We start from the raw sequence: 72,089 nt of genomic DNA, 5'->3' as shown, positions 1-72,089 counted from the left end.
CTAGGGGTGGAGACCATTAGTACCGATTCGTGGCGACCTTCTAGTACCGGTTCGTGCCACGAACCAGTACTAGAGTGGCTGTTGCAGGCTGTGGTTAGGCTGGGGGGCCACCCGCACCTTTAGTACCAGTTCATGACACAAACTGGTACTAGAGGTTCCTAGTTCATAGTGGTTTTTTAGTCCCACCTCGCTACAGAGTTTTTACCACCTTAAATATGTTACTTCTCAAACTATCACAAGCAGTTGGTCTTTATTGAACTCTATGTGTAGAATTTGTGGCCGCAATATGAGTCTTCTCCGGTTCCTACCGGGGACGACTCATATTGACAATTCAGATTCTACACAAAAAGATCATCGATGATCAATGTATTTTGATGTATTTCTCTGTAGCAGTAGCGCGTTTTTGGCTGAAAGGCGGTACTGATCAATGTATTTTATTTATATTTTTACATGTTTACACAACAGCCGGTTCGAACCGGACAATCTCTTAGGAAGTATATCAGGGTTTCGGACGAAAACTCATCTGTTACACCGGCTATTCAATATTTTAATAACTTAGTACAACTCCGGACTTTTTTTGCGCTCAGATGCACAATTCAAATCCATGTCATCAACTTTCAACCCTTTCTAACATAATTTGCTATTTTCGATGCATTTACTGATTTGTTTTTAGAGCTAAATCGCCGTGAAAGTAAAAAGTAGTACAAAATGAACTCTGAAAATGTTGAAACTTAGCAAGGTATCATCATTTCACCCGCATGGCATGTGCAAAAAAGTAGAGAGGGTTACGGTAAAAACTGGATGCACGTTGTGTACAAACTGAACAATCTCTTAGGAAGTATCAGGGTTTCAGACGAAAACTTATCTGTTACACCGGCTATTCAATATTTTAATAACTTAGTACAACTCCGGACTTTTTTTGCGTTCAGATGCACAATTCAAATCCATGTCATCAACTTTCAACCCTTTCTGACATAATTTACTATTTTTGATGCATTTACTGATTTGTTTTCAGAGCTAAATCACTGTGAAAGTGAAAAGCAGTACAAAATGAACTCTGAAAAGGTTGAAACTTGGCAAGGTATCAACATTTCACCCCCATAGCATGTGAAAAAAGTAGAGAGGGTTACGGCAAAAACTGGATGCACGTCTTGTACAAACTGGACAATCTCTTAGGAAGTATCAGGGTTTCAGACGAAAACTCATCTGTTACACCGGCTATTAAATATTTTAATAACTTAGTACAACTCCAGACTTTTCTTACGTTCAGATGCACAATTCAAATCCATGTCATCAACTTTCAACCCTTTCTGACATAATTTGCTATTTTCGATGCATATACTGATTTGTTTTCAGAGTTAAATCACCGTGAAAGTGAAAAGCAGTACAAAATAAACTCTGAAAAGGTTGAAATTTGGCAATGTATCATCATTTCACCCACATAGCATGTGCAAAAAAGTAGAGAGGGTTACGGCAAAAACTGGATGCACGTCGTGTACAAACTTGACAATCTCTTAGGAAGTATCAAGGTTTCAGATGAAAACGCATCTGTTACACCGGCTATTCAGTATTTTAATAACTTAGTACAACTCCGGACTTTTTTTGCGTTCAGATGCACAATTCAAATCCACGTCATCAACTTTCAACCCTTTCTGACATAATTTGCTATTTTCGATACATTTACTGATTTGTTTTTAGAGCTAAATCATCACGAAAGTGAAAAACAGTACAAAATGAACTCTAAAAAGGTTGAAACTTGGCAAGGTATCATCATTTCACCCGCATAGCATGTGCAAAAAAGTAGAGAGGGTTACGGCAAAAACTGGATGCACGTCGTGTTCAAACTGGACAATCTCTTAGGAAGTATCAGGGTTTCAGAAAAAAACTCATCTGTTAGACCCGCTATTCCATATTTTAATAACTTAGTACAACTCCGCACTTTTTTGCGTTCAGATGCATAATTCAAATCCACGTCATCAACTTTCAACCCTTTCTGACATAATTTGCTATTTTTGATGCATTTACTGATTTGTTTTCAGAGCTAAATCACCGTGAAAGTGAAAAGCAGTACAAAATGAACTGAAAAATCACTACAAATATGAATATAATGATAAAACACACTAATATTAAATATAAGAAACTTTAAATACAACAAAAAACTACTCACAACTAAATAGAAGAAAATATATAAACCACAAAAGAAAAAAAAACTATATGAAAAAAAGCAGTACAAAATGAACTGAAAAATCACTACAAATATGAATATAATGATAAAACACACTAATATTAAATATAAGAAACTCTAAATACAGCAAAAAACTACTCACAAATAAATAGAAGAAAATATATAAACCACAAAAGCAAAAAACTATATAAAAAAATATATTTCCGCATTGCCTAGTGGGCCTGCCTGGCCTTGGGCGTGCATATGCAGGCCCATAAGGCCCAGCAGGCTCACAGGGCAGCGCGGCAAAGTTAGGCCCAGAGGCCTGCATTATAGAGGAGCTCAAAGGAGCAGCCGCGGCTGGGTTTATAAACCAGTGCGGTTGCCCTTCGCTCGGCGAGGTGGGACTAAACAATGAGCACGGAGCGCACCCCCTTTAGTATCGGTTCGTGGCACAAACCGGTACTAAAGGGTGGCCTTTAGTACCGGGTGGAGCCACCAACCGGTACTAAAGGGGGTCACTTCCTGCCGCTTCGCCTGGCCAAATTTAACCTTTAGTACAGGTTGGTGGCTCCAACCGTACTAAAGGCTTCCCCTATATAACCAGCACTTACGAAAATTTTCAGTTATCATCTTCATCGCGCCCTGTCCTCGCGCGCGCCACCGCCGTCACTGTCATCGCCACCCCCTTCGCCGCGTGCCCCCGTCGGCGTACGTCATCGCCGCCCCCGTACGTTGCGCGCGCCGCCCCTGCACCACCCCCGTCGCCATACATCGTCGTCGTCGCCGTCCCCGTCACCGTACGTCGTCGCCCCCCCCCACCCCCCCCCCCCCGCTGTAAGATCGATTGCCGCTCGCCGGCGGCCTCCTGCAAACACGCACACACACACACACACACACACACATGCACACACACACAAGCACACACACACACACATAAAAGTTTAATGTCAAAATGTTAGATTATATAAATGTTAGATTATATAATAATTAGATAATGTTAGATGAAAGTTAGTTTTTTATATTTTTAGTAGATGAATTTATATTAATGTTAGATGAAATAATATATACTAAATTTAGGTATACGAGATTTGATCATCCAATTAAAATTGGTGTATATAAAACTAGCTAATTTATTTTTAGTAAGAAAATTAATAGAACTAGTTTAGTTGAATTAGTTGAATTAGTTGAACTAGTTAATTAGTTGAATTAGTTTAATTAGGAGCTATATATTTTTTATTTAGGTATATTTTTAGTTAGTGCTTAGTTGAATTGATTAGTTGAACTAGCTAGTTGAATTAATAGAACTAGTCTAATTAGTTGAATTAATATATAACTAATAAGTGTTTAATGTTTCACCTATGAACATAGGAAATGTCGTATGACGACGAAAACGATTTCATTATGTGCGAAGACTGCGAAGACCAACGCGGCCTGTGCAACAGAAATTTCCTAGTTGATGATAGGCTCTTCAGCATCAAGCTAGATGAGACCTTCGAAGTGGATACAGTAAGTCACAACGACAAGTCTTTTTTCGTAATTAAGCATGACTTATATGTGCTTCATTTGCTTGAACTTATTATTTCAAATTTTCACTATTATACTAGCGTATCCCCTGCCATGCAAGAATATTTGTCTTGGATAAAATAGGTTTTAGTCCTGACAAAACTATGGAGGTAAAGAGAGTTTACTTGAAGACCGAGCATGGTTATACCTTCAACGTGAAATTATACAATCAAGAAACCTACACCCACTTTGAATGCAAAACTTGGCAAGAACTATGCAAGGCTTATGCATTTGAGCCTGATATGTTTATCACCTTTCATATTCGTCCCGAAGATGACATTGAAGGTAATAGTGACATTTGGGTCGATGTGCAGAAGCCTCCAGTTCTACCATTATGTGAGTATCTCATGCCATATTTATGTTGATATTGTTTTTTCAAAAATAGTTGACAACTATAATTTCAATTGACAACTTATTTCCATTCAAGCAAACGTGTCCAATGCTTGGTAGACAGGACCGTCCACTGTCCCGGGGCTGAACTAAACTGCGAGGAGATAAGTCAATATGTTTCATGGCTTGAGGATCTTGATGCTGTCAAGAGACATTATTTTCTTAGACTTGCATATCTTAGTACTCAAAACGTGCGACCAATAGCATTCGTATTGAACTACGGTCACATGTATTTAGGAAAGATGGTAAGATTTTTACTATTTGTCCTCAGTGTATCTTTTGCATACATTATTTTTTAAGCTAAACTTCATGTTGCTAAGTATGATACTATACGATGTTCTCTTCAACAGGGACTCCCGATGATAGTTCTGCCTTAGTGGATCTCGACTAACGGTCGCATGTCAATTGTTAGCTTACGGCCAAGACATCCTACATTGCACATGAGTGCATTCAAGATTTCTAGAACCGAGGAATGCTTAATACTGAAAGACAGGAGCAAAATTGTGAATGATCACAGAGAAGTACTAGGAGTCAACAAGCAGAAGCGCAACCCACGATTAGGAGACAGGTTCATCTCCATGCTCCAATATGATGAATCAGGACAGCTACACATGTTCTATGTCATTTTACCCGAGACAGAGCAGCAGGAGTGATTAGCATGCTCTTAGTACTTGTCCTCTCATGTCCGTGTTTTTCGTCCTGAACTTAATCTCAAAGAGTGATCATGTTGAACTCGATGATATCTTTCCTTCTGGTACAAAGTGAATGTTTCTTCTTTAAGCTGGTATTGGTGATGATTAGATAGCAGTAATGACTATGATGATTAAATAGTGGTAATGACGACTATAATGATTTTTAGCTAGCTAGTATACCATTATAACTTGTTGGTGATGATATATATGATGCAATAGTTTTTATATTAATATGATGATGATGAGTTATTATATCATTTATGAAAGAAACTGCAGATTAGTTTTAACTGGATGGATCCTAGCTAGCTAAGTGATCAAGTATATATATGCCATATCCATATTAATTACTTGCTCACCTAATATAAGTGATCAAGTAATATATATGGATATGGCATATATACTTTGATCACTTAGCCAGGATCCATGCATGCATCCAGTTGAAACTAATCTGCGGGTACTTTCACCTAATGATTTAACAACTCATTATAATGTTAAAATAATCTCTAAATTAAATTGAAAACACAAAGTGAAAGGAAAAAAACACCCGAACATTTAGTACCGGTTGGTGTTACCAACCGGTACTATAGGTCTCCCCACACCCGGCCCTGCCTCGTGCCATGTGGTGGCACTTTAGTGGCGGTCCGTGACGAACCGGTACTAAAGTGGGGGACCTTTTGTCCCCACCCTTTAGTGCCGGTTACAAAACCGGCACTAATAGCCCTTACGAGCCGGTGCTATTGCCCGGTTCTGCACTAGTGTTCGTTGATCTTAAGAGGATGTGCCGGCTCAGTCTCTAAGAGATGCTCGTAGAGTTAGAGTGTGCATGCGTGCATTTATAAAGATAAATGTATCTCTACTCCTAATGGAGCAGTTGGTAGTCTCCGCCGGTCAATTTTCGTTCCACCAGAGACGGTTAATTTTCGTCCTCGATCCCACCTCCCACAACCCAGCGGTTCCCCCCTTCCGCCCACGAGACCGACAAAAAAACGGTATGCTACCACGATGCCAGTTGTGAAACACTACGGTTCATCGACAGAAAATCGTCCTAAAAAAATCTACGACGGTTAACCTACGAAAATAACCTACGCCCCGACCTGTCGCCCGCTCCCTCGCGCCCCTGTTGTTCCCTCCTCGATCCCAATTTGGATCAAGGGGACAAGGAGCTCCTGCCTCCCCGACGGCCGGCCTCCTCCTTGCCCCGCCGCTACGTCTAGCGCCGCCATGGCCTTTGGAGCCAGGGAAGCCATGGCCTGAGCTCGGCCTCGAGGTCCCCTCCACCGTCTCTTGCAGCTTCTGCCCCGCCGCCTCACCAGATCCTTTGCCCTCATAGCCGCCGCCGATCCCCTCCCTCAAACGCCGCCGCCCCCCCACCTCCTGTCGCGACCGCCCCCGTTACCTCTCGTTGCGGGCAGGCGGGAGGAGCCTTGTCGGGCGTCCTCCTCCCCCTCACCTTCTCTCTCTCTCTCCCAAGGGAGGGAAGGGACTGGAAGGGATCCAGTGGCAAGGAGAGGCAACGCCCATATCCGCAGCCGCACCGGCGGGCCGCCGTCCCTCGAGATCGTCCATGGAGGTCCGACCCGGCTGCAGACATGGACTGAGACGCCCGAATCCCTAGCTACCCGTGGAGGTCCGACGCCTCAACCTCCAAGGAAAAGACGTGCGCCGGCTGCAGGCCATCTCCAACGACCTCCGACCATTGTGCGCACGCCTCCTTCCCTTGTCTTGTCGGTTTCTTCATGCCCATCCTTGTGATTCCTTTCCTTTCCTTTCCTTTCCTTTGTTTTCTGTGCAGGTTGCTCGGATCTAGACCAGCTGCTCCACCTACTGCTTCAGGTGGACGAGGACAAGCCCTCCCTCATCGTTGCTGCGGCTGCCTACTCCATCCTCCTACCCCCTGTCCTGGTGTGGTGAGCTCCACCCCCTTCCCTGCACATCTCATCTTTTGATTGCAAATGGTCTGGACACAACTTGGTGGTGTTTGCTAATGTGCACGTATCCGTCCAGTTTGAACGTGTGTGCAATCAAATTGCTGTATATTATGTTGTTTGATTCTTGCTTGCTTGCTTGAGCAGAGGAAAATCGTGTATAGATAGACACAATCATTGTTCTTTATTTTTAACATCCCAAAATCATTCTTCTGCACCACGTAATTCTAATTGCTCGCTTGTATGGATTTCAAGTAATCTCTCTAGCATCCTTATTCTAACAAGTGGTTTGGTGCATGTTATTTATTAATGAACTTGATCAAAACTTCTTTATTTTAAGTACATTTGTACTTCCAGTTTATTCATCCAATAAGATTTGCAAACAACTTGCTTTTCTAGCATGTTCATTCCGGCTTCAAAAAGTACATCAACTTATGCAACATTTGTACCTACTATAGATCTTACGAGTATTGATCAGTGATAACCCACAAGTGTAGGGGATAATTGTAGCCTCTTTCGATAAGTAAGAGTGCCAAACCCAACGAGGAGCTAAAGGTAGAACAAATACTCTCTCAAGTACTATCGGCCACTATTATGACTCTACGCACGCTTGACGTTCGCTTTACCTAGAACAAGTATGAAACTAGAGGTACTTTGTAGGTGTGATAGAATAGGTTTGCAAGATAATAAAGAACACGTAAATATAAACTAGGGGCTGTTTAGATAAAGAAGCAATAAAGTAAATATAGCGAGTGTGGAAAAAGTGGTGGTAGGAGTTGTGGAATTGTCCCTAAGCAATTGACTACTTTACTAGACCGATAGCAAGTTTTTTGTGGGAGAGGCCACTGCTGGCATGTCATCCCTGACTTGGAATTCTATGCACTTATGATTGGAACTATTAGCAAGCATCCGCAACTACTAACGTTCATTAAGGTAAAACCCAACCATAGCATTAAGATATATTGGCCCCCCTTCAATCCCGTATGCATCAATTTCTATGGTAGGTTGAAGCTTCTGTCACTCTAGCCCTCCAATACATAGTCCTATCAACATACAACTAACCCTATGGTGTGATCCACGCGCGCGCTCATATGATGGGCACCAAAGGACAACAACATAACCACAAGCAAATTAAATCAATCATAGCAATTCATCAACCACCAATAGGACAACAAAAATCTACTCAGACATCATAGGATGGCAACACATCATTGGATAATAATATGAAGCATAAAGCACCATGTTCAAGTATAGGGTACAGCGGGTTGCGGGAGAGTGGACTGCTGAATATAGATGGGGGAAGGTGATGGAGATGTTGGTGAATATGGCGGAGGTGTTGGTGAAGATCGCGATGATGATGATGGCCCTTGGCGGCGTTCCGGCGCCACAGGAAGCAAGGGGGAGAGAGCCCCCCTTCTTCTTCTTCTTCCTTGACCTTCTCCCTAGATGGGAGAAGGGTTTCCCCTCTGGTCCTTGGCTCCCATGGATTGGGAGGGGCAAGATCCCCTCCGAGATTGGATCTATCTCTCTATTTCTGCGTTCTCAGATTCTACCCCTTCACCGTTTCTTTTATATCCGGAGATCCGTAACTCCGATTGGGGTGAATCTTTCGTCCAGATTTTTCTCGTAAAATTAGCTTTCTTGCAGCAAAAGAAGAGCGTCAACCGCCTTATGGGTGGCCCAGGAGAGTGCCAGGCGCGCCCAGGGGGTGGACGCTCCCCCTATCTCCTGGCCACCTCAGGCACTGTTTCACGTTGATTCTTCCTCTGAAAAATCCCAAATATGCCAAAAATAGTCTCCGTCTGTTTTTATCCCGTTTGGATTCCGTTTGATATGTGTTTCCTATGAAACATAAAACATGCAACAAACAGAACTGGCACTGGACACTGGATCAATATGTTAGTCCCAAAAATAGTATAAAAAGTTGCCAAAAGTATATGAAAGTTGAATAATATTGGCATGGAACAATAAAAAATTATAGATATGACGGAGACGTATCAGCATCCCCAAGCTTAATTCCTGCTCGTCCTCGAGTAGGTAAATGATAAAAAGATAAATTTTGATGTGGAATGCGACCTAGCATAATCTTGATCATATGTCTAATCATGGCATGAATATTAAGACACGAGTGATTCAAAGTAATAGTCTATCATTTGACATAAAAAAATAATACTTCAAGCATACCAACCAAGCAATTATGTCTTATCAAATGACATAGCCTTAGAAAGCTTATCCCTAGAAAATCATATAGTTTGGCCATGCTTCATTTTCGTCACACAAAATGCTCCCATCATGCACAACCCGATGACGAGCCGAGCAATTGGTTCATACTTTTTAACGCGCTTCAGCTTTTTCAACTCTTATGCAATACATGAGCGCAAGCCATGGACATAGCACTATATGTGGTATATGGTGGTGGTTGTGAAGACAAAAAGGGAGAAGATAGTCTCACATCAACTAGGCATATCAACGGGCTATGGAGATGCCCATTAATAGATATCAATGTGAGTGAGTAGGGATTGCCATGCAACAGATGCACTAGAGCTATAAATATATGAAAGCTCAAACTGGAAACTAAGTGGGTGTGCATCCAACTTGCTTGCTCATGAAGACCTCGGGCATTTGAGGAAGCCCATCATCGGAATATACAAGCCAAGTTCTATAATGAAAATTCCCACTAGTATATGAAAGTGATAACTCAAGAGACTCTCTATATGAAGAACATGGTGCTACTCTGAAGCACAAATGAGGTAAAAGGATAGTAACATTGCCCCTTCTCTCTTTTTCTCTCATTTTTTTATTTTTTTCTCTTTTTTTGGTGGGCTTCTTTGGCCTCTTTTTTTATTTGGGATTCTTTGGCCTCTTTTATTTTTCATAAAGTCATGAGTCTCATCCCGACTTGTGGGGGAATCATAGTCTCCATCATCCTTTCCTCACTTGGGCAATGCTCTAATAATGATGTGCTGGGGAACGTTGCAGAAAATAAAAAATTTCTACGCTTCACCAAGATCAATCTATGGAGTCATCTAGCAACGAGAGAGAGAAGTGCATCTACATACCCTTGTAGATCGCGAGCGGAAGTGTTCAAGAGAACGGGGTTGAGGGAGTCGTACTCGTCGTGATCCAAATCACCGAAGATCCTAGTGCTGAACGGACAGCACCTCCGCGATCAACACACGTACGGTTGGGGAAGACGTATCCTCCTTCTTGATCCAGCAAGGGGGAAGGAGAGGTTGATGGAGATCCAGCAGCACGACGTCGTGGTGGTGGAAGCAGCGGCAATCTCGGCAGGGCTTCGCCAAGCTCAGCGAGAGGGAGAGGTGGTACGGGGGGAGAGGGAGGCGCCAAGGACTTGGGTGCGGCTGCCCTCCCTCCCCCCTCTATATATAGGGGGCCTAGGGGGTGCGCTGGCCCTGGAGATCCCATCTCCAAGGGGGGGCGCCAGCCTAGGGGGGGACTTGCCCCCCAAGTCAAGTGGGGCGCCCCCCCACCCCTAGGGTTTCCAACCCTAGGCGCAGGAGAGGCCCAAGGGGGGGTGCACCAGCCCACCAGGGGCTGGTTCCCTTCCCCTTTCAGCCCACTTGGCCCTCCGGGATAGGTGGCCCCATCCGGTGGACCCCCGGGACCCTTCCGGTGGTCCCGGTACAATACCGGTGACCCCCGAAATTTTCCCGGTGGCCGAAACTGGACTTCCTATATAGAATTCTTTACCTCCGGACCATTTCGGAACTCCCCGCGACATCCGGGATCTCATTCGGGACTCCGAACAACTTTCGGGTTTCCGCATATTAATATCTCTACAACCCTAGCGTCACCGAACCTCAAGTGTGTAGACCCTATGGGTTCGGGAATCACGCAGACATGACCGAGACAGCTCTTCGGCCAATGACCAACAGCGGGATCTGGATACCCATGTTGGCTCCCACATGTTCCACGATGATCTCATCGAATAAACCACGATGTCGAGGATTCAAGCAACCCCGTATACAATTTCCTTTGTCAATCGGTACGTTACTTGCCCGAGATTCGATCGTCGGTATCCCAATACCTCGTTTAATCTTATTACCGACAAGTCACTTTACTCGTACTGTAATGCATGATCCCGTGACCAAACACTTGGTCACATTGAGCTCATTATGATGATGCATTACCGAGTGGGCCCAGAGATACCTCTCCGTCATACGGAGTGACAAATCCCAGTCTCAATCCGTGTCAACCCAACAGATACTTTTGGGGATACCCGTAGTATACCTTTATAGTCACCCAGTTACGTTGTGAAGTTTGGTACACCCAAAGCACTCCTACGGTATCCGGGAGTTACACGATCTCATGGTCTAAGGAAAAGATACTTGACATTGGAAAAGCTCTAGCAAACGAACTACACGATCTTGTGCTATGCTTAGGATTGGGTCTTGTCCATCACATCATTCTCCTAATGATGTGATCCCGTTATCAACGACATCCAATGTCCATAGTCAGGAAACCATGACTATCAATTGATCAACGAGCTAGTCAACTAGAGGCTCACTAGGGACATGTTGTGGTCTATGTATTCACACATGTATTACGATTTCCGGATAACACAATTATAGCATGAATAATAGACAATTATCATGAACAAGGAAATATAATAATAACCATTTTATTATTGCCTCTAGGGCATATTTCCAACATGATGATCATCACACTTTTATTTACATACGACTCAATATTACAACAAAGATATGACTCTATATGAATGCCTCCGGTGGTGTACCGGGATGTGCAATGATCTAGCATAGCAATGACATCAAAAAACGGACAAGCCATGAAAATATCATGCTAGCTATCTTACGATCATGCAAAGCAATATGACAATGAATGCTCAAGGCTGTATATGATGATGATGGAAGTTGCATGGCAATATATCTCGGAATGGCTATGGAAATGCCATGATAGGTAGGTATGGTAGCTGTTTTGAGGAAGGTAAATAATGGGTGCATGATACCGGCGAAGGTTGCGCGACATAATAAAGGCTAGCAAAGTGGAAGGGTGAGTGTGTGTATATCCTTGGACTCACATTAGTCATAAAGAACGCACATACTTATTGCAAAAGTCTACTTTCCCTCGAAGCAAAGTACTACTACGCATGCCCCGGGAGGGATAGACTGGTAGGAAAAGACCATCGCTCATCCCCGACTGCCACTCATAAGGAAGACAATCAAAGAAACACCCCATGCTTCAAATTTGTCACACAACAGTTACCATACGTGCATGCTACGGGACCCGCAAACCTCAACACAAGTATTTCTCAATTTCACAATTACCCAACTAGCACGACTCTAATATCACCACCTTTATATCGCAAAACTAATGCAAGGAATCAAACATACCATATTCAGCGATCTACAAGTTTATGTAGGATTTTATGAATAACCATGTGAATGACCAATTCCTGTCATCTCTCTAAATTAGATATAAGTGAAGCAAGAGATTTTAATTCTTTCTACAAAAGATATGCCCACGCTCAAAAAAATATAAATGAAGCAAAAGAGCATTCTACAAATGGCGGTTTTTTATGTGAAGAGAAACAGGCAATCCAAACTTCAAATGATATAACTGAAGCACATGAAGCATTCTATAAAGCCATACTCAAAATATTTAAGTGAAGTGCAATGAGCATTCTATAAATCAACCAAGGACTATCTCATACCATCATGGTGTGTAAAGGAAAAATGAAAACTAAATGCAAAAGACGTGCCAAGACTTGCACATAATGCATGAACGAAACGAATCCGAAAACATATCGATACTTGTTGAAGAAAGAGGGGATGCCTTCTGGGGCATCCCCAAGCTTAGACACTTGATTCCTTGAATATTTACTTGGGGTGCCTCGGGCATCCCCAAGCTTGAGCTCTTGCCTCTCTTCCTTTTCCTCATATCGAGACCTCCTCGATTAGACACTTCATCCACACAAAACTTCAATAGAAAACTCGGTAAGATCCGTTAGTATAATAAAGCAAATCACCACTCTAAGTACTGTATCAAACCAATTCATATTTTGTTTTTTCATTGTGTCTACTGTAATATAACTTTTTCATGGCTTAATCTACTAATATAAATTGATAGTTTCATCAAAATAAGTAAACTATGCATCAAAAACAGAATCTGTCAAAAACAGAATAGTCTGTAGCAATCTGAACATTCAGAATACTTACGGTACCACAACAATTCTACCAAAATTAGGAAAAATAAAAACAATTTACAGAAATACAGTGCAAAAAGAATCAGAACCATTTGGCATTCCAGTTAAAAATGTAAAATCGCGCACTACAGCCAAAGTTTCTGTCCTGCACCGTACAAACCAACAAGCATTGTAAACATCCTAAAGGCAAACCTTAGCACATTATTTTTATAATACAATGGAATTGTACAAGGGGATAATTATTTTTGTTGAAAAGTTTCTGTAATCAAGATTCACAAAGTTTCCGTGAGCATGAACAAAGTTCAAGGCTAGCTCCCACTTCAACAATGCTTGTCTTTCTCACTTTCACATTCCTTTTTGAAAAGTTTTTAGGTTCCCCTCTTTATTTTTTTTTGTTTTTAAACTATATAAAAGCACTCAACATAAATAAATGACTCTCTAAAACTTCCGGGTTGTCTCCCTGGCAGCGCTTTCTTTAAAGCCATTAAGCTAGGCATATAGTGCTCAAGTAATGGATCCACCCGAATCCCAAGGTATATCAAAGCCAATTTTAATTAACAATGATTTGTAATTTGGTAGTGAGCACAAAGTAACATGTATCATGCAACAACAAAGTCTAACTCTCTTCCTATGCATCGGCAAGTCATAAAAGAACAATTCTTGCACACCAAGTAAAGGCCAATGCATAGTATAAGCAGTTTCTTGCAATTTTATCATATTGGAAACATAGAGAGGTGGAGATATAGTTCCTCTCTCATAATAATTGCAAGTAGGAGCAGCAAGCACATGCATATTATATCTATCAAAATCATCATGTGTAGTAGTAAAAGGCAACCCATCAATATAATCCTTAATAAGCACAAACTTCTCCGATATAGTGTAGTTTGGAGAATTCAAAAAGATAACATGACTATCATGCGTGGGTGGAATAGCAACAATTTCATGTTTAACATAAGGAACTATAGCAAGTTCATCTCCATAAGCATAATTCATATTGGCATCTTGGGCACAAGCATAGCAAGAATCATCAAAAAGGGATATTTCAAGAGAATCAACGGGATCATAGCAATCATCCTTCGGTAAGCATGAAAGGGAATTAAACAATATATGAGTTGAAGAGTTACTCTCATTAGAAGGTGGGAACGGGTGATCATCCGCCCTTCCTCCTTTTGTTCTTCGCTCTCCTCATCATCTTTTTCATCCGATGAGCTCACAGTTTCATCAATTTCTTCTTCCATAGCTTCCTACAAAATATTAGTCTCTTCTTGGACAGCAGAGACTTTCTCAATAAATGCATTAATATTGTAATTATATTCATAATTTTCATAGCAATATCTCAATATAGCATAATTTTCAGGCCTATAAACATCATCATCTAAAGCTTCATACTTTTCAAACAAATATTCAATTTCATAAGCAGCCTTAAAAGCAACAAATTCTTCAATTTGTTCAACATCATACTAATCATATATACCTCTAGCATAAGAAGCTAAGGTTTCATTATCATTAAATTTGCATGAAAAGGGAAGGTGTGGAGCCTTCATCCTAGAGCAACAAGTAATATCATATCTCAAGCATAGATTCTGGGCATACCAACGCAACACAGAAATTTAATCCCATAATAGTTTCCCTTTTTGTGTCAATGATAATCCCTAAAGTATTCACGTTGATCCAACGTGTCTCCCATAACATAATTGAATGGGGTTTTCTCAGGATTATCAAAGTAGTACATAATATCTCGAACATAGCGAGCATCGAGGGTTTTAGGAGGTTCCCCATCTCCATGAGCAGCAAGTACACCTAATTTTTTTGGTATTTCATGTTCCATATCCACAACTAAAGATAGAGAACAACTTAAAACAGCAAATAAAAATTACTTAGTGATAAAGCAAACAAGCACACACGAGAATATTCACCCCATGCTATGACTCCCCGGCAACGGCGCCAGAAAAAGGTCTTGATAACCCATAAGTGTAGGGGATAATTGTAGCCTCTTTCGATAATTAAGAGTGTCGAACCCAACGAGGAACTAAAGGTAGAACAAATACTCTCTCAAGTCCTATCGGCCACTGATACGACTCTACGCATGCTTGACATTTGCTTTACCTAGAACAAGTATGAAACTAGAGGTACTTTGTAGGTGTGATAGAATAGGTTTGCAAGATAATAAAGAACGAGTAAATATAAACTAGGGGCTGTTTAGATAAAGAAGCAATAAAGTAAATATAGCGAGTGTGGAAAAAGTGGTGGTAGGAGTTGTGTTGTCCCTAAGCAATAGACTACTTTACTAGACTAATAGCAAGTTTTATGTGGGAGAGGCCACTGCTAGCATGTCATCCCTGACTTGGAATTCTACGCACTTATGATTGGAACTATTAGAAGGCATCCGCAACTACTAACGTTCATTAAGGTAAAACCCAACCATAGCATTAAGATATATTGGCCCCCCTTCAATCCCGTATGCATCAATTTCTATGCTAGGTTGAAGCTTCTGTCACTCTAGCCCTCCAATACATAGTCCTATCAACACACAACTAACCCTATGGTGTGATCCACGCGCGCGCTCATATGATGGGCACCAAAGGACAACAACATAACCTCAAGCAAATTAAATCAATGATAGCAATTCATCAACCACCAATAGAACAACGAAAATCTACTCAGACATCATAGGATGGCAACACATCATTGGATAATAATATGAAACATAAAGCACCATGTTGAAGTAGAGGGTACATCGGGTTGCGGGAGAGTGGACCGCTTAATATAGATGGGGGAAGGTGATGGAGATGTTGGTGAAGATGGCGGAGGTGTTGGTGAAGATCGCGGTGATGATGATGGCCCCCGGCGGCATTCCGACGCCACCGGAAGCAAGGGGGAGAAAGCCCCCCTTCTTCTTCTTCTTACTTGACCTTCTCCCTAGATGGGAGAAGGGTTTCCCCTCTGGTCCTTGGCTCCCATGGCTTGGGAGGGGCGAGAGCCCCTCCGAGATTAGATCTATCCCTCTGTTTCTGCGTTCTCAGATTCTGCCCCTTCACCGTTTCTTTTATATCCGGAGATCCGTAACTCCGATTGGGGTGAATCTTTCGCCCAGATTTTTCTCGCAAAATTAGCTTTCTTGCGGCAAAAGAAGAGCGTCAACCGCCTTATGGGTGGCCTAGGAGAGTGCGAGGCGCGCCCAGGGGGGTGGGCGCGCCCCCTATCTCCTGGCCACCTCGGACACCGTTTCGCGTTGATTCTTCCTCCGGAAAATCCCAAATATTCCAAAAATATTCTCCGTCCATTTTTATCTCGTTTGGATTCCGTTTGATTTGGGTTTCCTGCAAAACATAAAACATGCAACGAACATGAACTGGCACTGGGCACTAGATCAATATGTTAGTCCCAAAAATAGTATAAAAGGTTGCCAAAGTATATGAAAGTTGAATAATATTGGCATGGAACAATCAAAAATTATATATACGACAGAGACGTATCAATCAGCTTCTCGAAACAGTATGTCATTGTTAGAATCAATATTTAGCATGTGAAGTCATTTTTGTTCTTTGTTCTATAGAGCATAATCAATATTTTGTGTGTGAGCTGGAGTGGTGGAGTTAATGAGCCGGGATGAAGTTCGAGAAGTTACATTACACCATGTAAATATTAATGAGTTGTGGAAGACAAGTGCACCGGCAAGTGTTTGAAATTCTAAGTTGTGGGTTGGATATGCCATTAATAGAGGTGGTGAACTTTGATTGGTCATGCGGATATAGTTGTTAGAGAAATAAGAAGATGATGAAGAGTGATTTATGGGTAAATAATATAGCGAATAGATTTGCACAGGAAGTCAAGTATATGCCCAGACTCGAGCAGGTTCATTGTTAGTATTGTTCTTGCATGTCAAAGCTTTTGGCTAGATCTGTAGGTATACATATGAGTCGATGCTTAATTTTTGTCACGTTTCTTACTTACCACTGTTATTTCTAGCAGACCTAACCTGATATAGTAGTTAATTTTGGCACTAGACACAACAACTTTGACATTGATAATTTCCTCATATTTTTAGTAGGACAATAAACTTGTCTAGCATTTCATAGTTGCAGGCTCTGAAAACAAATGTATCTGCCCCCTAAATGATTAAACATGTGGTTTCTGAATTATGCATGCTGACATGCATTGGTAATCATTATTCAACGGTATTCCTTTTCATTGAAATAAGAACCATGTAATGCTTATGATTTAATCTGGTTATCTAGACAACTAAATGGGTTAATGTTATGCTTAGTATCTTTTGGCATATGTAATGCAGGGAAGTAAATTGGTGTCTTCTGATAGGGATTTCTGGAGGTAACATGCCTCTGATTGTATGCACTGAATTTCAGATGCTATCTTGCGTATGACAGAGCAGTGAAAAGATATACTTCAACCCAGACATCAACACAACAAATAACTTGATTATAAGGTACAATCATGATTACCAATGCCTAGCTATTTTTTATCTTGACTAACACAAAGGGTATAATGCGTAATTTCAGGGAGCCGTGTAGTTTCATGGAGCAGGGTCGCTTTCTCATAGAATTTGTTCAGATATAAATTTGCCCATTACCAACAATACTTGATATTATAATTATAATATTGCAGGAACAAATGTCATGTGAAGCAAATAATTTCCTTAGAAAAAAGTAAGCTCCGTTTGAAATATTAATTAGCTTCCTGAGTTATTTTGCTTGACAAGAGAAATGGACTTGTTTTTTCTATAGCCTAATTGAACAGTAAGAGTCTCTCCTACTTTCACCGCTAAGAAAAAAATAAACCTACATACGGACATGCATCTCAATCTCTTGTTTCGAAGTTAAACTGTTTGTAGATACTTTTTGATGTACCTTTCGAACCCATAAATTTAATGTTGTGCTTGTAGTGTTGGTTCTGGGTTTAGAATCAATTTAATATCTGGATTGATGTCCCACCAACCAAAAACCAGAATTTCTTCTTTGATATTCTGCGGGTTTAGAAAATGTACATTCTGGTTGGGGATTTCCATCGAGAGTGAATGTATAATCCAGCCAACCAACCCAAGATGTGTTTACCAGCACCATCACGATCATATTTCTCAGCCTTCTCGGCCCAATCAGTCTTCTAATATTCATCTCATGGTAGGCATGCTCTCCAAAAATGCAGCAACGACATTTTTTTGTCATGTATGTTAAACTTGTGCTATGAACTTTTAGCAAATTGGCTCTCCTTTGCTTCGACTTTACTTAGGATATTCACTCCAAGGATAGGAAAATCACATACAATTTTCCGCATTTACCCAGCTGAATTAGTTGCCTAACTATTTAATGTTTCTTTAGGAGGGCCAAGAAAAAGACGCAAAAGCATAGCTTGCTCCTTGATTCCAGTTTCTGCATCCACCATTGATAAGCATGGGACTGAGCAAATGAGTATCAAAAGGAAGTCAAGGAAGCTTCGCCCTTTGGGTTGCTTGCGGTGTAGTTCTCCAGCAGCTTCAGTGCCAAGGTAAAACTTCATCAATTTCGCAAACTGGGATAACACCCATTATTTTCACTTATTTTGAATTGATAGATCCTATAATGGCATGGATAATTGTGATGATGCCATACACAGAAATATACTGCATTTCTGGACATCTAGAAATCTTGTTGCTGGTAGATACCATTGTTGTCTGAAATTAAAAATTCCTAGAACATGTGACCATGAGGCTCCAAGATAAAAATAAAATGAACGTGAATGTTATGATATTATTCAAGGTGGATGATATTAGAAATTTTATTAGTTGTCGAAGGTGAAGCCACATGGGTGATGTAGCTGGTTGGCCGTAGTGCGGAGTTATAATATATGTTGTATATTACTTTTCTTCTTCTACGATTACTGGTCTATTTCGACAACTAAAATTAGTTATTATAAATCTATTTTGATCAATGAAATGAATATATGTTTGTGATCTTGTTCCCACGCACGACTTGTAGTTGTAAACTTATGCATTTGGCGCTATTAAAGGGAGGCAATTGACGTGCATGTCAAGAGGAGTTATTCTGTGGCAACCCACAGGTATTTAGCTAGATCATCTTACTCGGATACTAATATATATTATTGTGGTCTTCACCAAGTTTTGTTTTGGTGCCTTAAAAATCATCTTAATCGGATACTGATATCACTTATGCAAGAGTCATGTTTGATCATTAAAAGAATTGGCCACAGATCCCCACGAACGCCGCCGCTGCTGCGGATCCCCAGGGATGACGCAGACGCCGCTGAAAAGAGCAGGGTGTGGTCGTGTTGCACTGATTGGAGGAGACCGTGCCGGCCGTGCCCAGTTTGGAGAATGAACACAGGTATTAATCTGTTCGAGTATGCATGGGCCTCGAAGAACCGAGCAAAGCATCCCATTCATTTCAGTCATTGCATGTGTTTTCTCTCCAGGTTCACCGCCATGGCTATGAGAGGACGCATTTGTGGAATCCCCTGCACGCAACAGACGGATCGATTGTTTGAACGGGCGGAATGAGAGAGATCTGGGCCTGCTTGAGGGGGTGAGCTGACATGGGAGACCCGAGCAGCTGTTCATGTAATATTTCCTCCTATCCCTCCCTCCCTTTCTAGCATGCCATGGCCTCTGATTTTTCAACATTTGTTCAATTGTTCGGGCAGAGGAGACACTTTTTTGAAGCATCAAGTGAATTGAAATGTGCAAATGCTCTTGGTGCCCATTAATTCTATGTGTGACTAAGAAATAGTTTTCTTCTCCATAGCTAAGAAACCATTAAAGAAATTATGTGTCAGGAGCAAGAATCTTTTTCGATGAAAGCCGCTACCTTTCATATATAAATTGTCTTAATTTTCAAGAAAGAAATCCGTAGCCTTGAATCAATAGATACACATAAGTTTTATGCTGATGTTATCTATAATAAGAGTACTTGAAATTGATAGAGTTGCCATTAGATTTTCCGAGAAGAGGCAGGCATTATATAACCTGTCCGTTTAATATTTCTCTGTTAATTATGTTGTTTCTCTTTTTTGTCTTATTCTTATTCCAATATTGCATTAGGATTGATTGCCAATTTATTCGGTCCTTATTTAATTTGGATGGTTCTGAACTATTTTTGTGGTACCTGGTACCTTTCATGATCAAGAAGAGCTCACATGTGACTAAATAGACATTGTGTATTGTTTAAGGATGCATACTTAGCCTCTTTGGACTATCAATAGAAGCTTGTGTCCCCTTTGGACTAGGGAAGCAAATAATTTTCTTAGAAAACAGTAAGCTCTGTTTGCACTATTAATTAGCTTCCTGAGTTATTTTGCTTGACAAGAGAAATGGACTTGTTTTTTCTATAGCCAAATTGAACAGTAAGAGTCTCTCCTACTTTCACCGCTAACAAAACAAATAAACCTACATACGAACAAGCATATCAATCTCTTGTTTCGAAGTTAAACTGTTTGTAGATACTTTTTGATGTACCTTTCGAACCCATAAACTTAATGTTGTGCTTGTAGTGTTGGTTCTGGGTTTAGAATCAATTTAATATGTGGATTGATGTCCCACCAACCAAAAACCAGAATTTCTTCTTTGATACTTTGCTGGTTTCGAAAATGTACTTTCTGGTTGGGGATTTCCATCGAGAGTGAATGTATAATCCAGCCAACCAAGCCAAGATGTGTTTACCAACACCATCACGATCATCTTTCTCAGCCTTCTCGGCCCAATCAGTCTTCTAATATTCATATCATGGTAGGCATGCTCTGCAAAAATGCAGCAACGGCATTTTTTTGTCATGTATGTTAAACCTGTGCTATGAACTGTTAGCATATTGGCTCTCCTTTGCTTCGACTTTACTTAGGATATTCACTCCAAGGATAGGAAAATCACATACAATTTTCTGCATTTACCCCACTGAATTAATTGCCTAACTATTTAATGATTTTTTAGGAGGGCCAAGAAAAAGACGCAAAAGTATAGCTTGCTCCTTGATTCCAGTTTCTGCAGCCACCATTGACAAGCATGGGACTGAGCAAATGAGTATCAAAAGGAAGTCAAGGAAGCTTCGTCCTCTGGGTTGCTTGCGGTGTAGTTCTCCAGCAGCTTCAGCGCCAAGGTAAAACTTCATCAATTTCGCAAACTGGGATAACACCCATTATTTCCACTTATTTTGAATTGATAGATCCTATAATGGCATGGATAATTGTGATGATGCCATACACAGAAATATACTGCATTTCTGGACATCTAGAAATCTTGTTGCTGGTAGATACCATTGCTGTCTGAAATTAAAAATTCCTAGAACATGTGACCATGAGGCTCCAAGATAAAAATAAAATGAATGTGAATGATATTATATTATTCAAGGTGGATGATATTAGAAATTTTATTAGTTGTCGAAGGTGAAGCCACATGGGTGATGTAGCCGGTTGGTCGTAGTGCGGAGTTATAATTTATGTTGTATATTACTTTTCTTCTTCTACGATTACTGGTCTATTTCGACAACTGAAATTAGTTATTATAAATCTATTTTGATCAATGAAATGAATATATGTTTGTGATCTTGTTCCCGCGCACGACTTTTAGTTCTAAAATTATGCATTTGGGGCAATTAATGGGAGGCAATTGACGTGCATGTCAAGAGGAGTTATTCTGTGGCAACCCATAGGTATTTAGCTAGATCATCTTACTTGGATACTAATATATATTATTGTTGGTGTCGGTGTCAAAACCGGCGGATCTCGGGTAGGGGGTCCCGAACTGTGCGTCTAGGCGGATGGTAACAGGAGACGAGGGACACGATGTTTTACCCAGGTTCGGGCCCTCTTGATGGAGGTAAAACCCTACATCCTGCTTGATTAATATTGATGATGTGTGTTACAAGAGTAGATCTACCACGAGATCAAGGAGGCTAAACCCTAGAAGCTAGCCTGTGGTATGATTGTTGTTCGTCCTACGGACTAAAGCCATCCGGTTTATATAGACACCGGAGAGGGCTAGGGTTACATAGAGTTGGTTACAATGGTAGGAGATCTACATATCCGTATCGCCAAGCTTGCCTTCCACGCCAAGGAAAGTCCCATCTTGACACGGGGCGAAGTCTTCAATCTTTTATCTTCATAGTCTTGGAGTCCGGCCGATGATGATAGTTGGGCTATCCGGACACCCCTAGTCCAGGACTCCCTCAGTAGCCCTCGAACCAGGCTTCAATGACGATGAGTCCGGCGCGTATATTGTCTTCGGGGTTGCAAGGCGGGTTCTCCTTCAAACTTCATGTTCCTGTTGAATAGTGTGCGGCTTCCTTATAAATGTTGCGCTCCTTGGCTTGTACGCCCAATAATGGCCTTCTTCCACGTGTCGTATGAATGCGAAAAGCTAGGGTATTTTTACATTTTCCCCCCTAGCCGTGCGAACGAGCCGCCTATAAGAGAGGCGAGGATCTAGATCCAACTCACACCATTCTCCTTCCGCAAGTACTCATCGAAGCGCCTTTGACAAAAATCCACTCTATCATGGATAGCCGACGCGGCTCCTCCTCTCGCGCTCCCAGCCCTAAGCCAGGAGATTGGGGAAGATGCTCAGTTCCACACAGCGAGCTAGTGGCGCTCCAAACCGAGGGATATCTTCCCCCAACCTTCATGGTTCCGGTTCGAGCCGGACTGGCCACCTTCAGGGGGTGGAAAGCAGGCGGAGAGCGTCCCCAACCCCTCCAAAGGAGAGCGGGTATGCTTTATCCCTTATCTAATAAGGGGACTCGGATTTCCCATACATCCGTTTCTCCGGGGGCTCTTGGAGTTCTACGGACTCCAGCTTCACCACCTTACACTTGCCTCCATTTTGCACATCGCGGGCTTTGTAGCTCTTTGCGAGCTGTTCTTGGGCATCGAGCCCCATTTTGCGCTGTGGAAGAGATTGTTTTGCCTCGTACCCCGTTCTCACGAGGGGTCGATATATCAAGTGGGCGGAGCCGAAATATGGCGCATCGCCGGGACCGGATATCTATCCGGCACCCCGAAGAAGGCGTCCGAAGACTGGCCTTCGGAATGGTTCTACATGGAGGACGCCCCTCTGCCGGATCCAGTTCGGATCGGCCTCCCGGAGTTCAGCAATGCTCCCTTGAAGAAACGCCTGAGTTGGCGCCCGTGGAGCCCTCAACGGGAGGATGATGGGAGCGTCCATTATATGATGGGCCGGATTAGGTTACTGGCCCACTCCGGATTGACCATGATCGGAATCATGGCCACGTGCATTATGCGAGGGGTGCAGCCGCTCCAATACCGGGGCCACCCCATGTGGGATTTCAACGGGGAGAACGACGCCACCCGTCATGGCCGCAAGGGGCCGGGATCGGCCGCGGATCTGGTGAAGATCATGTCCGGCTTGTACAAGGGGGAGAAGGAGGACTTCCTCCAGATGAGCCCACTGAATGGGTTCTCCATGAATAACCCTCGGAGCTGGGTAAGCGAACATTTATTCATCCGACCCGTGCTTTCAAAGTTAAATGCCTGACTTTATGATTTCGACGCAGGAACTGCGTTGGGATGTGGAGGGCATACACAGTCTGGCTCCACAACCCGAGGATCCGGGAAGATCCCTTGATCCGGAACATAAAGGTGGAGCTAATTGACGGGGTGTTCCACCAACTCAGCATGGACAATGCTTTAGTCGCCATTACAGCTGACTACCCCGGTTTATGTCCAGCTTCTCAGGTAATTATGACTGGAGTTCTGACACCATTACTTTGTCCTTGCGTATTTCAGGTCACCCTATACCAACGGTGTCTTGCAGGAGGTGCCTTCAAGGCGAGAAGCCGAACCCGCGGCGGCTGACCAGCAAGGGTCAGTTCGGCCCAACAGGCAGAAAAGGAGTGCGACGCGAATCAAAACGTCGCCGCAATGGTACGGCGCACCGCTGTTTTTAAGGGAAGGATCCCTAGGAGGTATATTAATGCCCATAACTTTTCCAGGAGAAAGAGCGCTCGCCGGCCAATGTCTGGAGAGGTTGCGAATCAAGCCTCCGCCAGCCATGCTCCAATGCGTGGTCCGGAAGGGAGGCGAACACAAGGCATGAGCCGGATGCTCCTCCAACGGAGGATGCCGACAGGCTGTCCGCCACCCGTTCTGAGGTGGAGAGCGTCATGAATCACAGGCGTCGCCGGACAGTTCTTCGTGACGTGTGTTTCTCCCCGGAGGCGTTGAATGCCTTTGATGCGCGAGACGCGCACCTCCGTGCCGCTCAAGATGTTTTAACCAGAGCCACGGAGCAGTATGTGAAGGACATACGGGTAAGTAATTTTAATAGTTATATATGCCAGTAGCCCCCGAGACTTAAAATAGTTAAAATAACTGATTTAAGGATCATCTACTATGCAGGATCTTACGAAGAAGAATGCCCACCTGTCCCAGGAGCTTCAAGAGTGCAAGGCCCAACTTGAGGCCGCACTGACCGCCGCAGGTGGAGACACAGAGACCCCCTCCAGTAACACATATTTCAAAAATGTTTTATGGCGTGCGGCGTGCATATAAATCTGACAATAATATTGCAGATGTTGCCGGACTTGATCCGGACAAGCAACAGCTACTGCGCCAATTGAAGGCCGGCGAGAGGGTGCCTATGAAGGTGCAGCAGGAGAGGAACAAACTCCAAGATGCCCACACCCAGCTTGGAGAAGAGCTAAAAGGTGTTCGGGCCCAGCTGTCTGGCTCCTTGAAGGAGAATCAGCGGCTTCGTCGCGGCATCTATAGTAAGTGCTTGAGCAAACTCTTTTGAAAAGAAGAGTTCGGCAAGGAAGTCGGTTGACAGAAATATGTCTGTAGGTGTGCTCACAGGTCGCCCTATGGAGGAAATGCCCGGTTCAACGGGTGACCAACTTCCCGAGCTGGTGCAACTGCTTGAACGTGTTCGGCAGGCGATGAGTGGCGTCGTTCAGGCCTTATGGCCTTCCGTCTCCCTACCTGAGGGCCTTGGAGGGCTTGCTGAGAAGCTTCAGGGAGTACGGCGACGTCTCCGTCTGTGGAAGATATCGGCCTGCCGTCAAGGCGCCAGGGAGGCCTGGGCCATGGTGAAGACGCGGTACCCAAAGGCTGACCAAAACCACATGGCCGAGGTCGGACCTGTGGGGCCTGATGGGAAGGAGATCCCTGTGAGCTTGATGTACGGCCAAGTAGAGCTGGCCGCGAAATATTCCCAACAGGACTGTAAATTAGATAGCCTGTTAGATGGGATTGAAGAGGAGTACAATCAGTCAGTTTGATGATGTAATTTTAAAATGACATGTAAAATGCCTTCTAGCCGGATTGTAGATCGTTTGCCTTTGCGGACCTTTTCGCTTCAACCTCGGGACCCAATAGTCCGGAGTGTGTCCGAATACCCTGACGGTTATAAAAGAACCGGGGCATGCATGGAGACAAGGCGTAGGGGTCATAATTGCTTTATCAGACAAGTGCCCAACTAGCTATGTTATATTATATGGTTAGTAAGAAACATCTTCCAGGGAGAATAGTTCCGTTAAGGGTTCCTTTCCCTGGGAGGCATGCCCTAAAGTGCATGTTCGGACTGCGAAAATAGCAGAAAAAGCATCTGGGGGCAGATAAATAAGTAAGTAATAAATCATCTTTCAGGCCATCGACCGAATATTCCCTTAAGAACGCTAGCCTTCGGCTTCACCCAGTCTGAGGTACACATCCGGCTGACCCGGCAGTAACAATCGAAGAGGTGCTCCCTTTACCTCCTAGCCGAACAATCGGGAACGTAGGGGTAAGCACAGGAGCCAGGCAACCCGGCTTGGCCAAAACTTAAGTCATATCGATGCATATAATGGTGATCAAAAGGTACATGCGGAAGTGTGACACATGTGGTGGGCATGAAGCCCATATAAATAAGCTTCTGTTAAAGAAGCCCCCAGGTATAACGAGTGCGAGTAGCACATCGAGCGAGTGCGAACGAAGCGTAGATTAGCCCTCAAGAGGTTTGTACTGAAAGAGGGAGGAAAAGGGAGCAAAAACGAAGACAGCAAAAAAACCTGAAAGGTGGACGGAGGAAGGAGACGAACCCTGAGTCCGGCGCTAGGCGTAAAATCTTCGGAGACGGGCTGCGTTCCATGGGTTTGGCTCGAGTCGGTTGTCAGATGCGTTGCGTAGACGATATGCACCGCCGGTAAAGACTTGGTCGATGATGAAGGGACCTTCCCATTTGGGCTTAAGTTTGTCCTTTTTCTTGTCCGGCAGGCGTAGAACTAGCTCGCCAACATTGTAAGTTTTGGCCCATACTTCTCTGCTTTGATATCTTCAAGCCTGCTGTTGATAGAATGCAGAACGGGATTTTGCCACGTCGCGCTCCTCCTCTAAAGCGTCCAAACTGTCCTGCCGATCCAGCTCGGCTTCTCTTTCCTCGTACATGCGCACGCGAGGTGAGTCATGAATTATATCACAGGGCAGAACTGCCTCAGCGCCGTATACCATAAAAAATGGTGTGAATCCGGTTGTGCGGTTTGGCGTGGTCCGTAACCCCCAGAGTACGGAGTCGAGCTCCTCTACCCAGTGCGTGTTAGATTCCATGAGGGAACACACTAATCTGGGTTTAATGCCGCTCATGATGAGACCATTTGCCCGTTTCACTTGACCATTAGTTTGAGGGTGGTAGACTGAAGCGTAGTCGAGCTTGATGCCCATGTTTTTGCACCAGAGTTTAACCTCATCGGCCGTGAAATTCGTGCCATTATCAGTGATGATGCTGTGGGGGACGCCAAAACGGTGTACTACCCCGGATATGAAGTCTATCATAGGTCCGGATTCTGCCGTTTTAACCGGCTTGGCCTCTATCCATTTGGTGAATTTGTCCACCATGATCAATAAGTATTTGTGCTTGTGGGTTCCCCCTTTAAGGGGTCCAACCATGTCAAGCCCCCAGACCGCGAACGGCCAAGTAATGGGTATAGTTTTGAGGGCGGTGGGTGGCATGTGGCTCTGATTAGCAAAGAGCTGGAAACCGATGCATCGTTGGACTAAGTCTTGAGCATCTGCCCGGGCGGTTGGCCAATAAAATCCTGTACGGAAGGCCTTGCCTACAAGGGCCCGGGCGGCGGCGTGGTGCCCGCCGAGTCCGACGTGAATTTCAGCCAGGAGATTTCGCCCTTCCTCTTCGGAGATACACCTTTGAAGGACTCCGGTTGTGCTTTTCTTATAAAGTTCTCCCTCATGGACCTTGTAGGCTTTAGATCGCCGAACTATGCAGCGGGCCTCATTTTGGTCTTCGGGAAGTTCCTGCCGGATTAGGTAGGCTAGGAATGGTTCCATCCACGGGGCAATTACTGCTAGTATTTCATGGGCTGAATCTGTTATTTCATTGGCTGAGCCACCGACTGTGTCAGAATGTTCTGTGTTAGGTGATGCAGGTGGTTCCGGATTGTTATTTCCGGACTCCTCTTCCCATAATACGGATGGCTTAAAGAGCCGCTCCAGGAAGATGTTTGGAGGGACGGTGTCGCGTTTTGCGCCGATGCGTGCCAACACGTCTGTTGCCTGGTTATTATCCCGGGCTACATGGTTGAATTCGAGTCCTTTGAATCGGGCTGACATTTTTAGGACAGTGTTTCGGTAGGCTGCCATCCTTGGCGTCAAAGTCTCCATTTACTTGGGATATTGCGATGTTTGAATCCTCGTGCACATCTAGGCGTTGAATACCCATGAAGATTGCCATCCGGAGGCCATGTAGAAGGGCCTCGTATTCGGCTGCGTTGTTGGAGTCAGTGTACATTATTTGAAGCACGTATTGGACTGTGTCTCCGGTTGGGGACATCAAGACGACGCCAGCTCCCAAGCCAGCCAACATTTTGGAGCCGTCGAAATGCATGATCCAATTGGAGTATGCGCCATACTCTTTAGGGAGTTCGGCTTCGGTCCATTCGGCGATGAAGTCAGCCAGAACTTGCGACTTGATAGCTCGCCGTGGTTTGTAGGTTATATCAAATGGTAAGAGCTCAATGGCCCATTTTGCAATCCTGCCCGTCGCATCACGATTGTTTATAATGTCGTTGAGAGGTACTTCGGAGGCCACCGTTATGGAACACTCTTGAAAGTAGTGTCGCAGCTTCCGGGATGCCATGAACACCGCTTACGCTATCTTTTGATAGTGTGGGTACCGGTACTTGCATGGAGTTAAGACAGTGGATACGTAGTACACTGGTTTTTGAAGGGGGAATTTGTGCCCTTCTGTTTCTCGTTCGATGATGAGTACCGCGCTGACAACTTGATGTGTTGCTGCGATATATAACAGGATTGGTTCGCCCAGGTTGGGCGCGGCCAGGACCGGATTTGTTGCCAATACGGCCTTTATTTCTTCGAGTCCGGCCGTGGCAGCATCCGTCCATTCGAAATGTTCGGTGCGCCGGAGGAGGCGATAGAGGGGCAGTGCCTTTTCTCCCAAATGGGAGATGAAGCGGCTTAGAGTCGCCATGCATCCAGTTAGTTTTTGTATTTGCTTGAGGTCTTTTGGGATATCCAATTGTGACAGAGCTCGGATCTTGGCTGGGTTTGCTTCAATTCCTCTACCGGATACAATGAAGCCCAAGAGCTTTTCGGCTGGTACGCCGAAAACGCATTTTTCCGGGTTGAGCTTAATGTCATATGCTCGGAGGTTGTCGAATGTCACCATCAAGTCGTCTACTAGAGTTTCGACATGTTTGGTCTTGACGACCACATCGTCTATGTATGCCTCTACTGTTTTGCCTATCTAGGTAGCCAGACATGTCTGAATCATGCGCTGATATGTTGCGCCGGCATTTTTGAGTTCGAAGGGCATTGTGTTGAAGCAGAATGGCCCATATGGAGTAATGAATGCCATTGCGGTCTGGTCTTTTTCCGCCATCGTAATTTGATGGTATCCAGAGTATGCGTCGAGGAAGCACAATGAATCGTGCCCTGCGGTAGCATCGATGATTTGGTCGATGCGAGGGAGAGGAAAAGGGTCCTTTGGACAGGCCTTGTTAAGGTCTTTGAAATCGACGCAAAGGCAACAGGATTTGTCCTTTTTTGGTACCATTACTAGGTTGGCTAGCCAGTTCGGAAGTTTTATATCTCCGATGAATCCGGCTGCTAAGAGTTTGGCTAGCTCCTCTCCCATTGCCTGTCTTTTGGGTTCGGAAAATCGCCGAAGAGCTTGTTTGACTGGCTTGAATCCTTTTAGGATATTTAGGCTGTGCTCTGCCAGCCTGCCTGGGATTCCTGGCATGTCTGAAGGGTGCCAGGCAAAAATGTCCCAATTTTCCCGAAGGAATTCTCGTAGTGCGGCTTCTACATCAGGATTTAATTGTGCCCCAATGGAGGCCGTCTTTGTGGGGTCCGTTGGATGGACCTGGAATTTGACTATTTCGTCTGCTGGTTTAAAAGAGGTGGACTTGGACCTCTTATCGAGTATCACATCGTCCCTATCTGCCGTGGAGGGCAACGCAGTTAGTTCCTCTGCCGCTAGGGCTTCGGATAATGCCTCTAGGGCCAGTGCGGCTGTCTTATTTTCAGCGCGGAGTGCTGTATCTGGATCACTGGCGAGAGTGATTACTCCATTGGGTCCGGGCATTTTGAACTTCATGTACCCGTAATGGGGTATAGCTTGGAAGATTGTGAATGCCTCTCGCCCTAACAAGGCGTGATATCCGCTGCCGAATGGGACCACTTGGAATGTGACCTCTTCGGACCTGTAATTGTCCGGCGAGCCGAACACTACATCTAGCGTGATTTTTCCCGTGCAGCGTACTTCTCGACTAGGGATTATTCCCCTGAAGGTTGTGCTGCTTCGCTCAATGCGGCTCCAGTCAATTTCCATTTTTTGAAGGGTTTCTTCGTAGATAAGGTTTAATCCGCTGCCGCCATCCATGAGTACCTTGGTAAGACGAAAGCCGTCCACTATCGGACTGAGGACCAATGCGGCTGGAGCTCTAGCTGTTTGGAATTTAGGTTCGTCGCTGGCATTGAAGGTGATAGCCGTGTCGCTCCATGGATTTGCTGTTGCTACTTGTAGACTTCGGCGAGGCTACGGATTGTTCGTTTCCGCATGTTATTTGAGGCGAAAGTCTCGAAGACTGTTAGTACCGTACTGGTACTGCTGGGCAGGTTGCCCGGGGCTAAAAAGCCTTCGCCACTTTTGGCCACCTGCCGTAGTATCCAACATGCTCGAAGGCTATGTGTTGCAGTGGCGCCCTCCGTACTGTGGATTTTGCAGGGTCCGTTGAGCCATCCCTCCAGTACGGTTCCGTACCCTTTAGGAGGGTTTTGCTTTTTGGTTTTTAAACCAGGTGCTTGAGTATGACGCACTCTTTTATTTCGGACTGGGGTTGTATTCAGGGCCGGATTGTCCCAAAACCTAGTTTCGGTTTTCCAGGCACTCTCCATCGCGCAGTATTTTTGTACAATGGGCGCTAGGTCGGCGAAGCGTGTAACTTCGCGATGACTGATGGCGTTTATGATTCCCTTGTCCGTGCAATTGTTGCAGAAAATTGAAATCATGCTTTTTTCACGGCAGTCTTTTATCCTATTCATAACCAGGAGGAATCTGGCCCAGTAATGATGTACTGTTTCATCGGGCTCTTGCCGTATTTGAGATAGATCGCTTATGTTTGGGTGGGCAGGTGGAATTAAGTTCGGAACCCCGCCCGATCTGAGGCTCAAAGGCCAAGAAGCTTCCGGATTTGGAAGCTTGGTTTGTTGGATGCTTTCCAACGAATCTGGTCTGATGCCTGACTTTAGGTTCAGTATTTGATTGGCGTCCGTCCCTCCGCGGGAATCCGGCATGGAGGGATCGGGAATCCGGACATAGTTGGTTTTCAAAATAGAAGAAGAGTCGCCGCATTGTTCCTCTACCACAACAACGTGGTGGGTAGCCTGGGGAGAGTTAATTTCTCTCAAATCGGTTTTAAGCCCAATCTGATCGTAGTCGGTAGCGACTCCCAGGGTGGCGATGCGATCCAAGAGCTCGTTTACGGAGGAGAGCTCCATCGGATCTAGCTGCTCGACGAATTCTGAGCTGACGTGAAGATTGCTTTTGATGACCTGAGAGGTCATCGTCGGAGCGGTGGCTGAACAGGCGGTCATAAGAAAACCACCTAGCCGGATAGTTTGGCCGGCGGCCAAGGCTCCCTTGACGATGGCGCCGTCTTTAAAGACGAGAAAAGGCATCCTTCCTGATCGCGACGGCACAGAGGAACTCTCAATGAAAGCACCAATGTCGGTGTCAAAACCGGCGGATCTCGGGTAGGGGGTCCCGAACTGTGCGTCTAGGCGGATGGTAACAGGAGACAAGGGACATGATGTTTTACCCAGGTTCGGGCCCTCTTGATGGAGGTAAAACCCTACGTCCTACTTGATTAATATTGATGATGTGTGTTATAAGAGTAGATCTACCACGAGATCAAGGAGGCTAAACCCTAGAAGCTAGCCTATGGTATGATTGTTGTTCGTCCTACAGACTAAAGCCATCCGGTTTATATAGACACCAGAGAGGGCTAGGGTTAGACAGAGTCGGTTACAATGGTAGGAGATCTACATATCCGTATCGCCAAGCTAGCCTTCCACGCCAAGGAAAGTCCCATCCGGACACGGGACGAAGTCTTCAATCTTTTATCTTCGTAGTCTTGGAGTCCGGCCGATGATGATAGTTCGGCTATCCGGACACCCCCTAGTCGAGGACTTCCTCAGTTGGCTTCACCCAGTTCTTGTTTTGGTGCCTTAAAAAATCATCTTAATCGGATACTGATACCACTTATGCAAGAGTCATGTTTGATCATTAAAAGAATTGGCCATGGATCCCCACGGACGCCGCCGCCGCTGCGGATCCCCAGGGATGACGCAGACGCCGCTGAACAGAGCAGGGCGTGGTCGCGTTGCACTAATTGCAGGAGACCGTGCCGGCCGTGCCCTATTTGGAGGATGAACACATGTATTAATCTGTTCGAGTATGCAGGGGCCTCGAAGAACCAAGCAAAGCATCCCATTTATTTCAGTCATTGGATGTGTTTGCTCTGCAGGTTCACCGCCATGACTATGAGAGGATGCATTTGTGGAATCCCCTGCACGCAACGGACGGATCGGTTGTTTGAACGGGCGCAAGGAAAGAGATCTGGGCCTGCTTGAGGGGGTGAGTTGACATGGGAGACCCGAGCTGCTGTTCATGTAATATTTCCTCCTATCCCTCCCTCCCTTTCTAGCATGCCATGGCCTCTGAGTTTTCAACATTTGTTCAGTTGTTCGGGTAGAGGAGACACTTTTTTGAAGCATCAAGTGAATTGAAATGTGCAAATGCTCTTGGTGCCTATTAATTCTGTGTGTGACTAAGAAATCGTTTTCTTCTCCGTAGCTGAGAAACCAGTAAAGAAATTATGTGTCAGGAGCAAGAATCTTTTTCGATGAAAGCAGCTACCTTTCATATATAAATTTTCTTCCTTTTCAAGAAAGAAAGCCGTAGCCTTGAATCAATATATATACATAAGTTTTATGCTGATGTTATCTATAATAAGAGTACTTGAAATTGATAGAGTTGCCATTAGATTTCCCGAGAAGAGGCAGACATTATATCACCTGTCCGTTTAATCTTTCTCTGTTTATTATGTTGCTTCTCTTTATTTGTCTTATTCTTATTCCAATCATTGCATTAGGATTCATTGCCAATTTATTCGGTCCTTATTTAATTTGGATGGTGCTTAACTATTTTTGTGGTACCTGGTACCTTTCATGATCAAGAAGAGCTCACATGTGACTAAACAGACATGGTGTATTGTTTAAGCATGCATACTTAGCCTCTTTGGACTATCAATAAAAGCTTGTGTCCCCTTTGGACTAGGGAAGCAAATAATTTCCTTAGAAAAAAGTAAGCTCCGTTTGCACTATTAATTAGCTTCCTGAGTTATTTTGCTTGACAAGAGAAATGGACTTGTTTTTTCTATAGCCTAATTGAATAGTAAGAGTCTCTCCTACTTTCACCGCTAAGAAAACAAATAAACCTACATATGGACATGCATCTCAATCTCTTGTTTCGAATTTAAACTGTTTGTAGATACTTTTTGAGGTACCTTTCGAACCCATAAACTTAATGTTGTGCTTGTAGTGTTGGTTCTGGGTTTAGAATCAATTTAATATGTGGATTGATGTCCCACCAACCAAAAACCAGAATTTCTTCTTTGATATTCTGCTGGTTTAGAAAATGTACATTCTGGTTGGGGATTTCCATCGAGAGTGAATGTATAATCCAGCCAACCAACCCAAGATGTGTTTACCAGCACCATCACGATCATCTTTCTCAGCCTTCTCGGCCCAATCAGTCTTCTAATATTCATCGCATGGTAGGCATGCTCTGCAAAAATGTAGCAACGACATTATTTTTGTCATGTATGTTAAACTTGTGCTATGAACTGTTAGAATATTGGCTGTCCTTTGCTTCGACTTTACTTAGGATATTCACTCCAAGGATAGGAAAATCACATACAATTTTCCGCATTTACCCCGCTGAATTAATTGCCTAACTGTTTAATGTTTTTTTAGGAGGGCCAAGAAAAAGACGCAAAAGCATAGCTTGCTCCTTGATTCCAGTTTCTGCAACCACCATTGATAAGCATGGGACTAAGCAAATGAGTATCAAAAGGAAGTCAAGGAAGCTTCGTCCTCTGGGTTGCTTGCGGTGTAGTTCTCCAGCAGCTTCAGCGCCAAGGTAAAACTTCATCAATTTCGCAAACTGGGATAACACCCATTATTTTCACTTATTTTGAATTGATAGATCCTATAATGGAATGGATAATTGTGATGATGACATACACAGAAATATACTGCATTTCTAGACATCTAGAAATCTTGTTGCTGGTAGATACCATTGTTGTCTGAAATTAAAAATTCCTAGAACATGTGACCATGAGGCTCCAAGATAAAAATAAAATGAACGTGAATGTTATTATATTATTCAAGCTGGATGATATTAGAAATTTTATTAGTTGTCGAAGGTGAACCCACATTGGTGATGTAGCTGGTTGGCCGTAGTGTGGAGTTATAATAAATGTTGTATATTACTTTTCTTCTTCTACGATTACTGGTCTATTTCGACAATTGAAATTAGTTATTATAAATATATTTTGATCAATGAAATGAATATATGTTTGTGATCTTGTTCCCACGCACGACTTGTAGTTGTAAACTTATGCATTTGGGACTATTAAAGGGAGGCAATTGACGTGCATGTCAAGAGGAGTTATTCTGTGGCAACCCACAGGTATTTAGCTAGATCATCTTACTCGGATACTAATATATATTATTGTGGTCTTCACCCAGTTCTTGCTTTGGTGCCTTAAAAAATCATCTTAATCGGATAATGATATCACTTATGCAAGAGTCATGTTTGATCATTAAAAGAATTGGCCACGGATCCCCACGGACACCGCCGCTGCTGCGGATCCCCAGGGATGACGCAGAAGCTGTTGAACAGAGCAGGGCATGGTCGCGTTGCACTGGTTGGAGGAGACCATGCCGGCCGTGCCCTGTTTGGAGGATGAACACAGGTATTAATCCGTTCGAGTATGCATGGGCCTCGAAGAACCGAGCAAAGCATCCCATTCATTTCAGTCATTGCATGTGTTTGCTCTCCAAGTTCACCGCCATGGCTATGAGAGGATGCATTTGTGGAATCCCCTGCACGCAACGGACGGATCGATTGTTTGAACGGGCGCAAGGAAAGAGATCTGGGCCTGCTTGAGGGGGTGAGCTGACATGGGAGACCCGAGCTGCTGTTCATGTAATATTTCCTCCTATCTCTCCCTCCCTTTCTAGCATGCCATGGCCTCTGAGTTTTCAACATTTGTTCAGTTGTTCGGGCAGAGGAGACACTGTTTTGAAGCATCAAGTGAATTGAAATGTGCAAATGCTCTTGGTGCCCATTAATTCTGTGTGTGACTAAGAAATCATTTTCTTCTCCGTAGCTGAGAAACCAGTAAAGAAATTATGTGTCAGGAGCAAGAATCTTTTTCGATGAAAGCCGCTACCTTTCATATATAAATTTTCTTCCTTTTCAAGAAAGAAAGCCGTAGCCTTGAATCAATAGATATACATAAGTTTTATGCTGATGTTATCTATAATAAGAGTACTTGAAATTGATAGAGTTGCCATTAGATTTTCCGAGAAGAGGCAGACATTATATCACCTGTCCGTTTAATCTTTCTCTGTTTATTATGTTGCTTCTCTTTTTTTTGTCTTTCTTATTCCAATCATTGCATCATGATTCATTGCCAATTTATTCAGTCCTTATTTAATTTGGATGGTGCTTAACTATTTTTGTGGTACCTGGTACCTTTCATGACCAAGAAGAACTCACATGTAACTAAACAGACATGGGGTATTGTTTAAGCATGCATACTTAGCCTCTTTGGACTATCAATAGAAGCTTGTGTCCCCTTTGGACTAGGGAAGCAAATAATTTCCCTAGAAAAAAGTAAGCTTGGTTTGCACTATTAATTAGCTTCCTTAGTTATTTTGCTTGACAAGATAAATGGACTTGTTTTTTCTATAGCCTAATTGAACAGTAAGAGTCTCTCCTACTTTCACCGCTAAGAAAACAAATAAACCTACATATGGACATGCATCTCAATCTCTTGTTTCGAAGTTAAACTGTTTGTCGATACTTTTTGATGTACCTTTCGAAACCATAAACTTAATGTTGTGCTTGCAGTGTTGGTTTTGCGTTTAGAATCAATTTAATATGTGGATTGATGTCCCCCCAACCAAAAACCAGAATTTCTTCTTTGATATTCTGCTGGTTTAGAAAATTTACATTCTGGTTGGGGATTTCCATCGAGAGTGAATGTATAATCCAGCCAACCAACCCAAGATGTGTTTACCAGCACCATCACGATCATCTTTCTCAGCCTTCTCGGCCTAATCAGTCTTCTAGTATTCATCTCATGGTAGGCATGCTCTACAAAAATGCAGCAATGACATTTTTTTTGTCATGTATGTTAAACTTGTGCTATGAACTGTTAGCATATTGGCTCTCCTTTGCTTCGACTTTACTTAGGATATTCACTCCAAGGATAGGAAAATCACATACAATTTTCCGCATTTACCCCGCTGAATTAATTGCTTAACTATTTAATGTTTTTTAAGGAGGGCCAAGAAAAAGACGCAAAAGCATAGCTTGCTCCTTGATTCCAGTTTCTGCAGCCACCATTGATAAGCATGGGACTGAGCAAATGAGTATCAAAAGTAATTCAAGGAAGCTTCGTCCTCTGGGTTGCTTGCGGTGTAGTTCTCTAGCAGCTTCAACGCTAAGGTAAAACTTCATCAATTTCGCAAACTGGGATAACACCCATCATTTTCACTTATTTTGAATAGATAGATCCTATAATGGCATGGATAATTGTGATGATGCCATACACAGAAATATACTGCATTTCTGGACATCTAGAAATCTTGTTGCTGGTAGATACCATTGCTGTCTGAAATTAAAAATTCCTAGAACATGTGACCATGAGGCCCAAGATAAAAATAAAATGAAAGTGAATGTTATTATATTATTCAAGGTGGATGATATTAGAAATTTTATTAGTTGTCGAAGGTGAAGCCGCATGGGTGATGTAGCCGGTTGGCCGTAGTGCGGAGTTATAATATATGTTGTATATTACTTTTCTTCTTCTACGATTACTGGTCTATTTCGACAACTGAAATTAGTTATTATAAATCTATTTTGATCAATGAAATGAATATATGTTTGTGATCTTGTTCCCACGCACGACTTGTAGTTGTAAACTTATGCATTTGGGGCTATTAAAGGGAGGCAATTGACGTGCATGTCAAGAGGAGTTATTTTGTGGCAACCCACAGGTATTTAGCTAGATCATCTTACTCGGATACTAATATATAGTATTGTGGTCTTCACCCAGTTCTTGTTTTGTGGCTTAAAATATCATCTTAATCGGATACTGATATCACTTATGCAAGAGTCATGTTTGATCATTAAAAGAATTGGCCACGGATCCCCATGGACGCCGCGACTGCTGCGGATCCCCACGGACAATGCAGACGCCGCCGAACAGAGCAGGGCGTGGTCACGTTGCACTGATTGGAGGAGACCGTGCCGGCCATGCCCTGTTTGGAGGATGAACACAGGTATTAATCTGTTCAAGTATGCATGGGCCTCGAAGAACCGAGCAAAGCATCCCATTCATTTCAGTCATTGCATGTGTTTGCTCTCCAGGTTCACCGCCATGGCTATGAGAGGATGCATTTGTGGAATCCCCTGCACGCAACGGACGGATCGATTGTTTGAACGGGCGCAAGGAAAGAGATCTGGGCCTGCTTGAGGGGGTGAGCTGACATGGGAGACCCGAGCTGCTGTTCATGTAATATTTCCTCCTATCTCTCCCTCTCTTTCTAGCATGCCATGGCCTCTGAGTTTTCAACATTTGTTCAGTTGTTCGGGCAGAGGAGACACTGTTTTGAAGCATCAAGTGAATTGAAATGTGCAAATGCTCTTGGTGCCCATTAATTCTGTGTGTGACTAAGAAATCGTTTTCTTCTCCGTAGCTGAGAAACCAGTAAAGAAATTATGTGTCAGGAGCAAGAATCTTTTTCGATGAAAGCCGCTACCTTTCATATATAAATTTTCTTCCTTTTCAAGAAAGAAAGCCGTAGCCTTGAATCAATAGATATACATAAGTTTTATGCTGATGTTATCTATAATAAGAGTACTTGAAATTGATAGAGTTGCCATTAGATTTTCCGAGAAGAGGCAGACATTATATCACCTGTCCGTTTAATCTTTCTCTGTTTATTATGTTGCTTCTCTTTTTTTTTGTCTTTCTTATTCCAATCATTGCATTAGGATTCATTGCCAATTTATTCGGTCCTTATTTAATTTGGATGGTGCTTAACTATTTTTGTGGTACCTGGTACCTTTCATGACCAAGAAGAACTCACATGTAACTAAACAGACATGGGGTATTGTTTAAGCATGCATACTTAGCCTCTTTGGACTATCAATAGAAGCTTGTGTCCCCTTTGGACTAGGGAAGCAAATAATTTCCTTAGAAAAAAGTAAGCTCGGTTTGCACTATTAATTAGCTTCCTTAGTTATTTTGCTTGACAAGATAAATGGACTTGTTTTTTCTATAGCCTAATTGAACAGTAAGAGTCTCTCCTACTTTCACCGCTAAGAAAACAAATAAACCTACATATGGACATGCATCTCAATCTCTTGTTTTGAAGTTAAACTGTTTGTCGATACTTTTTGATGTACCTTTCGAACCCATAAACTTAATGTTGTGCTTGCAGTGTTGGTTTTGCGTTTAGAATCAATTTAATATGTGGATTGATGTCCCCCCAACAAAAAACCAGAATTTCTTCTTTGATATTCTGCTGGTTTAGAAAATTTACATTCTGGTTGGGGATTTCCATCGAGAGTGAATGTATAATCCAGCCAACCAACCCAAGATGTGTTTACCAGCACCATCACGATCATCTTTCTCAGCCTTCTCGGCCTAATCAGTCTTCTAGTATTCATCTCATGGTAGGCATGCTCTACAAAAATGCAGCAATGACATTTTTTTTGTCATGTATGTTAAACTTGTGCTATGAACTGTTAGCATATTGGCTCTCCTTTGCTTCGACTTTACTTAGGATATTCACTCCAAGGATAGGAAAATCACATAGAATTTTCCGCATTTACCCCGCTGAATTAATTGCTTAACTATTTAATGTTTTTTAAGGAGGGCCAAGAAAAAGACGCAAAAGCATAGGACTTGATTCCAGTTTCTGCAGCCACCATTGATAAGCATGGGACTGAGCAAATGAGTATCAAAAGGAAGTCAAGGAAGCTTCGTCCTCTGGGTTGCTTGCGGTGTAGTTCTCTAGCAGCTTCAACGCTAAGGTAAAACTTCATCAATTTCGCAATCTGGGATAACACCCATCATTTTCACTTATTTTGAATTGATAGATCCTATAATGGCATGGATAATTGTGATGATGCCATACACAGAAATATACTGCATTTCTGGACATCTAGAAATCGTGTTGCTGGTAGATACCATTGCTGTCTGAAATTAAAAATTCCTAGAACATGTGACCATGAGGCCCAAGATAAAAATAAAATGAAAGTGAATGTTATTATATTATTCAAGGTGGATGATATTAGAAATTTTATTAGTTGTCGAAGGTGAAGCCGCATGGGTGATGTAGCCGGTTGGCCGTAGTGCGGAGTTATAATATATGTTGTATATTACTTTTCTTCTTCTACGATTACTGGTCTATTTCGACAACTGAAATTAGTTATTATAAATCTATTTTGATCAATGAAATGAATATATGTTTGTGATCTTGTTCCCACGCACGACTTGTAGTTGTAAACTTATGCATCTGGGGCTATTAAAGGGAGGCAATTGACGTGCATGTCAAGAGGAGTTATTTTGTGGCAACCCACAGGTATTTAGCTAGATCATCTTACTTGGATACTAATATATATTATTGTGGTCTTCACCCAGTTCTTGTTTTGTGCCTTAAAAAATCATCTTAATCGGATACTGATATCACTTATGCAAGAGTCATGTTTGATCATTAAAAGAATTGGCCACGGATCCCCACGGACGCCGCCGCTGCTGCGGATCCCCACGGACGATGCAGACGCCGCCGAACAGAGCAGGGCGTGGTCACGTTGCACTGATTGGAGGAGACCGTGCCGGCCATGCCCTGTTTGGAGGATGAACACAGGTATTAATCTGTTCGAGTATGCATGGGCCTCGAAGAACCGAGCAAAGCATCCCATTCATTTCAGTCATTGCATGTGTTTGCTCTGCAGGTTCACCGCCATGGCTATGAGAGGACGCATTTGTGGAATCCCCTGCACGCAACGGACGGATCGATTGTTTGAACGGACGCAAGGAAAGAGATCTGGGCCTGCTTGAGGGGGTGAGTTGACATGGGAGACCCGAGCTGCTGTTCATGTAATATTTCCTCCTATCCCTCCCTCCCTTTCTAGCATGCCATGGCCTCTGAGTTTTCAACATTTGTTCAGTTGTTCGGGCAGAGGAGACACTTTTTTGAAGCGTCAAGTGAATTGAAATGTGCAAATGCTCTTGGTGCCTATTAATTCTGTGTGTGACTAAGAAATCGTTTTCTTCTCCGTAGCTGAGAAACCAGTAAAGAAATTATGTGTCAGGAGCAAGAATCTTTTTCGATGAAAGCCGCTACCTTTCATATATAAATTTTCTTCCTTTTCAAGAAAGAAATCCGTAGCCTTGAATCAATAGATATACATAAGTTTTATGCTGATGTTATCTATAATAAGAGTACTTGAAATTGATAGAGTTGCCATTAGATTTCCCGAGAAGAGGCAGACATTATATCACCTGTCCGTTTAATCTTTCTCTGTTTACTATGTTGCTTCTCTTTATTTGTCTTATTCTTATTCCAATCATTGCATTAGGATTCATTGCCAATTTATTCGGTCCTTATTTAATTTGGATGGTGCTTAACTATTTTTGTGGTACCTGGTACCTTTCATGATCAAGAAGAGCTCACATGTGACTAAACAGACATGGTGTATTGTTTAAGGATGCATACTTAGCCTCTTTGGACTATCAATAGAAGCTTGTGTCCCCTTTGGACTAGGGAAGCAAATAATTTCCTTAGAAAAAAGTAAGCTCCGTTTGCACTATTAATTAGCTTCCTTAGTTATTTTGCTTGACAAGAGAAATGGACTTGTTTTTTCTATAGCCTAATTGAACAGTAAGAGTCTCTCCTACTTTCACCGCTAAGAAAACAAATAAACCTACATATGGACATGCATCTCAATCTCTTGTTTCGAAGTTAAACTGTTTGTCGATACTTTTTGATGTACCTTTCGAACCCATAAACTTAATGTTGTGCTTGCAGTGTTGGTTCTGCGTTTAGAATCAATTTAATATGTGGATTGATGTCCCACCAACAAAAAACCAGAATTTCTTCTTTGATATTCTGCTGGTTTAGAAAATGTACATTCTGGTTGGGGATTTCCATCGAGAGTGAATGTATAATCCAGCCAACCAACCCAAGATGTGTTTACCAGCACCATCAAGATCATCTTTCTCAGCCTTCTCGACCCAATCAGTCTTCTAATATTCATCTCATGGTAGGCATGCTCTGCAAAAATGCAGCAACGGCATTTTTTTTGTCATGTATGTTAAACTTGTGCTATGAACTGTTAGCATATTGGCTCTCCTTTGCTTCAACTTTACTTAGGATATTCACTCCTAGGATAGGAAAATCACATACAATTTTCCGCATTTACCCTGCTGAATTAATTGCTTAACTGTTTAATGTTTTTTAAGGAGGGCCAAGAAAAAGACGCAAAAGCATACCTTGCTCCTTGATTCCAGTTTCTGCAGCCACCATTGATAAGCATGGGACTGAGCAAATGAGTATCAAAAGGAAGTCAAGGAAGCTTCGTCCTCTGGGTTGCTTGCGGTGTAGTTCTCTAGCAGCTTCAACGCTAAGGTAAAACTTCATCAATTTCGCAAACTGGGATAACACCCATCATTTTCACTTATTTTGAATTGATAGATCCTATAATGGCATGGATAATTGTGATGATGCCATACACAGAAATATACTGCATTTCTGGACATCTAGAAATCGTGTTGCTGGTAGATACCATTGCTGTCTGAAATTAAAAATTCCTAGAACATGTGACCATGAGGCCCAAGATAAAAATAAAATGAAAGTGAATGTTATTATATTATTCAAGGTGGATGATATTAGAAATTTTATTAGTTGTCGAAGGTGAAGCCGCATGGGTGATGTAGCCGGTTGGCCGTAGTGCGTAGTTATAATATATGTTGTATATTACTTTTCTTCTTCTATGATTACTGGTCTATTTTGACAACTGAAATTAGTTATTATAAATCTATTTTGATCAATGAAATGAATATATGTTTGTGATCTTGTTCCCACGCACGACTTGTAGTTGTAAACTTATGCATTTGGGGGTATTAAAGGGAGGCAATTGACATGCATGTCAAGAGGAGTTATTTTGTGGCAACCCACAGGTATTTAGCTAGATCATCTTACTCGGATACTAATATATATTATTATGGTCTTCACCCAGTTCTTGTTTTGGTGCCTTAAAAAATCATCTTAATCGGATACTGATATCACTTATGCAAGAGTCATGTTTGATCATTAAAAGAATTGGCCACGGATCCCCACAGCCTCCGCCGCTGCTGCGGATCCCCACGGACGATGCAGACGCCGCCGAACAGAGCAGGGCGTGGTCGCGTTGCACTGATTGGAGGAGACCGTGCCGGCCATGCCCTGTTTGGAGGATGAACACAGGTATTAATCTATTCGAGTATCCATGGGCCTCGAAGAACCGACCAAAGCATCCCATTCATTTCAGTCATTGCATGTGTTTGTTCTGCAGGTTCACCGCCATGGCTATGAGAGGACGCATTTGTGGAATCCCCTGCACGCAACGGACGGATCGATTGTTTGAGCGGGCGCAAGGAAAGAGATCTGGGCCTGCTTGAGGGGGTGAGCTGACATGGGAGACCCGAGCTGCTGTTCATGTAATATTTCCTCCTATCCCTCCCTCCCTTTCTAGCATGCCATGGCCTCTGAGTTTTCAACATTTGTTCAGTTGTTCGGGCAGAGGAGACACTTTTTTGAAGCATCAAGTGAATTGAAATGTGCAAATGCTCTTGGTGCCCATTAATTCTGTGTGTGACTAAGAAATCGTTTTCTTCTCCAAAGCTGAGAAACCAGTAAAGAAATTATGTGTCAGGAGCAAGAATCTTTTTTGATGAAAGCCGCTACCTTTCATATATAAATTGTCTTCCTTTTCAAGAAAGAAATCTGTAGCCTTGAATCAATAGATATACATAAGTTTTATGCTAATGTTATCTATAATAAGAGTACTTGAAATTGATAGAGTTGCCATTAGATTTTCTGAGAAGAGGCAGACATTATATCACCTGTCCGTTTAATCTTTCTCTGTTTATTATGTTGCTTCTATTTTTTTGTCTTATTCTTATTCCAATCATTGCATTAGGATTCATTGCCAATTTATTCGGTCCTTATTTAATTTGGATGGCGCTGAACTATTTTTGTGGTACCTGGTACCTTTCATGATCAAGAAGAGCTCACATGTGACTAAATAGACATGGTGTATTGTTTAAGCATGCATACTTAGCCTCTTTGGACTATCAATAGAAGCTTGTGTCCCCTTTGGACTAGGGAAGGTATGTTAAATTGTACCAACCATGTCATTAGACCGTAACAGAAGAAAAAAATGCATCAAATTATATGTTTTTATTTACTGCGATCGGTACGAAGGGCAGGTGACATTCATACTAAATTTTTGGCTATAATCTATTCAACCTGGATGTAAATCATTGCATGGTAATGTTTCTATGTGCATATTCTGGAATGCTCTATGCAAATGCATATGACAGGGAAGGACCATGCCGTGAGCTTACTGATAAACCTGAGCAGCTAGCTAGGCTCTGTAGTAACATCTTAATTGTCTGCTTAGATTGCTTATCTGTTCAGTCATTCCTTCTTTTTGCCTGCTTAGTATAAATTGTATGTTCTATTATGCAGCTCCTGCTGCTGCTATATTGACCTCTACTTGAAGTCAGGAGCCAAATTGAAGATCAAATTCAGGTTAGTAAAAAGGGCAGTCTTTTTGTTATTGGTGTACCATTTTGTATATTGTCAACTGTACGCTCCTTGCGATACTAAAAACTATATGTAATGTAGGGATTTGTTTCACCATCATCAGAAAAACTCCTAGACATGCCTCCTAAAAGACATGTCTTTTATGATAGTTCTGGATCTGAATGAGACCCTTTTATACTCAGATTGGAAGGTGATCTTGTGTTTTCTGCGAAGTTTAGAATCTCGTTGTTTGCTATGCCTGCCGGCTGCCGCTCATGTACTGCACATGCAGTGTGAGTAAATCTCTTAATATATCACACATTTGCACTTCAAATTTGCTAAAACAACCTGTATAACTGAAACTCAAAAGTGCTCGTGCTTAAAATATGTACATCCAATGGGGATAGATGCTTGATTTTGTGTCTATATGAGCCTTCCTATTCGTTTTATAGCATGTAGGCTTTATTTATTGGCCCAGCTCCCCAGGTGCTAAATATTGGTTGATCAAGAATTTATAATAAAAAATTCCATATATCTCTACTATTAAAGGGGAGTACATTGTCGTTTCGTGTCGTTAGCCTCCCTCACCCCATCGATCGACAGGGCATCGCATGCCCAACACGGCATCTCCCATAAATCAGGGAAGTCAGGAGCCACCGCGCGCATCCGTGCCAGATCCGGCAGGCGGCGCGTGCATTCATGCTCGATCCGGGCGCCACAGTTGAGGCTTGGTGGACGAGCATGTGGCAGTTGCTTGGTTGTGGAGGAGGGGAAGGGAGTACGGGATGGCCCCGTTCTTTTTTTTTGCCCGTTCTGGATGGTAGGGGGATGGATCACGGGCGGATGGAGGTCTAGGGAGCACAGGGCGGCAACTTCACCCTTGCCACGGTCAGGGAAGAGGAAGGAAGCCTGAGCTCTCTATGCGGCTTCATAAGTGTGGCTGGAGCACGGGCGTTGCGACGAGGGTGCGGGTGGAGCACGGCCATCCGTTGATAGGAGGGAGCTGGGGGAGGGGTGACGCAAGCCACTTGTGGGAGATGGATGTAGAAGAGGAGGAGCAGCGCTGGATGGCAGTGGCGGAGCGTGGCAAGCAATCAAGGGGGGGGAGGGGGCAAATTTTCAACTCAAAGCAAATTTTTAATTCAAAATAGCCTAGAAGTAAAATTACACTGTAATCGAACATATCTTGCTCCTTCCATCCTTTGGCAGCTTGGCTCATCAACGGTCGTCAGCTCATCGTCTTGGCGATTGCGCGCATAGCACGAGATGGTCCGTGTAGGCGCAGCAGCAAGCAGGGGGCGAATCGACCTAATGCCAACATATGCAGCAGGCAGCCACCAGCCGGGTGAATCCATCTAATGTAGCAGTAAGCAAGCATTATGTGCACATGTAGCAGGAAGCTGCTCGTACAACATTCAATCAAGTTGCATGGAGTAGCTAGCTAGCTTCACACACGAATATGCATGTGTGTATCCTTCGAGGGTATTCATCTAATAATAATGGGGTTGGGAGGAGTATTATTCACTAATGGGTTGGATCAAACACTTAGTATGCATAGTAGTAATTTTTTGCTTGCAGTTTTGGAAGGCGGGGTCGTGATCTGTTTGGCCTCTATGAGGCTCCGCCAGTGCTGGATGGTGAGGAGTGGTGATGTGTAGAGAAGAGAAGGGGCACCTTGCTTGAGATATCTCGATGGGGATTGGGTGCTGTTGCTACTGCTTTTTTTTTCTGAACGAGATGTGGCGGCACCGATATGGTCTGAGCAGGGGAGCACGGCAAAAATGCTAATTGCTCCCTGACTCTCTTTCATTTGATTGCAGAATATTGTGCTTACTCCCATCTCTCGCGCTCTTGCAGGCTTTCAAAAGTGAGGCTGGGCGCGGAGGTGATGCCAAATTGGCGTGTGAATGTAAGGATTGAAATGAGATAGTTATCTTCTTTCAGTTGTTTGCTTCTGCTTATTGATAGAGATAATTATTCCCTATTTAGTAGATTCTGTCACATGTTAATATTGGGAATTATCTATGGTTCATTTGGTGTTCATATCTCCATCCTAGCGACCGCTTTGTCCATGGCGTTTTTATCGCATCCACCCAGGTTAGTATGAAACGAGAATGCACATCTATGTTGTATTTGCTGCCGTATGTTGTTTGCATCAAAAACGTTCTTTGCATGGTGAACACGGCAGCAATTCATTCTTCGAAGAAGTGAAGCGATGTAAAAATGTGCATCGGCGGCCGCCGAGTGATCACCCGTCATTTTTCGTAGTCCTCTTAGTTATGTACTAGCACAGATGTTGCGTACGAAAGTAGGAGCAATCAAGTTGTGTTTTCTCTGACATGGAGGCAAGCTGGCCTTGTTGTGCTATGCTCATCTCAAATTTTATGCTACGTCTACTTATTTTAGCTAAACGTAGGTTTTGGCAGCAAGAAACACTTGCAAATGTATGTCTTCTTGATATAAGTATCTGTTCTAGAAGATAAATATAGATAGCCATCACAATAACCGAGGATATAAATATTTGCACTAGAAGATAGATATTTATAGTGGTCACAGTAACTGAATCTGTTGTGTACTACAATATTTTTATTCAGAAGAAGACATGATTACATTATTTTATGTAGTTTTACTACCTGAGTCGAACTTTCTTAATTTGTAAAAAAATAGTTGTAATTGATTGAAGAAGCGTGTTACCTGATAACCGAGGATCTGAGATGTGTGGTAGCTGAGACATACATTGTTCTCGGTTATTTTAGCACCATGAGTAGCATTTTTTTTCTTCGAAAAACCCGTGGCAACGCACGGACGTTCTACTAGTATACATATGTATGAGGGTCTATGTTTGTACCGTGTTAAAAACATGGCATACGAAAGAGTTTTGGCTCCTAGGTGCATACGCACCCATTGTCGAAATACACATTTTAAAAAGTTGAAAAATCCGGAACAAAAATCTCACGTGTATATCCGAACATTTTATGTGCGTTCACAAAGTTTCACTGAAAAACGACGTTTTTTGTGGCTTGTGTAAAAAAGATAAAGAAATGCCCCGTGAATAGTTAGAATGAAGCATCTGAAATTGTCTTTTTTACACAAGCCACAAAAAACGTCGTTTTTCACTGAAACCTTGTGCACGTACATAAAATGTCCGGATATACACGCGGGATTTTTGTTCCGAATTTTTCAACTTTTCAAAATGTGTATTTCGACAATAGGTGCATATGCACCTAGGAACCAAAGACAATTACCGCATAAGAAAATACTACTAAAAAAACCGCTACATCACAAAACTTAACTGTCCCTTGTCCAAACCCTCTTCTCTCCGCTCTGGAACCATCCTCAATCCGTCCGCTCACTTTTCCGTCGCGCCGCCGCCTCCCAGTCCTCCCCTTGGAGGCAACCGCCTCTGCCATCATCGCTGGCCCTAATCGAGGGTTCCAACCGTCGCCGACCCCCGTCCTCCTTCCAACTCCCACAATGGCATGAATAGCGAGGGTGCCGTCAAGGTGCACAGCAGAGACGGCGCGGGCCACGGTCGCGTTCGAGATCGCCGGCTACAGCCGGCACAAGGGCCTTTTTAGAGGCAAATTCCTCCGTTCTCCTGCATTCTCCATCGGCGGCTACGAATGGTGCGTCCGCTACTACCCCGATGCCGAGGAGGGCGAAGGCCATGTCTCTGTCTACCTCGAGCTCTTGACCAAGAACGCCGAGGTGACGGCGCTCTGCAGCTTTATGCTTGTGGATCCGGTTAAAGAGAAGTCCATTGTGGTGCACTCTTTCAAGGAACCACGAGTGTTTAACGGTAAATGGCCATCATGGGGCCTGCTAAAGTTCATGAAGAGCACCCCTTAAGTAGAGTCCGTGTACCTGCGGAACGATTGTCTTGTGATCGAGTGCGAAGTCAGTGTTATCAAGGAAACACTCGAGATCCATGTGCCACCCTCAGACCTTTCGGTTAATCTTGCAAAATTGCTAGAGGGGAAAGGAGCAGACGTGACATTCAAGGTTCAAGGGGAGTTTTTTTCTGCTCACAAGATTTTGCTTGCGACACGGTCGGCGGTCTTCGACGCGGAGTACTACGGGCCGATGGGGGGCAAAGGGGCACAGGACATAACTATTGACGACATGCAGCCTGCTGTTTTCAAGTCATTTCTTCACTTCATCTACACGGATTCAATGCCTTCCATGGACGATCTCGAGGACGATGACAAAAGAGAAATGGTTAAGCACTTACTTGTGGCTGCAGATAAGTATGCCATGGAAAGGATGAAGATGGTATGTGAACGCATGCTATGCAAGAGTCTTGATGTTGAGAATGTGGCGACCATATTAGCTCTAGCTGACCAGCATAACTGCAGAAATCTCAAAGATGCTTGCATTGAATTTATGCTCTCTTCGAATAGAATGAATGATGCGGTCGCAAGCCAAGGGTATGTACAACTCAAAAGATCTTCGCCTGATATCATTGTAGATGTGTTGGAGAGGGCAGCCAAGTCCCGCAAAATTTAGTACGCCAACCTGGTATGAGCTACTGCTTATCCTTCCGTTCCAATTGATCTTTCGAGGCAAATGCCTTATGTTGGGTTGAAGAAGGCAACTAAGTCATGCTAAATTTATAGTATAGTGCCCATCCTGGGTTAGCTTCTCTCTAGTTAATTACTTTTGCTAAATAGTGACCTTAGATGAGATTGTCATGTCCAAGTTTCCAGAGATCTTTTGGAGTAAGCAGTTGGTTCAATAAAATGTATGTCTACAGTGTATTGGTTGCCCCATATGATATAAGTATATATGAATCTACGGTAGCTCACTAGTTGCCTTTGTTATCTGCTCGCTTTAATATCTGGCTTATGTGAGGAATGATAAAACTTTGAGTTCGTTGCTATCACATTTCAAATACTCTCGTTTTACCTATATGAAAAACTTACATTTTGAATGCCAGCTGTTAGATTTTAGTTAGAGACATTTACAAATGGTTTCTTGACATGAAACTTGGTTGCACACAGTTTGTCTTTGATTTAGAAAATTTCAGTTAGCAAATGAAGTTGAAGTCTTGAACCAGACTACTTTGAGATCAGGAGCAGGCAATTGTAGATTTAATTTTCAGTTCGTACTACTTCTATTAGCATACGTTCAGTGAAGCCTCTGTGTATGTTCGCTACACAGCACAATCCTGTAAGAAATAGGCAACTACTTATGCCTCTGTACTTGTATTTGTACATAATTGAGGGAGGGGTTAACCATAAAAAAACTGAGAGAGGGATTGAGAGGAATCTGGAGGTTTAATCCCTACAGGGAATGGGTGATGGAGTGGGGATCGCCCTAGTGCTGGGTGGATTGAAATCTCCGAGGGTATCAGATCCCCACCAACTGAACAAAGCCTATTGTGATTCGTGTACAATGCACCCCTCTGTTTAACTCTGCTCCTGCGCCGCCTGAAGCTGCAAGGTGACAATGGCACCGGCTCGTGGATCTCACTCTGAAATGGTTAAGCACTTACTCGTGGCTGTGGCAAGTATGCCATGGAAAGGGTGAAGATGATATGTGAAGGCATGCTATGCAAGAGTCATGATGTTGAGACTCTGGCGACCAAATTAGCTCTGGCTGACCAGCATCATTGCAGTAACCTCAAAGATGCTTGCATTGAATTTATGCTCTCTTCAAATAGAATGAATGATGTGATCGCAAGCCAAGATTATCAATACCTCAAAAGATCTTCTCCTGATGTCATCATGGATGTGTTGGAGAGAGCAGCCAAGTCCCACAAGGTTTAGTGCGCCAACATGGCATGAGCTACCGCCAATCCTTCAGTTCTGGTAGACCTTGGAGGCAAAGGCCTTATGTTGGGTTGGAGAAAGCCACTAAGTCTTGCTAAATATAATATGCTCATCCTGGGTTAGCTTCCATCTTGCTACTTTTTAATACATAGCCACCTGAGATGAGGTGCCATGTCTTTCAGTTTCAGAGATGTTTTGGAGGAAGCTAGTTGGTTTTGTAAAATGGGCATCTCCAATGTATTATTGGTTGGCCTGTCTGGTATTAGTATATACTCCCTCCGTCCGAAAATACTTGTCATCAAAATGGATAAAAAGAGATGTATCTAGAACTAAAATACATCTAGATATATCCCCTTTTGTTCATTTTGATGACAAGTATTTTCGGACGGAGGGAATAGTATATGAATCTATGGCAGCTAACTAGTTGCCTTTTTTATCTGCTTTTAATTTCTGCCTTGTGTGAGAATGATAAAACTTCTTAGCTATCATTTTTTTAGATAATCTGTTTTACCTGTATGTAAACTTACATTTGAATGCCAACTGTTAGATTTTAATTAAGACAGTTACAAAGGGTTCCTTGACATGGTTGTCTGACCACACAAAGATGGAATGAACAATCAGATTTACGTTAACTTTGAAAGGCATTGTACATGAACTTATATGCAATTGTTTCCAATTCATGAATTTTGATGATGGAGGTGTTATGGGATGATAAATTCTGAGTGAATCTTTTTTTGAATTGAAAATATTTGAGTGAATACATTGGAACAACAACACGGATTTTGTACAAATAAACTAATTGCGGCAATGAACCGTCAGGGTACAAGAGAAGGTACTGATTCTGTATTCAGATTAGCTTCCAGCTACATAATCTGCTAGGATAGATTATACTGTAGTGTTATCTGCCCTGTCCAGTGGCTATTAAACATCTGATAAATACAGTTGGTACTGAATTCAATTCTTTAGCAGAGTCATATGAATTCCAAAATTTGTATACTTGTGAAGGTAGTTATGGTATCCATTATGCTCTCTTCGAATAGAATGAATGATGTGATCGCAAGTCAAGGGTATGTACAACTCAAAAGATCTTCGCCTGATATCATTGTAGATGTGTTGGAGAGGGCAGCTAAATCCCGCAAAATTTAGTACAACAACCTGGTATGAACTACTGCTTATCCTTGAGTTCTGATAGATCTTGGAGGTAAATGAGTTATGTTGGGTTGGAGAAAGCAATCCAGTCTTGCTAAATTTAGCATGAGCGTCCTGGGTTAACATCTATCTAGTTATTTTTTACATAGCCACATGAGATGAGGTTGCCATCACTTTAAGTTTCCAGTGATCTTTGGAGGAAGCAGTTTGTAAAATGTATGTCCCCAACAAAGATGAAATAAACTATGAATCTATGGTAGCTCATTCGTTGCCTTTTTTATCTGCTTACTTTAATGTCTGGCTTATGTGAAGAATGACAAGTCTTTTTTTTAACTGTCACTTTTGAGATGATCAGTTTTACCTGTATGAAAAACTTATATTTGAATGCTAAATGCTAGATTTTAATTAGAGGCATTTACAAATGGTTTCTTGACATGGTTGACTGACCCAACAAATTAAAGATGGAATAAACTACCAAATTATTTTTGTTCCGCTTGGAAAGATATTTTACATGAATTCTCTGTACAGTTCAAATTCTTATATATTTTTCGATAAAGGGTGGATTTTATTGATTCAAAGTGAAGCATCAAGTAGATACAAAACACAATGAGTACACACCAGGCCTCTGCATAGCTAGGATGCACACAGCCAACTCCAACGCACACACACAAGAAAACACGCCGGCAAATAGCAAAGTCATACAAGACCAAATTCTTATAATCGAAAATACTGAGTGATTCAGATTGAGACAGCAACACGGATTTTCTACATGAACACACGCTACATGAGCTATCGTGTCCACATTATTCATCTGGCATTATTTCTGCAGCTAGCACCTTTTTCACATTACATCAACTCAGCCCCTGTAAATTTTCACATCATCTTGTAACTTTTGACTGCCCCCTCCCATGAATCGTGTGATGTGGGTTTCGAATCCACCACCATCTTGCAGTTTCTTCCTCAGGTATGGTCCAGATACCCCCCCCCCCCCATCCTGTTGCACATTGATTCAGGTGGCGCACCCTCCAGAAGCTTGGGGGGAGCAGTATCTGATGACGATTTGTTCCCAATTCCTTCGGACTTTTGCAGCCGATGTAGAAGGCTTGTGAGATTATTGGGTGAGTAGCCAGCGGCGCCATTGTTGGTCAAGTTTCTCTCTGTATCTACTAAGTCAGGGATTCGTCTCTTCTCCTGCCAGCTAGTTGCCCTGTCCAGACCCTTCGTATTTTGTCTTTCAGTCAGTGAGAAACTTTGGGTATTCAGTGGCTATGTATAAAATACTTATAAATACAAATGGTAATTAAATTTGATTCGCTGGCAGAGGCATATCAGCATATGAATTGTAGAACCTATATTCTCGTTATGTTTGTTACAATATTTGTTAGGGGGATGTAAATACACCAACGGTGGCAATAACTGCTCCTCCCATGACCTTGTATGCCTGCTTGAGGTAAATTCTATATATAGTTGCTCATTTTGTAGTTAGTACCATGCTAGCGACGAATTAGGCAGTTCAGGTTGTCTTGCAGGGTATTGACAATGACTCTCATGAACCATGGCTGGTTGTAGCATTGCATCGTGCAGACCACAACCAGCCGCCCCCTGTCCGACCAAGGAATCCTCTTCTAAAAGTGATGAACGGCACTGAAGATTCTGAAGAGCAGGTTTGTGTGATGCTAAAATTGTGTTCATTCTAACAAGTCATACCAAATCTGCACTTGACCGTTTGTATTTGGTTGGCAGCGTAATTGCAAAGAGAGGGGGCTGGCCAGTAGGTAGACATGAACGCAAGATTGACTAGAGCAGTCATGAAACATTTCCAAATATGAAATGATGAGAGGTCAATCTTACAGTCCAAAGGACGGTAGGGAGGTGGCATAGAAGAAAAGCCTAGGAAAGAATTGACGCCGAAGATGCCATGGTCGTGGGTGCAATTCGACAACATGCATGAAGGATATACATCGCACATCGCTGTGTTTATATGTTTGCTCTGTGACCTTTATAATCTGCCATTCGAAGTTTCTGAGTAAATGACTAACAGTTCCTTGCATGAACACTCCTAACACTCTTATTTTACTTGGAAAATATGCACGGATGCACACTTTCTGATTCAAAACCCTGCTAACAAAAGAAACTGTGAAATGTTTTTGCCCACCTTATATATTGTACATGACAGGAAATTTGCAAATATGATGGGAAGGCTGGCCAGTAGATAGACATGCACGCAAGATTGATTAGAGCAACCATGAAACCTTTCCAAATATGAGATCAGGAGCAATCTTACAATCCTGAGGTGGTAGTTGCGAACTTCATATATGAGCTTGAAGGACGGTACAGAGGTGGGCAGGTGGCAAAGAAGAAAAGCTCGGGAAATAACCCAACAAAGATGATCTGTTTTACATGTATGAAAACTTGTATTTGGCTGCTAAATGCTAGGTTTTAATTAGAGACAGTTACAAATGGTTTCTTGGCATGGTTGACTAACCCAACAAAGATGGAATATACTACCAATTTTTTTCTGTTCCGCTTGGAAAGATATGATACATGAATTATGTACAGTTAAACAAAACTATATGCAATAGTTTTCTATTCATGAATTTTGATCATAGAGGGTATTATGGGAAGAGAAAATGTTTATTGAATATTTATTTAATTGAAAATGTTGAGTGAGTCAGATTGAGACAGCAACACAGATTTTGTACATGAACACACGCTACATGAGCTATCCTATATCTGCATGGTGTTGGTCAAGATTCATGTGACATTATTTCTGCAGCTGGCACCTTTTCACATTACGTCAACTCATTCCCTGTAAATTTTCACATCGTCTTGTAACTTTTGACTGCCCCCCTCTGAGATGTCTCCAACGTATTTATATTTTTTTATTGTTTTATGCTATTATATTACCCGTTTTGGATTTTATTGGGCTTTACTTTACACTTTTATATCATTTTTGGGACTAACCTACTAACCGGAGGCCCACCCCGAATTGCTGTTTTTTGCCTATTTCAGTGTTTCGAAGAAAAGGAATATCAAACGGAGTCCAAACGGAATGAAACCTTCGGGAGCGATCTTTTTAGAGCAAACGCAATCCAGGAGACTTGGAGTGGACGTCAAGCAGCAAACGAGGTGGCCACGAGGGTGCCCGGCGTGCCCTAGGGGGGTGGGCGCGTCCCCCACCCTCGTGGGCCCCTCGTGGCTCAACCGACCTACTTCTTCCTCCTATATATATATCCACGTACCCTGAGAACATCCAAGAGCACCATGAAAAACTATTTCCACCGCCTCAATCTTCTGTATCCGCGAAATCCCATCTTGGAGCCTTCGCCGGTGCTCCGCCGGAGGGGGAATCGACCATGGAGGGCCTCTACATCATCTCCAAGGCTTCTCCGATGAGTTGTGAGTAGTTTATCACAGACCTCCGGGTCCATAGTTATTAGCTAGATGGCTTCTTCTCTCTCTTTGAATCTCAATACCAAATTCTCCTCGATCTTCTTGGAGGTCTATTCGATGTAACTCTTTTTGCGGTGTGCTTATCGAGATCCGATGAATTGTGGGTTTATGATCAAGTTTATCTATGAGAAATATTTGAATCTCCTCTGATTCTTTTATGTGTGATTAGTTATCTTTGCAAGTCTATTCGAATTATCAGTTTGGTTTGGCCTACTAGATTGATCTTTCTTGCAATGGGAGAAGTGCTTAGCTTTGGGTTCAATCTTGCGGTGTCCTTAACCAGTGACAGCAGGGGCAGCAGGGCACATATTGTATTGTTGCCATCGAGGATAAAAAGATGGGGTTTATATCATATTGCTTGAGTTTATCCCTCTACATCATGTCATCTTTCTTAATGCGTTACTCCATTCTTATGAACTTAATACTCCAGATGCAGGCAGGAGTCGGTCGATGTGTGGAGTAATAGTAGTAGATGCAGAATCATTTTGATCTACTTGTTGCGGACGTGATGCCTATATACATGATCATGCCTAGATATTCTCATAACTATGCACTTTTCTATCAATTGCTCGACAGTAATTTGTTCACCCACCGTAATTCTTATGCTATCTTGAGAGAAGCCACTAGTGAAACCTATGGCCCCCAGGTCTATCTTTTATCATATAAGTTTCCGATCTACTTATATTTGCATCTTTACTTTCCAATCTATATCATAAAAATACCAAAAATATTTATCTTATCTTATTATCTCTATCAGACCTCACTTACGCAAGTTTTCGTGAAGGGATTGACAACCCCTTTATCGCGTTGGTTGCAAGGTTCTTGTTTGTTTGTGTAGGTACGAGGGAATTTTGAGGAGCCTCCTACTGGATTGATACCTTGGTTCCTCAACAACTGAGGGAAATACTTACGCTACTTTGCTGCATCACCCTTTCCTCTTCAAGGGAAAACCAACGCAGTGCTCAAGAGGTAGCAAGAAGAATTTCTGGCGCCGTTGCCGGGAAGGTCTTCGCTCAAGTCAAGACATACCAAGTACCCATCACAAACGTATCTCCCTCGCATTACATTTTTTGCAATTTGCCTGTCGTTTTCCTCTCCCCCACTTCACCCTTGCCGTTTTTATTCGCCTCCCTCTTTCGCTTGCCTTTTGTGTGCTTGTGTGTTGGATTGCTTTTCATGATGGCTCAAGATAATACCAAATTGTGTGACTTTTCCAATACCAACAATAATGATTTCCTTAGCACTCCGATTGCTCCTCTTAATGATGCCAAATCTTGTGAAATCAATGCTGCTTTGTTGAATCTTGTTATGAAAGATCAATTCTCCGGCCTTCCTAGTGAAGATGTCGCTACTCATCTAAACAAGTTTGTTGATTTGTGTGATATGCAAAAGAAGAAATATACGGATAATGATATTGTTAAATTGAAGTTATTTCCGTTTTCACTTAGAGATCATGCTAAAACTTGGTTTTCGTCTTTGCCTAATAATAGTATTGATTCATGGAATAAGTGCAAAGATGCTTCCATCTCTAAGTATTTTCCTCCCGCTAAGATCATCTCTCTTAGAAAAGATATTATGAATTTTAAACAACTTTATCATGAGCATGTTGCCCAATCTTGAGAAAGAATGAAATTAATGATTCACAATTGCCCTACATATGGTTTGAATTTATGGATGATCATACAAAAATTTTATGCCGGATTGAATTTTGCTTCTAGAAATCTTTTAGATTCGGCCGCGGGAGGCACTTTTATGGAAATTACTTTAGGAGAAGCTACTAAACTCCTTTATAATATTATGGTTAATTATTCTCAATGGCACACCAAAAGATCTACTAGTAAAAAGGTTCATGCAATAGAAGAAATTAATGTTTTGAGTGGAAAGATGGATGAACTTATGAAATTGTTTGCTACTAAGAGTGCTCCTATTGATTCTAATGATATGCCTTTGTCTACATTGATTGATAATAATAATGAATCTATGGATGTGAATTTTGTTGGTAGGAATAATTTTGGTAACAACGCTTATAGAGGAAACTTTAATCCTAGGACGTTTCCTAGTAATTCCTCTAATAATTATGGTAATTCCTACAACAACTTATGGAGATTTTAATAAGATGCCCTCTGATTTTGAGAATAGTGTTAAATAATTTATGATCTCTCAAAAGAATTTCAATGCTTTGCTTGAAGAAAAATTACTAAAGTTGATGAAATGGCTAGAAACATTGATAGACTTTCTCTTGATGTTGATTCTTTGAAACTTAGATCTATTCCACCTAAGCATGGTATCAATGAGTCTCTCAAAGTCATGAGAATTTTCATTGATGAGTGCAAAGAAAGAACCGCTAGGATGCGTGCTAAGAAAGATTGCTTTGTAAAAGCGTGTTCTCTAGTTTCCATGAAAATATTGATGAAGATATAAACGTTATTGATGTGTCCCCTATTAAATCTTTGTTTTGCAGTATGAATCTTGATAATGATGGGACTGGAGATGAGTCAAATTTAGTTAAAAGGCGTCCCAATGATTCGGAGTTTTTAGATCTTGATGCTAAATTTGGTAAAAGTGGGATTGGAGAGGTCAAAACTTTACTTAGCAATGAACCCACTATTTTGGATTACAAGGAATTTAATTATGATAATTGTTCTTTAATAGACTGTATTTCCTTGTTGCAATCCATGTTGAATTCTCCTCATGCTTATAGTCAAAATAAAGCTTTTACCAAACATATTGTTGATGCTTTGATGCAATCTTATGAGGAAAATCTTGAATTGGAAGTTTCTTTACCTAGAAAACTTTATGATGAGTGGGAACCTACTACTAAAATTAAAATTAAAAATCATGAATGCTTTGCTTTGTGTGATTTGGGTGCTAGTGTTTCCACAATTCCGAAAACTTTATGTGATGTGCTAGGTTTCCATGAATTTGATGATTGCTCCTTAAACTTGCACCTTGCGGATTCCACTATTAAGAAACCTATGGGAAGGATTAATGATGTTCTTATTGTTGCAAATAGGAATTATTTGCCTGTAGATTTTATCGTTCTTGATATAGATTGCAATCTTTCATGTCCTATTATTCTTGGTAGACCTTTCATTAGAACGATTGGTGCAATTATTGATATGAAGGAAGGAAATATTAGATTACAATTTCCATTAAGGAAATGCATGGGACACTTTCCTAGAAATAAAGTAAAATTATCTTATGAATCTATTATGCGTGCCACTTATGAATTGAATACCAAAGATGGCAATACTTAGATCTATTCTCGCTTTTATGCCTAGCTAGGGGCGTTAAACGATAGCGCTTGTTGGGAGGCAACCCAATTTTATTTTTGTTCCTTGCTTTTTTGCTTCTGTTTAGTAATAAATATTTCATCTAGCCTCTGTTTAGATGTGGTTTTATATTTTAATTAGTGTTTGTGCCAAGTAGAACCTATAGGATGACCTACGGTGATAGTTAATTTGATTCTGCTGAAAAACAGAAAATTTTGTGCGCACGGGAATAATTTTAGTAAATCACAGAAACGTGATTTTGCATTTATTATTTTTGCAGTAGATCAACAGACAAATTTCCCAGGACTTCCTATTTTGGTAGGATTTTTTGAGTTCTAGAAGTATTCGAAAGTTATAGATTGCTACAGACTGTTCTGTTTTTGATAGATTCTGTTTTTCGTGTGTTGTTTGCTTATTTTGATGAATCTATGGCTAGTATCGGGGGGTATGAACCATAGAGAAGTTGGAATACAGTAGGTTTAACACCAATATAAATAAAGAATGAGTTCATTACACTAACTTATGTGGTGGTTTTTCTTTCTTGCACTAACAAAGCTTATGAGATTTCCTGTTGAGTTTTGTGTTGTGAAGTTTTCAAGTTTTGGGTAAAGATTTGATGGACTATGGAATAAGGAGTGGAAAGAGCCCAAGCTTGGGGATTCCCAAGGCACCCCAAGATAATCCAAGGACAAACAAAAGCCTAAGCTTGGGGATGCCCCAGAAGGCATCCCCTCTTTCGTCTTCGTCTATCGGTAACTTTACTTGGAGTTATATTTTTATTCGCCACATGATATGTGTTTTGCTTGGAGCGTCTTGTATGATATTATTATTTGATTTTTAATTTACCACAATCATCCTTGTTGTACACAGTTTTTGGGAGAGACACACATGATTTGGAATTTATTAGAATACTCTATGTGCTTCACTTATATCTTTTGAGCTAGATAGTTTTGCTCTAGAGCTTCACTTATATCTTTTAGAGCACGGCGGTGGTTTTATTTTGTAGAAATTATTTATCTCTCATGCTTCACTTATATTATTTTGAGAGTCTTTTAGAACAGCATGGTATTTTCTATGGTTATAAAATTGGTCCTAGAATGATGGGCATCCAAGTTGGGTATAATAAAAACTATCATAGGAAGTGAATTGGATGCTATGATCAATTTGATGCTTGATAATTGTTTTGAGATATAGAGGTGGTGATATTAGAGTCATGCTAGTTGGGTAATTGTGAATTTAAAGAATACTTGTGTTGAAGTTGGCAAGTCCCGTAGCATGCACGTATGGTGAAAGTTGTGTAACAAATTTGTTGCATGGGGTGCTCTTTTGATTGCCTTCCTTATGTGTGGAGGTCGGGATCGTGCCATGGTTAACTCCTACCAACCCTTCCCATAGGAGCATGCATAGTAGTACTTTGCTTCGAGGGCTAATAAAACTTTTGCAATAAGTATATGAGTTCTTTATGACTAATGTGAGTCCATGGATTATACGCACTCTTACCTTTCCATCATTGCTAGCCTCTTCGGTACCGTGCATTGCCCTTTCTCACTTGAGAGTTGGTGCAAACTTCGCCGGTGCATCCAAACCCCGTGATATGATACACTCTATCACACATAAACCTCCTTATATCTTCCTCAAAACAGCCACCATACCTACCTATTATGGCATTTCCATAGCCATTCCGAGATATATTGCCATGTAACTTTCCACCGTTCCGTTTATCATGACACGCATCATCATTGTCATATTGCCTTGCATGATCATGTAGTTGACATCATATTTGTGGCAAAGACACCTTCATAATTTTTCATACATGTCACTCCTGATTCACTCCTGATTCATTGCTTATCCCCGTACACCGCCGGAGGCATTCATATAGTCATATCTTGTTCAAGTTTTGAGTTGTAATTCATGAGTTGTAAATAAATAGAAGTGTGATGATCATCATTATTAGAGCATTGTCCCATATAAAAAAAAGAGAAAAAAAGAAAGGCCAAAGAAAAAAAAGGAAGGCCAAAGAAAAAAAAGAAAAAAAAGAAGAAAGGCAAAAAAAAGGTCCAAATAAAAAAAAGGAAATAAAAAAGGGGACAATGTTACTATCTTTTTCCACACTTGTGCTTCAAAGTAGCACCTTGTTCTTCATATAGAGATTCTCATATGTGGTCACTTTCATATACTAGTGGGAATTTTTCATTATAGAACTTGGCTTATATATTCCAACGATGGGCTTCCTCAAAATGCCCTAGGTCTTCGTGAGCAAGCAAGGTGGATGCACACCCACTTAGTTTCTTTTGTTGAGCTTTCATACATTTATAGCTCTAGTGCATCCGTTGCATGGCAATCCCTACTACCATGTTGACATCAATTGATGGGCATCTCCATAGCCCGTTGATTAGCCTCGTCAATGTGAGACTTTCTCCTTTTTTTATCTTCTCCACACAACCTCCATCATCATATTCTATTCCACCCATAGTGCTATATCCATGGCTCACGCTCTCATGTATTGCGTGAGAGTTGAAAAAGGCTGAAGCGCATTAAAAAGTATGAACCAATTGCTTGGCTGAAACCGGGGTTGTTCTTGATGGGAGTACTTTGTGTGATGAAAATGAAACATAGCCTAACTATATGATTTTGTAGGGATGAACCTTCTAATGCCATGTTATTTTGAGAAGACATGATTGCCTTGTTAGTATGCTTGAAGTATTACTATTTCTTATGTCAATATGAACTTTTATTTTGAATCATTTGAATCTGAACATTCATGCCACAATAAAGAAAATTAGATTGAGAATTATGCTAGGTAGCATTCCACATCAAAAATTTTGTTTTTATCATTTACGTACTCGAGGACGAGCAGGAATTAAGCTTGGGGATGCTTGATACGTCTCCAACGTATCTAAATTTTTTGATTGTTCCATGCTATTATATTACCCGTTTTGGATGTTTATGGGCTTTACTTTACACTTTTATATCATTTTTGGGACTAACCTACTATCCGGAGGCCCAGCCCGAATTGTTGTTTTTTGCCTATTTCAGTGTTTCGAAGAAAAGGAATATCAAACGGAGTCCAAATGGAATGAAACCTTCGGGAGCGATCTTTTTGTAACAAAAACGCAATCCAGGAGACTTGGAGTGGACGTCAAGCAACAAAAGAGGCGGCCAAGAGGGTGCCCGGTGAGGGGGTCCTGGATTAGGGGGTATTCGGACAGCCGGACTATATACTTTGGCCGGACTGTTAGACTATGAAGATACAAGATTAAAGACTTCGTCCCGTGTCCGGATGGGACTCTCCTTGGCATGGAAGGCAAGCTTGGCAATTCAGATATGTAGATTTCCTTCTCTGTAACCGACTCTGTGTAACCCTAGCCCCCTCCGGTGTCTATATAAACCGGAGGGTTTGGTCCGTAGGACAACAACAATCATATCATAGGCTAGCTTCTAGGGTTTATCCTCTATGATCTCGTGGTAGATCAACTCTTGTAATACTCATATCATCAAGATCAATCGAGCAGGAAGTAGGGTATTACCTCCATCGAGAGGGCCCGAACCTGGGTAAACATCGTGTCCCCCGCCTCCTGTTACCATTAGCCTTAGACGCACAGTTCGGGACCCCCTACTCGAGATCCGCCGGTTTTGACACCGACATTGGTGCTTTCATTGAGAGCTCCACTGCACCGTCGCGATAAGGCTAGATGGATCCTTCAATCATCTTCAACGACGCGGTCCAGGGGGGAGGTTTTCCTCCCCGAACAGATCTTCGTATTCGGCGGCTTCGTACTACGAGCTAACTCGCTTGGCTATCTGGAGCAGATCAACAGCTACACCCCTGGCCATCAGGTCAGGTTTGGAAGCTTGAACTACACCGCCGACATCTGCGGAGACTTGATCTTCGACGGATTCGACCCCGTGTCAGGTGCGCCGGATAGTCCCGACGAGCATGACTTAGATCTGCCATCGGACAGTATCCGAGGGATCGTGCCTGCAGCTACTCCGGGACTCAATCCGGAGCAGATTGTGCCATCCGAGGACGGGTGGATGGACCCCGCCACGGAGGCCACACACTCATCGGCCTTGGAGCCGAACACTAATCCCACCTCCTATGAGGCTAGTATCATCGGACCCTCGGACTCATCTCTGGCTACAAGATCCGAACCGGGTACGCCCGCACCTATCGAATCTGATTGGGCACCGGTCATGGAGTTCACCTCCACGGATATCTTTCAGCGCTCACCCTTGGGTGATGTGCTAAATTCATTAACAGCTCGTTTGGCTCCCCTGATTTCATTTCATTTGGCTGAAATGAAATGAAATGAAATCTCTATCAAGATTTCATTTGGCTGAATCTAGATTCCAAATCCAAATTTCATGTTTGGCTGTCACTAGGATTTTGAGGTCAAATCTGTACCAGAACCAAAATGAGCATGAATCTATACCAGCACCAACGCACTAGCCTTTGTGCTAGGAATAAATAGTATGAACAAATCTATACCAACACCAACATTGACAACTCGTTTGTTCACACATGGCAATGTTTTGCATTAAACTGAACCATGCCAATACATATAACTTAAACATGAGACTTTGTAAAAAGTTAATCTTTGCAATACGAAAAAGGTTCACAACAACATCAAATGATCATAATCTAGTCAAGGTTACATAAAAACTAAATCTTTGCATTATTAGCACCATCCAAGAAAGATTTTCATTGCTCAAGGATCTTCATTTCTTCGTTCTGTTCGTTCAACATCACACTTCACCCAATATTTCCTGCAAAATATGATGAGAAATGGTGACATATGGTCTCACAGGGCAATAAACAATCCTTGAACACAATGGTTGGTAGAAATTGCTCAAAGTGAAAGATGAGGATAGCCAAGAAGACAAATCAAAGTGTCACACGATAAGCTTTAGCTTGCAACAATCTCTAGGAAGGGCAAGAAAACTCAACTTGATATAGAAATTTTTCAAAGGTTAACTTGCACTTCATTTGCACAATTATCATGAATCGAAAGGTAATAGCAAAAAACCATCAACAACCGAGTAGGTTAAGTAGGACCGAAACTAAGTCGATAAAAGACTACAACCACTAAATAAGCATATCTGGTTGATGTATTCTAGACTAATAATGCCACCTCTCGACCGAAGAAAAAAAGACTAGTTCATAAGAGACCTTCAAACACACTGAATATTTATGTGCATGCAAAATATGTGCATAAAACCTTGTTTCGGGAGACATGGCAGAACAAGTTGTTCTCAAACATGGCAGGAAAACGTTGTTTTATCAAGCCATGTTTGGGAAGACCTGGCAGGAAAACCTTATTAAGATGATAACATAAAACCTTCTATCATGCTAATCTCAAACATGGAAATAGGTAAGTACATAAATATGATGAAAAGCAAGCAAGCTGCTGCCTCCTCTGCTCCATATTGGCATGACAAAATACAGGACACCCATAATATTGTACTATAACAAACAACTAAGGACAAAATGCAGCAGAGCTTGCTAGCTGGTAACTAATCACAGAACAAGAAACATACCTTCATTGGTTGATTTGCTTGAGGATCCATTTCTTCTTCATCCTTTCAGGCAGCGCCTTAAGAGCCTTGAACTTGCGGTCATCTGCTATGAGGATATCATAAGCTGCTAGCAAGCCATCATCATCCAGTCCCACAATTGCATTGAGAGCATCAAGTATTTCTTCAGGAGAGGAGGGTTTCTCAGGAGGAGCAACTTGAGCGATATCAGCTTTGTAGGCACTGGTAAAATTATCCAGTTTCTCTCCAAGCATATATGCAATTGAGTCATCCATTCGACATCTTTTCCTCTTCTGTTCCTCGCCGATTTGGGTTGAAGATGTTGCGGCAGAATCAGTGTTGATGTTGTTGACATTCTCTGCAGCCATTTCCGCTGCACTTTCACGAGCAGTTCTGGCTCCGGTTCCGGTGGCATGATCCTTCGAGAAGACAAGGCTGATAGAGTCCCAAAACTTTATGACCTTGTGCCTGTAGCATGCGGCATCTTTGTTTGCCTGCAACCCATGAAGACAAATAGTCTCATGTCATGGTGGAAAATGAACACACATCCATCCAAACACCAAACACACATCTAAAGAGAAAATCGTAGACTACAGCTAAGATGTAACTCATGTCATGGTGTAAAATCACATAAATAATGGGGAAAACAAGTGCACTGCTGCAAGTTGTGATTGTTTCTCAAGAGAAGGCTGATTACTAATATAATAGCAAAACATAGGGGAAATGATGAGTAAACTACTGATTAGAAGGCTATGCATGAACAAGTATAAGTGCATGTTTTCAAATAAACTTGGCTGAATTCCACATCATGATGGAGAAGGTGGAGAAGGTGTATAAGTGCATGTTTTCGAATAAACTACTTGACCACATGAATGATGAAAATGAATCTTGTGGCCATGCCATGAATACATAGATGCTCAAGATGTAGTGCTTACCTTGACATAGTTGCTCCACACGTCCTCACTATCAACCATAAGCTTGTTATGGATCCAATCCCACCCAAAACCACTCGTTGACAACATCTTGCTGACATTGACATAGTGTCTATCAATAGTCTTGCACCTTGATATGACATTCTCCTTTGTGATATCCACATTGCACTTGGCTCGAACATTCTTGACAACTGCAGTGTAAACATGTGGCTTCCACCCATTTTGAGCACGATCCCCTCTATTGTAATGCTCCACGAACACATTCAGCATTGCTTCATCCATTTCATCCGTCCAGGTAAGGTAGTTTCTACCTCCTTTCTTCTCCACATCCATATCTTCCTGCAAGCAACAATACATGTATGAGACAAACGTAGAATCCCAAGAGAGAGAGAGAGAGAGAGAGGGTTCAAAAATAGGCATATGAAATATATGAACATACAAATGAATGAATTCAATGATTGGCTCCCCCGCGTCTCCTTTGGTAATCTGCCCACATTTGATTAGCTAAGGTATCTCGCTTGTTGTTCCACTCAGTTGTTGATTCAACATGTCTAATCATGTTTGGTTCTTCAGGATGTTCGATGGCAGCAGCATTTAACTGATTATCCACGTCAATTAGCATTATATCATCCATCTCTCTCTGCCTATCTCTTAGAAAGTTATGCAATATGCAGCAAGCATTAATGACACGGATCTGCGAGATGGTATTATTGGCGTGTTAATAAAAAACTAAAAATAAACGGAGGCTTGGTTTTGCAAAATACTATGTGATACCTGATTCCGTATGCGAAAAAATGAACTAGTCCTCAAAATAGCCCATCTCATCTTTAGTAGACCAAAAGTTCTCTCTATCACATTCCTAGCTGATGCATGTCGCAGATTATATAACTCTCTTGGAGTTTGTGGGTTATTTCCATTAGCCGCCCATTCTTTCAAATGGTACCGGACTGACCGGTATGGAGCAAAGAAGCCCGGACCATTAGTGTACCCAGCATCTACAAGGTAGTATTTTCCTAATGTTTGCAAAAATAACAAGTATTAGATATTATATTTACATTGAAATATCATAACTTAGTTGTTCTACCGTACCAAGACAGAGAATTACCATGTGGAACTCTAAAAGCGTCTTGTCGTGACATTGCATCTCGCAACACTCGTGAATCAGATGCAGAACCTTCCCATCCAGCTAAGACATACAAAAACTTCATATTCCGGTCACAAACACCAAGCACATTAGTGGTCACATCTTGCTTTCTATTCCTGTATCTGCCTTGCTTGAGAGCGGAAACACGGACATCAACATGTGTGCCATCTAAAGCTCCTAGCCCATCTGGAAACCATTTCCATCTACTATCCTCGGGCTGCTCAGCTGAAGGGGTTGGTAGCTTTATAAACTCATGAGACAAGGAAAGGACAGCTCTTAAGATCTCATTGAAATGCCTACTGATGGTCTCGAGTGCCCATCTGTACGTGCTTTCAATTAACCGGTATTTCATCCCATGGCTTAGCACTAGCAGAAACATTGTGACTGATTCTTCAACCGACACATAAAATGTGTCCCCCAAACCACATCTTTCACGCAAGATAGCGCACAGGTCCACAAAGGACCGTTTAGTTAGGCGCAAACTATCAAAACAGTGCTTGTTAGAACCCTGATAAATTGATCTAAGCATCTGCTTTCTAATCCTAATCTCGCCTCATCCTCACTGAAATCATCAAGCTCTCTAATCTTCCTCTGACAATACGTGTGTTGAACCATCGCGACAACCGACACAAAAAATCCAGCAGATGCCCTCTTCCTGTTCTTTCTCCTCTCATCGCCATGCAATGTGTTAATGTACAAGTCCGACATCTATATTAAGATGAAGAAAATAACAGTTGAGAAAGAACTCAAGCTCGATTACTAGTGATACACAAAAAACTCATGCTTATTACTAGTGATACACAAAAAACACATGCTTATTACTAGTGATACACAAAAAACTCATGCTTATTACTAGTGATACACAAAAAACAGATGAAGTTGCTTGTCAAGAAAGCTTAGATGGAGGAAAAAGATGGGCAAAACCCAAACAGGGTTTATGCTACTTTCTGTTCCACTTCTGTCAGGTGGATGAACAGACCTGCGCCCCCATACTTTTGCAAAAATAGATCATAACAAACAAAACCATCAAGCATTAGAGTTTCACATAAAAAGAAGCTTCAATCACCATACGATACAATTGACACAGTCTTATTGAACATGCTATTGACACTCTCTCCTAAAACGGAGTGAATCAAAACTATCCTGAACTTGTATTTCAAAACATTATGCTCAAGTATCTAGCTTCAATAACAAGCCCGAATATAAAAATCAGCTCAGTCTGGAAAAAACCCAGTCTGATTTAGACAAAAAATCATTATGCAAGCACACTGAAATTGTTCTATACTGAATTCAGACAAAAAATCAGTATGCAAACATATTGAAATCAGGGGTTCATGTCTGCTTGCGGACAATACTGAATTGTTCCATACTGAATTCAGACAAAAAAATCACTGTCCAACCACACTGACTTTGTTCTATACTGAATTCAGACAAAATAATCAGTGTGCAAAATGCATTATATTCAGAGATCCATTCTGCTCGCATAGAGGGGACGCAGACACGCTGACCACGTACCACGAAAAGGTCGATCTTCCGGGATGTGGAGCTGACCGATCGTGAGCTGGCGGAGGAATCGTCAAGAAGTCAATCTTCTGTCCGGATGGAGGTGGGTTCAGGTTAGGGTTAGGGTTCAAGCAGAAAAGATCCACCAGAGAGAGGGAGGGGGAGAAGAGAGGTGGAGGGAGAACATACCAGGATTTGAGAGCTTGACGATGGCGCTGTGGTCACCGGAGGCAGCACACCATCAAACAGAAAGCTTCCCGTGTAGAGGGGACGGGGGAAGAGAACTCGGGGAGAAGCTATTCACCGGCGAGGGGGTGCATCACCGGTGGCCGAGAAGGAGGGGCTCATGGCGGCGGTGGCGGCGGTGGGTGGCGACGGCGGCGGCGGTGGGCGTCGGGGTAGGGTGGGGGAAGGAGGCGGGAGACGAAGGCGTCGGGGGTAGGGTGGGGGAAGCGAGCGAGTGGAATCCGGGAGAATGACGAGCGAGGGGCTGGGATTTGTGCCTAGGCCAGGTTTAAATCCTCTGGAATCTTAGAATGAAATCCACCCTCAATTCTGTGGCAGCCAAACAAGTATATTCCGGAATTCGCAAATGAAATCCACCAAATCCAACCCAAATGATGGGTACCAAACGACCTGTAAGGTCTCTCTCCTTGTCAGGAGACTCTTGACCGAACTATGTCCGACACGAGTGGGAAGCGGACGACGAGGAAATTAGTGTCGCACCCACCACCCACTTAATAGCCACTGTCGATGACTTAACCGACGTGCTTGACTTCAACTCCGAAGACATCGACGGTATGGACGATGATGCAGGAGAAGAACAGGAACCACCGCCTATAGGGCGCTGGACAGCCATCTCGTCATATGATATATATACGGTGGACACCCCCAAAGAAAACAATGGCGATGAGGCAACAGAGGATAATCCCTTGGGGAAGCAATCAAAACACCAGCGTCATCGGCGCCGCTCTAAGCACCGCCATGGTAGAAATAGCTATACTGGCACAGGAGATGATAGTAATCCGGATGGTGCTGAAGACGAAAACAATCCCACCCAGCCTGACTTTGAGCAGTCCGGGAAGGAGGACGGGCAAGCTAGCCCAGATGAACAGGCAACGGATGGAGACTGGGAGGACGACAATTATATGCCTCACTCCGAAGACGAGGTGAGCCTCGGCGACGACGAATTTGTTGTGCCTGAGGATCCCGTCGAGCAGGAGCGCTTCAAGCGCCGGCTTATAGCCACTGCAAAAATCCTAAAGAACAAGCAGCAGCAGCTCCAAGCTGATCAAGATCTGCTAACAGAAAGATGGAGTAAGGTCCTGGCAGCTGAGGAATACGAACTCGAGCGCCCAACCAAAAGTTACCCGAAGAGCAGGTTGTTACCCCAACTCGAGGAGGAGGCGCTAGAGCCTACACTACCAGCGCAGGATGGGGCGGACCGACCACCTCATGGCCGAGACAAAGTGGCGTATCAGACCGTACAACCGCCCGCACCCCGCCGCCAATCAAACAAAAACACTAAGGCCCGGGGCAACACGCAGGACCTGCGAGACGTGTTGGAAAACAAGGCAGGACAGTTAAGATCGATCTATGGATCACGGGGACGCGCCACAACGCGTGATGATGACCGCCACGCCGGATATGTTAAAACAAGTCCGGCCAGGCCGAATACAATAGACCAGACTCATTTGAACTGCATCGAGATGTATCCCGGCACAGAGGCGCCGCACACCCCCAGTGCTTCACTGATGAAGTAATGGATCATGAATTCCCAGAAGGGTTTAAACCCATAAACATTGAATCATATGATGGCACAACAGACCCCGCGGTATGGATTGAAGATTTCCTTCTCCACATTCACAAGGCCCGCGACGACGATCTACATGCCATCAAATACCTCCCCCTTAAGCTCAAAGGACCGGCTCGACATTGGCTGAATAGCCTGCCGGCGAACTCCATTGGCAGTTGGGAGAACCTGGAGGATGCATTCCTCGACAACTTTTAGGGCACTTACGTGCGACCACCGGACGCTGATGACCTAAGTCACATAACCCAACAGCCCGAAGAGTCAGCCAGGAAATTCTGGACTCGGTTCCTAACTAAAAAGAACCAAATCATCGACTGTCCTAATGCCGAAGCCCTAGCGGCCTTTAAGCATAACATCCGCGACGAGTGGCTTGCCCGACATCTCGGTCAAGAGAAACCAAAATCCATATCAGCCCTCGCGACACTCATGACCCGCTTTTGTGCGGGCGAGGACAGCTGGCTGGCTCGTAGCAACATTACACCAAAAAACTCTGGCGAGTCAGACGCCAGAGATAGCAACGGCAAGCCACGCGCAATAGAAACAAAGCGTGGAAACATTGGCGACAACACCGAAGACACGACAGTCAACGCCGGATTCAGAGGCTTTAAATCCCGATAGCGGAAAAAGCCATTCAAAAGAAACAACCCGGGCTCGTCCAGTCTGGACCGCATACTCGATCGCTCATGTCAAATACACGGCATCCTCGATAAACCAGCTAACCACACCAACAGAGAATGCTGTGTGTTTCAACAGGCCGGCAAGTTGAATGCCGAACACAAGGAAAAGGGGATGCATAGCGATAACGACGAGGAGCCCCAGCCGCCGAACATAGGAGGACAGAAGAAATTCCCTCCCCAGGTAAAAATGGTGAATATGATATACGCAACCCATATTCCCAAGCGGAAATGGAAGCGTGCACTGCGGGACGTCTACACGATGGAGCCAGTCGCCCCAAAGTTCAACCCATGGTCCTCTTGTCCGATCACTTTCGATCGCCGGGACCATCCTACCAGTATACGTCATGGCGGTTCTGCCGCATTGGTCCTTGACCCAATCATTGACGGATTCCACTTCACACGAGTCCTTATGGACGGTGGCAACAGCCTAAAACTGCTTTATCAGGATACAGTGCGCAAAATGGGCATCGATCCCTCAAGGATCAAACCCACCAAAACCACCTTTAAAGGTGTGATACCAGGTGTAGAGGCCTGTTGCACGGGCTCAATTACACTAGAAGTGGTATTCGGATCTCCGGACAACTTCTGAAGCGAAGAGTAAATCTTCGACATCGTCCCCTCCGCGGTGGCTATCATGCACTGCTCGGACGAACCGCATTCGCTAGGTTCAATGCGGTACCGCATTATGCATACCTCAAGCTCAAAATGCCAGGACCTCGCGGGGTTATAACAGTTAATGGAAACACAGAGTGCTTGCTCCGTACGGAGGAGCACACTGCGGCCCTCGCGGCAGAAGTACAAAAAAGTCTTTTTGGCAAGCAGCCAATTCGGCGCTGAAAAACCCGGACACCGTCAAGCGAGTCCGATGTACCCCGCAACAGGATCATCCGGCACGTCCAGAGCTCGACTAGCAATTCGACCTCCGTCCTAGTCCCAGTCAAGCGGCGAAATTCGTGTCGCGCATACATAATTATGCACTTAAAATACCATGGGCATAGGCGGAGGCATGGCTACAATATGGTCCACAGTGCGGCTCAACCGCCATGGAACCCATATACCTTCATCATTTTCTTTCCTTTCAAGATCCTACTTTCGGGAAGCCTTCTCAGATAGCCTAATTATCAGACGCATCATAGGAAGAACAACTAAAGAGGTAAGAGTCTTTGACGTACAAGGGAATACCCAGGTGGTCTCTGATAACGATCACTATACCTGTTTTATATACCCACACGCAGCCTATCCTTGGTTAGGTCATGTCAAATAGTCCTATTCTTGCTTATCGCATTACTTGTATAAATACGCTTTGACATATTATCTAAATAACAATGGAAAAACATGCAGCGTCAGCTTGTTATTATACCTTCTTTATCTCTTTTCCTCGATTGTTTATATACCATAAATTTCACACGTACACGTTGGTGCGTTCAGTTCGCCAGGGGCTTCAGTGTACCCCATAACACGACAAGAAAAGTCCAAACACTTTTGATAGTGCGGCACCCCGAACTTATAGCATTATATGCATCAGCTCCGAATCATGTCTTGGGTCAATAGTTGGGTTTGCCCGGCTCCTATGCTTTGGTACCTTACGTTCTGCTATATCGGCTAAGGTAGTGCTAGGAGAACTACTGCGATTGTGTCCTGATTCTTTTGGACGAGCACCTCAGTAGAGAAAGCCGAAAACTGACTGTCATGATGCGGCCAGAGCTGGTCGCTGTTCGAGAGGTCTCAAATCCTTAAAGATTTTTTCCGCTTCGGGCGAGGAATCGGCCTTGTCCGATTTAGGCGTGTATAGCGCCCCAAGTTCGGCCTTCCGAATACTAGGGGCTTCGCCAAACTTCAAAATTATAGACTTCTATGGCTAAGTGAGAGTGATAAAGCCGTATAGTCCGAGTGCCTTGTTCGTTGTGCTAAACACCTCCTTATTGGACCAAAAATTTGGATAAAGAGTGTTTAGATTTATCTCGAACACCCCAGTACTAGTTACATGGGGGCAGAAGCCGATGACTGGACAACTTTCAGTTTTTTTTAAACGGCCGCACAGAAGGTAATATTTTAAATCAACAAAGCGTTATATAGCCCACATGAACTCGTTTTCATATTACAAGATGACATGAGTACAGTCAAATATTACATCCTTGGCACATTGCTCCACCATAAGGCGAGCGACTTTCATAACACCATCATAGTACTTCTCAGGATAGCGGTGCGCCTTGCCCTTCGGTGGCCCCTCCGTCACCAGCTTCTCGGCATCCATCTTCGCCCAGTGCACTTTCGCGCGGGCGAAGGCACGACGCGCACCTTCAATGCAAACTGACCGCTTTATGGCTTCAAGCCTTGGGCAGGCATGCACAAGCCGCTTCACCAAGCCAAAGTAGCTGGTCGGCAGGGGCTTGGCAGGCCACATCCGGACTATGAGGTCCTTCATGGCCAGTTCGGCCGCTTTGTGCAATTCGACCAGTTGCTTCAGCTGGTCACTCAAGGGCATCGACTGTTTGGCCCCAATATGCTAGGGCTAGAACAACTTCTCCGTCAAGCTCCCTTCTTCAGCCCAGTAGAACTCTGCGGCATCAGATGCAATGGGCGGCAGATCTGTGAATGCTCCTAGAGAGGTCCAAATTCGGGTAAGTAATAGGAAAGCTTCCTTCACATGCTTGCTTTGCATAATGAATGCCTTACCCGTCTCTATCTTCTTGGCCTCCTAGATCTCTTGGAGGGCCTTTTGGGCTTCAGCCTTGGCGTCTTGTGTGCTCTGGAGGGCCTTCGCAAGCTCTGACTCTTGCATCTTTGAGTCGCGCTCCAAGGACTCTGTCAGGACCCCGACTCAATGCCACATCGATCTAGCATGTAACACCTCATATCACTTTGCGGCCTCACGCACGGTATTCCCACGGGTGTCGCCTTACCTTTGCCCGGGACCGTTTGCGCCTTTTGGCACACGTATATGACAGTGTCGCTAGCATCCATATGATAAGGAGCCCGGGCTGACATGGCTAGTCGTAAACCCAAAGTGGCACAAACTTACAGGGACAGGCATCCATGACCCAGCATCGAACGTGTCGGTCATCAGCGAGTGAACCCAGGCTGTAGCACTGGGCTAGCAGGACTCCGGTGAACCGGGCTGTAGCAGGGCTAACAGGACTCCGGTATTCATCGCGTGACATTTCCCCGAAGGGACAGACACAGGAACGAAGAAGGACACATGCCGGCCAGCCTAAGTGTTCCGGAGCAGTAGCAAGCTACCATGGCTCAGTGGAAACACTAGGAGACATTTCCCGGTAAGAGAGGCTACTAA

General features: G+C 42.9%; 1 protein-coding gene, 2 long non-coding RNA genes and 1 pseudogene across 3 annotated transcripts; 3 read left to right on the top strand and 1 right to left on the bottom strand.

The window, feature by feature from the left end:
- Positions 1-17,341: 17,341 nt before the first annotated feature.
- On the top strand, positions 17,342-18,374 carry LOC123115610 (uncharacterized). Its single transcript, XR_006456678.1, has 3 exons — positions 17,342-17,365; positions 17,545-17,585; positions 18,255-18,374. It is a non-coding gene; the product is annotated as an uncharacterized lncRNA (long non-coding RNA).
- Positions 18,375-42,105: 23,731 nt separating this feature from the next.
- Positions 42,106-45,399, top strand: LOC123110320 (uncharacterized). Its single transcript, XR_006453292.1, has 4 exons — positions 42,106-42,225; positions 42,314-42,458; positions 43,492-43,554; positions 44,758-45,399. It is a non-coding gene; the product is annotated as an uncharacterized lncRNA (long non-coding RNA).
- Positions 45,400-45,662: 263 nt separating this feature from the next.
- On the top strand, positions 45,663-48,054 carry LOC123114617 (BTB/POZ and MATH domain-containing protein 1-like; annotated as a pseudogene).
- A 14,679-nt stretch (positions 48,055-62,733) lies between these two features.
- Positions 62,734-65,333, bottom strand: LOC123114616 (uncharacterized). The gene is made up of 3 exons (XM_044536098.1): positions 64,766-65,333; positions 63,664-63,999; positions 62,734-63,222 (listed from the first exon to the last, which is right to left on the bottom strand). The coding sequence occupies exons 1-3, from the start codon at positions 64,802-64,804 to the stop codon at positions 62,734-62,736; spliced, it is 864 nt and encodes a 287-aa protein (XP_044392033.1). The 5' UTR covers positions 64,805-65,333.
- Positions 65,334-72,089: the final 6,756 nt, after the last annotated feature.

Source organism: Triticum aestivum, chromosome 5B (genome assembly GCF_018294505.1).
Source record: "Triticum aestivum cultivar Chinese Spring chromosome 5B, IWGSC CS RefSeq v2.1, whole genome shotgun sequence".
NCBI lineage: Eukaryota > Viridiplantae > Streptophyta > Magnoliopsida > Poales > Poaceae > Triticum > Triticum aestivum.
Note: the sequence above shows the minus strand (reverse complement) of the source record. Positions and strands in the feature narration are given on the sequence as shown.

What these genes read in the sequence shown, in the direction of transcription:
- LOC123114616 (XM_044536098.1), bottom strand. Translation starts at nt 64,804, where the DNA reads ATGCAATGTCACGACAAGACGCTTTTAGAGTTCCACATG. An exon ending in CGCTTTTAGAGTTCCACATG is followed by an intron (nt 64,000 to 64,765) that starts GTAATTCTCTGT and finishes TGTTGCTTGCAG; the next exon opens with GAAGATATGGATGTGGAGAA. An exon ending in TGTGGAGCAACTATGTCAAG is followed by an intron (nt 63,223 to 63,663) that starts GTAAGCACTACA and finishes CATGGGTTGCAG; the next exon opens with GCAAACAAAGATGCCGCATG.